We start from the raw sequence: 72089 nt of genomic DNA on the forward strand, positions 1-72089 counted from the left end.
TGAGTGGTTGGCCAGAGGGAGATTACAAGGGTCTCTGCTGGTGCTAAGGCAAAACTTAGTTGTTTTATCCCTGATGGGAACAAGGAATCAGCCTTGAGTGGTGTCAGTCCAAGTGGAAGAGGGGTGCAGGCTCACCAGGGCTATCAACCCAACTAAACAAAAATTGTGTTTTCTGGTTGAAAAACAAGTATGCCTGGGGTTATTTTCAGACCAGAGCATGGGCCAGGTGAGTGCAGAATGTGCCTCTCCTAAAAATGTACCACCTGTGACCCTATGAAGTTTGGGACAGTACAGCCTGGAAGTAGTGCCCCACTTTAAGAAAGAGTTAAAAGTCAAGTAAAAGGTGGGCAAGATGAGCAGACAGAGAAAGGTGAGGACCATAGAAAGTGTCTTTAGTGACAAGGAAGATCAAGGTGCACCCTCAGAAGAGGATAGCAATGTCAGGGCTCCTACATCCAAAGCTTCCAAGAAAAATATGAATTGGTCTCAGGCCATAGAAGAAGTGCTCAAAAGGGACTTTGGAGATAGAGAGATAGAGGAAAAAATGGAAAGAGAAATTAGGGTGATGGATGAAAGACATGAGAAAAAAGTCAACAGCTTGAAAAGCCAAATGGAAAAGCTCTCTGAAGAAAATAATTGCCTAAGAATTAGGATTGAACAAATGGAAGCTAGTAACTTTATGAGAAACAAAGACACAATAAAGTAAATCCAAATGAATAAACAAATAGAGGGCAATATGAAATATCTTCTTGGAAAAACTGCTAACCTGGAAAATAGATCCAGGAGAGATAATTCAAAACAACATATAAGCAGAGTAGTAGAGATGTGCTAAACAGAGGAAAGAAAGACATTAACTACTGAAGGATCAGGAAAAGATTTCTGATAGAGAGGAAAGGCTTTAAAAGAAATCAGCATTCTAAGAGGTGGAAATGCGAAGGGAATGCATTCCAAGCATGGAGGACAACCTGTTAAAAGGCAGAAGCAGAAGATGGAGTTTGGGGAACACTGAGAAGGTCAAAGTTGCTCCTAGTCAGAACCACTTTACAGCAGTTGGCTAGGAGCTCAGTACTCTATTCTTTCATCAGCCTGGGCTGATAAACTGCTTTAGGATTCTGAGTTCAAATCAGAGGAGTGTCTGGCCTGCTCACCTAAGACTGATCCTGTTCCCCTTGGTTGTTATTGGGTTATTTTTTTTTGCAAAAGAGAGAATGGATAGATAGGAAAATACCCCCACTGAATAACTATCTCCTTTGACTTTTAAGGATGTCACTTGGATTCTTTACCCTTAGTATTGATGCCTGGTCCCTCACAAATTGAATAGAATTCTGCCCAACAATTAAATGTATTTGGATAATTTTTTGGAAACCTCTAACAAATTCAAGACTTCACAATGTATCTATTACTTTGGGACTATCAATGAAGGTCCTTCCAGGAGGCAGTCTTACTTAGCAAACATGAGTGTTGTACCAGATGTGGGTCTGGGGTAACTCTCCTTGAGAAGCTAAAGGACAGACACACCTAAGAAGTAAGGGAGATAAGTTGTGGCTACTGTCTGACTGGCACCAGGGAACAGAGATCACTCCAGGAGTCAGGACCACCACCCCTCATTCAAGCCTTTCCCATCCCACCCCTCATTCAAGCTTTCCCTACCCCCAAAAGGAACTTTCTGTTGTCAAGTGGTCACCCCATCGATCTTCTATAAAAGTGTTGGCCTTTCTTCCATTGGAGGAGAAAGATGTCTCTAAACCATCTCCTCCCTGTGAAACAAAGTCTTTGACTTCCCTCATGGTCACTTTCTCCAAAGCCCAAATAGAAGACCATTTTATTCCAATTGGACTGTGTGTGAGAGTTGTAATTCTTTAAAGAGGAATACTTAAGGACCCCCACCACCTATTTCTCCATGACATATCCCTGCCCAAAAGTTAGAATATCAAATCTTCTCCTGAATGTTTCCTGCCCAGAAATTCCTGAAGCTTATGAAAGTGGCTTAAATGGTGCCCTTTAATAGCAACATTGGCTTCTCCCCAGCCTTTCCTTGGCCAGAGATGGTCTGAAGGGCACCCAGATGGCTTTCCTGTCCAAAAATATCTCTTTTATACATGTTCAATCAATCAATAAACATTTATTAAGTGCCTATAAAATGCCAGACACTGTGTTAAACTGGGGGCATAAAAAGAGATGAAAGGCAATCCCTGTCCTCAAGGAGTTTGCAGTCTAATAGTGAAGGAGACACTACACAATATCTGAAAATATACCATTACAGATTCATATCTTTGTTGTTTCTGCTTTCAAAATACACACAGTCACAGGAGAATGATACATTAAACTTGGCCACGTTTTTGTTGTTCAGTCATCCAGTCATGGCTGACTCTTTGTGACCCCATGGACCAACCTGGCCATGAGGTTTTCTCAACAGAGACACTAGAGTGGTTTGCCATTTCCTTCTCCAGTTGCCATTGGTTACTTTAGTGAACACTAAATGATTGTTCATTATTTAATGATTCTATTATTTTCTTTGTTTCAGTCTTTTTCTCTGACTAGATCATAAACTTCTTGAGACCAGAGATTTTATCTTGTAGCTTTTTTCTTATGACCCCATGGTGCCTAACACAGTGCTGCACAAAGCAGGTGATCAATATACATTTACTTATTAATAGGTTACCACAAGGTTTGGATCCCCTGTGTGAGGTTTCCATGGTGCCTAATAATTTTATCTTGAAACCCAGTGTTTTCAGCAAAACCTTACCTAATATTATAGAATGATACCTTGTTACTCAAATATATTCATGTTCTCATTTTATTATTTTAAATAAATAATAAGGCTCATTCCCCATATATTCCACAGCTCTCCACCCCCACTGCATTATCATGATACCCTGGAAACAAGTACCTTTGAAATGGACAGGAGTGTGTACCTTTCAGGAGCATTTTACAACTGCCTCGGCCCCAGCTCCAGGCTATGGCCTTTATCCTGTGCCCTGATGCAATGAATAAATAGGTAGGAAGAAGTGCTGCTGCTATTCACCAGCTTTACACTTGCCCTGGGGATTAACTTGCTCAAATATTATCAGGTCCCCCTTTGGCCCTTTCCCAAGGATCTTTAAAAACTCTCCAATAAACAATTTAGGTCTGTCCCTAAAGAGGCCCAGAGCCCTGTAGCAATGCATGCCCCTGGACTTCCCCTTTATTTGGCTGGCTGAAATGTTCATCTGTCTCTTGCAGTTTTGAGCTCCTTCCTTAGGCTCAAAATAAATTTGTTGAGTGTAATGTCTGAGGACTAGGTGTGTACAAGGAAGTGGCATAGTGGACTTGGGGTCAGGAAAAGGCTTTTAAATTCTACTTCAGATGCTTAGTAACTGTTGAACTCTGGGCCAGTTGGCTTAACCCCTCAACTTCCATTTCCTGATCCAAATGAGGGATAAGGATAGAACCTACTTCCTACTGTTGTTGTAAAGATCAAATAAAATGTAAAGCACTTTGCAAATGTTAAAGCACAACATAAGTGCTAGGGTTTGGGGGCTTGGGTTTCTTTTGTTGTTGTTGGGGTGGGGAGGTATTTCATTCTGGTTTGGTTTTTCTGAGACTGGATCTCTCTATCTAACCTTTACTGGAAATACAACAATCAGGGATGGACCTAATCTCTCTGCTGATTAGCATGGAAGCTTTGGCCTATTCTGTTTGACCTGGTCCATTTTTACCGTTCTATAGGTAGCCTGGTGTAAGGAATTAATTGTGATTTGGGGTTTCTATGACCCCATCTTTGGCTAAAATTAGAAACCTCAGCACACACCATGCTCCCTGACCTCATACCAGACACCAGTATGCCTACATGGGGATGGCCAAATTATAATGAAAGAGTCCCCACCATGACTAGAAGCCCAGTAAGGACAAGTCAGGAGATCTTCGGTGTCTGGAAGCTGGGGGGCTGGCATTTGTAGAGCCACTTGTTAGTTCTGTCAATCGGGGCTGCCAGTCAATTAGCTTGGGGCTGTGTGTGTGGTCAGCCCTGTTTCCTGTGGGAGAGGGGGCTTCTGGGAGAGAGAAGGGAGGAGAGAGCACTCTGGTGTGAGCAGGAGGAGTGAGACGTTGAGCAGTTGGACCTCTTTGAAACTGCTGATTTTCTGGGTGGTGCTGAGTGGCAGATTGTATTCTTTTCCTTCCCCTACTCCCTTTTTCTTTGTCCCTAGTTCTATTAACCTTACTTGTGTTTTAAATTTGTTCCCATTAATAAACCCTGTTTTGTTTTTAAGAGGCTGTTAATCTCCTTTCTTTGCCCAATTAACACTCCCCATATTAAATTTGGCCCTTCCAGTGGCTAACTGACTCTCCCCAACCCTGCACCCCCAACCCCATCACCATATTTGTGATGGAGTTAATGAAGACAGCCAATTAGCTTTTAGCCCTACTGTCTTTCAGATCTCCTGCACTCAGGGGTTTACATGTCTTGGCTCTCATTATTATTATTCTAAAAGAGGGGAAAGAGAGGGGGTCATAACGGAGGAGAGGTACCAAAGTGCATCTCAATTTCTTGCTGTTGGACATTATGTCATGAAAACATACGAGGCAAAAAATTGCATACAATATAATCTTCAAAACCTCTATCTGATTGCTTACCATCTCAGGGAGGGAGGAGAAGAGAGAGGGAGAGAGAATGTAATTCAGAGCTCAAAACTTTAAAGAAGAAACATACCTTAAAAAATTCTTTTAACATTTAATTGGGAGGGAAATTATTATGCATATATAATATATTTGCATAATTTTATAAAAATATTTATATAATATATAAACAATATACAATAAAAACTATATACATATAAACACATGAAGAGAAAGCTCCTATCCTTCCCTCAACTTTAAACCCCACCCCAGAAAAATCATAAGAATCAAAATAAAGCTGGAATGACCTGTGGAAGTGGGAAAAAAATTGATAGCATTTCAGAGCTAACTTCATTATGAAATTAAACATCTTGAACCCAAATATCATTATGCTCTTTAAATTGCAGTCTGATTTTTGAAGCAACCAGTGCAATAAAGGAAACACTTACAGGGAGGTACAAGTCCACAATAGGCAATGTATCACTGACCTCTTTCGTGATTTTTTGGGAGAAGATATTCCTTAAAACTACCCATGAGCACACCCACCCACAACAAGAACATTTGACTCCACCATCATCTATGTGATCTTGGTCAATTTCCTCTCCCTCTGTGGGCATCACTTACCTTATCTGTAAAATTTAGAAGTATGACTATATGGTCTGTGATGTTCTCATCACAGGTCTCTCACCTCTCAAACAAAAAATCCTTCAATCCTGTGGTTCATAAACAAAGAGAAGAATAAGAGATTTTGTGGAGTCTGGTGATATCCACTTATAGTCATGTCAATCTTTGCAAGAGGATTTCTAAGAAAACTTTTCTTCCATAAGTTTGTCCCACCTAGGATAATGTGAACATTTTGGCGGAAGGTATAGCCACACTCATTTATGCATTACTCATGACCTGGGCCTAATAGTCCTCTCTCCCATGGGGAGCCCTGGTTCTAGTTTCAACCATGTCCTAATATAATCCTTTAGGGAACCTGACCAAACAACAAGACAAGATCAGATTTTCCCCTTTGTATTTTCTGGCTTATTGTGCCCCTACTCAGAGTAAAATTCTGGGGAAAATCTCTAAAACAAAGCTTAGGCATGACTCATATCTAAAATCTCCCCAAATGGAACTGACAGGGTCTCTTGTAGAAAAGTTACTCAATATCTAAAAGAGTCAACATCATGTCAGTCCACTGACATTTGTTAATCTCCTATTTTGCATCAGAACCTATACTAAGCCTATGAGAAAGCTATCTATTTACTCTATCATGTATGGGCCAAATTAAGGATGGGGAGAGTTAATTGGGTGGTTCGGCATAATATTGGGGTTCAGAAAATAATGGGAGACCTCTAGGTCCAGAGTTTCCTCTCTTCCAAACTGCCTTTTTAAAAGTTATTTCTCCAGGGCAGCTAGGTGGCACAGTGGATAAAGCACCGGCCCTGGATTCAGGAGTACCTGAGTTCAAATCCGGCCTCAGATACTTAACACTTACTAGCTGTGTGACCCTGGGCAAGTCACTAAACCCCAATTGCCTTACCCAAAAAAAAAAAAGTTATTTCTCTCAGACTGATAAGAAAGGAGATTAACAGACTCTTTCCCACAAACAAATCAGGTTTTACTAATGGGAACAAAATTTACAACACAAGTGAAGTTAATAAAGCCAGGGACAATGAGAAAGGGGATAGAGAAAGGGGAAAATAGGTCCCACTTCCCAGATGGTTAGAATCTAAATCTCTAGGGTAAAAAGGCCCCCAAGTGCCTTGAATAAGCTCTGCTTCCTCAGCCACTTGGAACAGCTTGGCTTGAACAAAAACTGACTCACACCCTAAACTTGATTCCAGCTCAGCTGGCCTTTATAAAGAGCCAGCCTCGCTTCAACAACACAAACTCACTACCACCTGGAATCTGTAGTTCCAAGGAAAATCAGCTGTGCAGTGTCTCCTGGTTCAGTCCGAAGTTCAACCACCACCAGTTCCTCTCTCTCTACCTTCCTTCCCATCCCTCTCCAACTTCTCTCTCCCCCTTCCTCCTTCTCCCACAGGAAGGGAGGTTCTTAGCCATGCTGAGTCTCCAATTGGTTCAACATACTCCCTGGGCTGTCCACATTATAATTTGGTCAGGCCCATGTGGGCATGGGGGAACTCCTATATGGGGCTTAGTACTTTGTTGGATACTTTGACTCAATAAATGTTCTTGGTGTTATTCAGTCCCACCTAATATAGATGAAAAATCTTTCTTTCCTTTTTTGGGGGGAGGGGGAGGGCAATGAGGGTTAAGTGACTTGCCCAGGGTCACACAACTAGTAAGTGTCAAGTGTCTGAGGCCAGACTTGAACTCAGGTCCTCCTGAATCCAGGGCCAATGCTTTATCTACTGTGCCACCTAGCTGCCCCCCTACATGACAAATCTAATCAGAGTTCCATTTTTCTATTACCTCTTTAAGTACACACCCATCTTTTCTTAGACTTTTCAAGATTACATCTTTTTGGTCTGACCATAATGAAGCAAAGATGGGGTCATGGAAACCCCAAATCACAATTAATTCCTTACATTACCCCCTGTGCTTCATTAAGAAACATGGGGTTGTTTCCTCGATGAAGCAGTAAAACATAACAGAATATCATAACCTATGGTAACAAACAATATGCTAATAACAATATAGGAAAGGGAGAAAGGGAAAATTTTATCCAGAGGGGCAGTTCCTCATGGACTCGAGCTTTGACAATGCCTAGAGTGGGAAAGCCTCTGAAGAACATACATATTACAAATGGTGTATATAGTAACAGAAGGAAAAAACAAAAATGTTCATTTGGAGTTCTTGATATCTCGTCTTCGTTGAGTGTTAAGATGCAATCAGGGAGTCTGGATTCTGGTCTGGATTCTGGTTGCCTCTGGATACTTTTACTTCTTTAGCTGTTTAACTGCTGGATTTCCACTAAAATTTAGTATAGCATTGTCAGTGATCAAATTAAACAGTGAGAGTTCTTCAAAATATGATCCATATAGAACAAATTTAAACTTGATACACACAGCATATTATAATCAAATAAAAAATACTTAAAACATACCACACACACAAGTGCATATTAATGATGGGGGGCAGGATTGATTGATCAAACTGATCATGAGACATCCCAAAGAATTACAAGACTCAGTGACTCAATTTCCCAAGTTTTATTGCAATACTGTGAGTGGCCAGAGGGAGACTACCATGGAGATAGGTGTCTCAAATAGGGGGAAGAAGAAGACATATTTATAGTGAGAAAAAGTAGTTATCTTAATCTCCTCCTTGTGGGAAGTTCATGGGAAGTCTTATTCTAATTTGGACTTCTTTGGGTCCTAAGAAAACCCATGAAGTAAGAACCTTTTTCCTTAGAGATGTGTTTTTGGAGGTTATATGTCATAAGGTGAACTTAAGGACAAATTTGGCCTTTTCTGCGCATGTTCCCAAGGACATGCTTAAACTTGTCAATCTCAGAGGGTCTCTATGTTGATGGTATCTCTTTACTTAAGATCTGGTTTCTATGTACCCAGTAATCTAGGAATATTAATGGTTAATGGTCCCTGGTTACTGTCTGTGTTGATGGTATTAGTTGATAGGAACTTGAAACCTCTTGGTTACAGTAGGAACACAAACCTTAGTTTCTCTGTTAACCGTTTTAGGTACCATTGATACCTACAATTTTTTATTTTTTTTTTTTGTAACAAACATTTATTTTATTTTTTCCAGTTACATGTAAGGGTAGTTTTCAACATTTATTTTCATAAGATTTAGAGTTCCAAATTGTTCTCCCTCCCTCCCTTTCCTGCCCCCTCCACAAGACATCAACCAACCAATCTGATATAGGATATATATATATATATATATATATATATATATATACACAATCCACAAGTGCTCTTTTATCAGTTCTTTCTATGGGGGTGGATAGTATGCTTCATCATTAGTCCCTTGGGATTGTCTTGGATCATTGTATTGCTGAGAGTAGTTAAGTCATTCACAATTGCTCTTAGAACAATAATGCTGTCACTATGTTACAATGTCCTCCCAGTTCTGCTCACTTCACTATATATCAGTTCATATGAGTCTTTACAGGTTTTTCTGATATCATCCTGTTTGTCATTTCCTATAGCACAATACCATTCCACTACAATCATATACCATAGCTTCTTCAGTCATTCCTCAATTGATAGACATTCCCTTGATTCCCAATTCTTACCCACCACAAATAGTTGCTATAAATATTTTTGTACAATTTTCCCCCTTTTCTCTTTTTCATGATTACTGTTGTTAACTGTTTCCCTCCATCCTATTCCCTTCCCCATGATATTTACTCTATTATCTATCTTCTTTCATCCTATCCCTCTTGAACAGGGATTTGCTCCTCTCTGTCCCCTCCCCCAATCTGACCTCCCTTCTTTTGCCCCTCTATCTTTATCCCCTTCTCCTCCTATTTCCTTCTGGGTTAGAGAGATTACTCTACCCAATTGATTATGTATGTTAATTCCCTCCTTGAGCCAATTCTGATGAGATTAAGGTCTTTGAGCCAATTCTGATGAGTGTTAGGCTCATTTACTGTCCAGATTAAATAGATTACTCCACCCAATTGAGTGTGTATGTTAATTCCCTCCTTGAAGCAACTCTGATGAGATTAAGGTCTTTGAGTCTATTCTGAGTGTACAATTCATTTACTGCCCTGCTCTTCCCCCATCTCTTCCCCCACTCCATAAATACTTTCTTGTTTCTTTCATGTAGGATTTCACCCTATGCTAAATCTGTCCTTCCCCCTCCCCCAGTGCATTCTCTTCACCCTTCAATTTAACCCCAAAGATGTCATCATGGGTCAGCTAGGTGACACAGTGGACAAAGCATCCACACTGGACCCAGGGGGATCCCAGCCAAAACCAGGCCTCAGACACAAAACAGTCACCTACTACATGACCCCAGGTATGTCCCCCAACTCCAATTTTTTATGGTTCTCTAGGGTTTTGTATTTGAAAGTCAAATTTGCCATTCAGTATAGGTCTTTTCATCACGAATACCTGAAAGTTCTCTTTTTCATTGAAGTCCCATCTTTTCCTCCGAAAGATTATGATCAGTTTTTCTGGGTAGGTGATTCTTGGTTGTAATCCCAATTTCTTTGCTCTCTGGAATATCATATTCCATGCCCTCCATTCCATTAATGTGGAAGCTGCTAGATCTTGTGCTATCCTGACTGGGGCTACACAGTACTTGAATTCTTTCTTTTTGGCAGCTTGCTATATGTTCTCCTTGACCTGAGAGCTCTGGAATTTGTCTATAATATTCCTAGGAGTTTTCCTTTTGGGATCTCTTTCAGGAGGTGATTGGTGGATTCTTTCAATTTCTATTTTACCTTTTGCTTCTAGAATATCCAGGAAATTTCCCTTGACAATTTCTTGGAAGATGATGTCTAAGATCTTTACTTGATCATGGTATTCAGGTAGACCAATAAAATTCAAATGATCTAGGGGCAGCTAGATGGCACAGTGGATAAAGCACCGGCCCTAGATTCTGGAGTACCTGAGTTCAAATCCGACCTCAGACACTTGACACTTACTAGCTGTGTGACCCTGGGCAAGTTACTTAACCCCAATTGCCTCACAAAAAAAAAAAATTCAAATAATCTATCCTGGACCTATTTTCCAGGTCAACAGTTTTTCCAAGAAGATATTTCACATTGCCCTCTATTTTTTTATTCATTTGGATTTGTTTTATTGTGTCTTGGTTTCTCATAAAGTCACTAGCTTCCATTTGTTCAATCCTAATTCTTAGGTAATTATTTTCATCAGAGAGCTTTTGTACCTTCTTTTCCATTTGGCCAATTTGGCTTTTCAAGCATTTGACTTTTTTCTCATGTCTTTCCTGCATCACCCTCATTTCTCTTTCCATTTTTTCCTCTACCTCTCTAACTTTATCTTCAAAGTCCTTTTTTTTTTTAAAACTTTTTTTTTTAAGTGAGGCAATTGGGGTTAAGTGACTTGCTCAGGGTCACACAGCCAGTAAGTGTTAAGTGTCTGAGGCCGGATTTGAACTCAGGTACTCCTGACTCCAGGGCCGGTGTTCTATCCACTGCGCCACCTAGCTGCCCCCTCAAAGTCCTTTTTGAGCACTTCTATGGCCTAAGACCAATTCATATTTTTCTTGGAAGCTTTAGGTATAGGGGCCCTGACATTGACGTCTTCTTCTGAGAGTGTACCTCGATCTTCCTTGTCACTAAAGAATCTTTCTGTGGTCCTCACCTTTCTCTGTCTCCTCATCTTGCCTTTATTTGACTCGACTTTTAGCTCCTTAAAGTGGGGCACTGTTTCCAGGCTGCACTATCCCAAGCTTCAGAAGGTCCCAGGTGGTATGATTTAAGGAGGATCAGGTTCTTCACTCACCTCGCCTGTTCCCTGGTCTGTAAATGACCCCAGACCATCTTGCTGATCAACCAGCTTTGTGTGTTGTGGTTGTCAGCTCTGACCAGCTTGTGCCCCTCCCCCACCTGGGCCACTGCTACTCAAGCCTATCTCCTGGTTCCCAGCAGGGGTGAAAAACCCAAGTTCTGCCTCAGCACCAGCATAGATCCCTGTAGTCTCCCCCTGCCAAGGGCTCAGTCTTTTCCCCAGACAGTGAGCTTAGTTCCAGACGACACTGGCACTACAGCTGATTCTGAGGCTCTGGTGCATCTCTTTCTCTGCTGAGGCCTTCATCAGACTGGATCTGTGTCAGGGTGACTGTGGGGTTGGGCTCTACTCCTGTCTCAGCACAGCAGCTCTCTCCTGAAGATTATTTCACCACATTCTTCTGTGGGTTTTGCTGCTCCAGGAATTGTCCTATGGCATTATTTGGATGTTTTGGGAGAGATCAGATAGCTACTATTGATAGGTTATTTTTTAACCCTTTTAGCCTCCTCCATCACTAACACATGCTTAAACATAAATTCTAACCCATCACTTCTACTATACTCTCCCAAAAGGTAATGACAACTTGTGGGACTGCTAAATAGATATTTTTCTTTCACTTTAAATATACATTGTCTAAGTAACACACTCAAGATCCATATCTTCTGGCCAGCCATCATCCTGTGAGTATTCATCTTCTCCTCAAAGAAGGGTGTAGTTTAAGGGGCCTCCTCCTATTGAGAAACCAATATCCAACTCAATGACTCTAGACCTTGTAATCTCACAAAATAGCCACAAAAGATGGAAACCTCAACTTTTAGCAACATTCTTGTGTTACCTGTGTTTAGAGAAAGAAATACAAGGCAGAAGGTGCAGGGACTTAAAATCTTTTCTCTAGTTCATCTGGACAAGAATATGCCATCTTCATGTAGCCATCATAAGTGCCAATGTTCACACAGATAATAAGTACTCAAGGCAGAAATCAGGTCTTCCTGATTATATCCACTATACCACCACTCCCTAGAAATCTAAGTCTTTAGTAGCATAGCACTCAATAAACTCATTCTGGACCTAAGGAAGAAGTTCAAAAATGTGGGAGTCAGATGAAAATTTCAGCTGGTCAGGAATAAAAAGAGTAATACATCATTGGCATAAAGATCTCATTCTTCATCTTAAAATGAGACCCAGATTCTCAACACTGAGAATCTATTGAATGGTCTTTTAAAAGCCTTTGAAAAAAAAAAACAAAAGGGAAGCTGAGCATATTTGACCAACTTCTCCCTAAGGCAAGTATAAGCCCTTCTCCCTACCCAGTTTTCCCCCTTCTTTACCTATTCACTTCAGGAGGGCACAGGATAAAGACCATAACCTGGATCAGGGCAGTGACAATGAGGAAGGGGGAATGTTTCCAGCCTCCTTTGGGATGAGGTCTTCATAACACTTCCCCTCCAGTTGAGTTCATTATATGGTGGATCCTTTTTAATAGGAGTAGGAAGAATTGGAAAGTTGGAAGCTGGAGAAGGGGAGTGTGTGCAAAGAACAGCTACTGCTATATTGATCATCTCTACTTCTATCCTGGTTAGTGACCCTAGAGAGGATCAGGGAAGAAAGGTTATTAACCAGCTTATTTGAAGGAATGAGGAGTAATAAAGTCACTATATCAAGTCAATGTGAACCAGGGTCTTCAACAGTTTCTCCTGTGTTTATTTATGTATCCTACTGTGGCTAGTGGAAGTATCCAGAGAGTTGTCTTGAGTATTCCCCTTGGTATTCTTAACTGAAAATGACTACAAATAAAATAATAATAATAATAATAAAATTCACTTATACAGTGCAAAGGGCTTTCCAAATATTATTTAATTTTATCCTCACAAGTCTGAAAATTAGGTGCTATTATTTTTTCCATTTTACAAATGAAGAAACTGAGACTGACAGATTAAGTGACTTTTCCAGGTTACACAATTAATATATGTCTGGGGTAGATTTGAACTCAGGTACTCCCTGACTCCAGGGCCAGCATTTTTACCCACTGCAGCCATTTACTGGCTCAGGGGTTCAGCCAGAAGAGAAAAATTTAACAATCCCTGGCACATAGTAGGTGTTTAAAAATGTTTGTTTTAGAGTTTAATATTTAATTTAACTTGTTTCAAACATTTCATAAGTGCTTAATGGGTTAATTAACTTGAGAACCAAACAGGAATTGTCCAATGGTGAGCTGAATCCTTGGAGAGATAGCTAATTGTTGCCTACTTGAAACTTCTTGCTAAGATCTTTCTCTTTCCCTAAGTAAGGGTGGTCAAGTATTAGAAGTCATAGAATTCTTGACTTTTAGAGAGATGACATCATGATATACTTGGAAAATTCCGAAGACTCAAATAAAAAGTTAGTTGGAACAATTACAATTTTAGCAAAGTAGCAGGATGTAAAGTAAATCCACAGAAATCATCAATATTCCTATATATCACAAACAAAACAAGAAGAAATAATAAGAGATACCCTATTAAAATAACTCCAGACAGTATAAAATAACTGGGAATGCACACATCTGCCACAGAGAATTCACAATGAATGCAGATCCATGAAACTGGTTACCCAGATATCTACACAAGATTATGCCACTCATGTAGCCTAAATCCCAAAGCCTATTGGTGTGGTACTCTCTGTTCACTGGTGGAGATCATTTCACCATGTGTGTATGAGGGGAAGAGCAAGTAGGCAAAAAGTGGAAGAGAGGAGAGTGACAGGCTCTTCAGAATTTCCTCAAGCTCTTCAGCCTCCTCTGGCTTCTATTTATGAGAGAAAAGATGGACCATGCCAACCCCACTTCAGGTTGCTGAAAAGAAAAGACTCTGGGAAGAATTCAACATGAGAGGAGCTAGTAGTCTCCATCAAATCCCCTATCCTCAGCTTACTACACCAGAGAATTCTAGGAGTTTCTCCTTGGCCTAAATCTAGAACTTTCTCTCCCATTTGAGCTAAAGGCCCTTGCTCCCAACTGGAGAGCTCTTTCACTCTGTATGTTCTGGTATATACTTTCTCTGATTGCTATTATCAATTTGGGTCTCTTTACTACCTGCTAGGTGTGTTCATTGTGGAACTGGTATTTGGTGGAAGGGGAGTCAAGCTTTTTATATAAACCTTTCCCCCAATAATGAACAGTGATCAGAAGTTTAGTTTGAAAAAGAAAACCACATACCCTAGACTAATAACATTGAAGGGAGCAGATAAATATAATTCTAGACCAGTACTCCCTCTCTCTGAGGAGAGTAGAGAAGCCTCCAGCCCCAACTTCCTGCTTCCCCTCCTGGCAAGAATTAATGTCTCAGGGGCAGCTAGGTAGTGCAGGGGATAGAGCACCAGCCCTGGAGTCAGGAGGGCCTGAGTTCAAATCCGGCCTCAGACACTTAACACTTACTAGCTGTGTGACCCTAGGCAAGTCACTTAACCCCAATTGCCTCACCAAAAAAAATAAAATAATAATAATTAATGTCTCCCTTGGAGAAGGGGAGTGGGGAGAAGAAGTTAAAGATGTCTATTCTGCCTCCCTTTGAGCCACACAAAGACATCCCCATGCTACATGTAGGGGACAGCCTTCTCCACACAAATAATCATGGACCTAAGTTCAAAGGAAGGAAAGGATTATCAAATGCCAGTGTTCTCCAGATTTGACTGCCACCAGTCTAGTAGATATGGCCTGAGAAATTTCTCAACACAGGATCATAAATCTAGAGCTGGAAGGGACCTCAGAAGGAATCTAGTCCAAGCCCTTAATTTTATAGATGAGAAAACTGAAGCCCAAGGTAGTTAAGTGACTTGTCCAAGTCACACAGGTAATACAGCATAGACCAGCCTTGAACAGGAGTCTCTCTCTGACTCCAAAACCAGTGCTCTTTCCCCCAAGAATTGGGTGGCAATGGGGAGTGATGGAGTCAGGAAGACTTGGGTTCACCTCTGACTTCAGACATTACCTAGCTCTGTAATATTGGGCAGGTCACTTAATCTCTCTCTGCCTCAGTTTCTTTGACTGTATAAGGGGGTTATTAACACCTACCTCATAGGGCTGTTGGGTGGATCAAATGAAATAACATTTTAAGTATTTACCACAGTGCCTAGAACATAGTAGGTACTTAATGAATGCTTATTGACTAACTACAAAATGGCAAAAAATGCACCTACCTCACAGAACTGTTGTGGGAATAAAATGAGGTATTTTGTTGTTGTTCTTTATCCCGCCCCCCCCACCCAACTCCTTTTCCACAGAGCTGATCCCTCCCTGCATTCGAATTCCCCCTAAAATGAGGTATTTTAAGGCACTTAGCACAGTGCCTGGCACATAGTAGGCACAATATAAATTCTGATTCCCTTCCCTTCTTCCCCTGTGTCAAAATGCCTCCCCAAGTATAGGGATTATTGGCAAACTGGTCCTCATAAACTCATGAAATCCAGCTCTGCTCTCAAAAATATGAGTCTTTTGGAAATTTAATAAAGGTCAGTAAAAGGAATAGAAAAAAGTCTAGTTTCCCCAAAAAATTCTCATTTGGGGGCCCTAAAGCAGATGAGCTTGTGTTTATAGACCTTGCATTTGTAAACCTCAGTGCTTGCAGTATGGGTGTCTTTCCTTCCTTGGTAAATACTTCAATACATCTCTGTCTCACTTGATATAGAGTCCTATTGACTTATATAACTCAGGCATAATTAACTTTTTATCAATACTCTCAGTAATTTCATGGCTGTCATAATTACTTCTAATGGAACATCATTTATTTGCATGAATTATGGCTTTTTGCATAAATTCTTAATCAAGTGGGTCTGTATGTGCAAAGTAAACATAGGATATCCATCAGAAAAGATGTATCTGAGTGAGGAGCCTGAGGCTTGTTCATCATTAACAATTAATCATTGGGTTTCATAGGAGCAGTAAATATGGGCTTCCAAAAGCGTGGGGATGTGGCACATATTGCAAGCAAATAATTTGCCATCCCAGCTGTACATGATTCACCTCTTGTGCCTTAGAAGGAGCCATGCCAATCCACCTCCCTCCTCCCATCACTTAAACTAATAAAATATTGTGTCTACTCACCACTTACACCCACCCCTCCCCCCAACCCCATCATCCCATTCTTATAACTCTCCATTTATCAACAGGCCTTCTCTAGAGAAAGAAATTTCTTTCTTATGAGAGCTGGCTTTTAAATCATGCTGGCATCAGCAGAAGGGTCCCTTCCAATAAATACATACTCACCAACTTCTCAGAAGTGTGCTGAAACAATGGAAACCAACAGTTCAATCCTAAAATGATCCCTGGAGAAACTGGCTTATAGCTAGGCCAGATCTTCCCTCTGAGTAAGCTAAACATCAAGAAGATGTTACGCTGGGAGATGCACAAAATCTTTTTTCCCACCAGAATTCAAGATAATAAATTTTTGTTGTTCTACTATACCAAAAAATGTGTTAACTGATATTTATCTTTAAAATTGAATATTTTATCAGATACTTAACATCAATTCAAATAACTAGACTTGGTAACTATTTAAAATTAAATTGCATAACTTTTACATTTATTAACTGCTTCCCTGGTAGGCTGAGTTTGTGCTTTATTCCTACCTAATAATTGGCTTACTCCAGAGAGGATTTGGCTTGAACACTATTTTGTTTCTCCAGGGATCATTTAAGAACTGAACCCTCATAGTCAGGAGGATCCAAGTTCAAACCCTTTGTCAGACACTTACTATGTGACCCTAGGAAAATCACTTAAACTCAGTCTCATTTTTCTAATCTGTAAACATGAGTGAGTGCATTGATTTTGATATCCTCTAAATTCCTTTCTAATTCTAGGTCTAGGGTATCATATTTTTTGGAAGGTACCATTCTTTTTTAAGTAATAAACATTTTTATTTATAGTTTGGGGTTCTAATTTTTATCCTTCCTTCCCTCACTTCCGCTCCTCCCATTTCCTGAGATGGTAAGCAATTTGCTATAGGCTATACATGTATGATTATGTAAAACATTAACATATTAGTAATTTTGTACAAGAAAACTTAAATAAAAGAAAAAATGGAAGTAGAAAATAGCATCCTTCAGTCTGTGCTCCATTAACATCAGTTCTTTCTTTGGAAGTAGATAATATGTTTCATCATTAGTCCTTTGGGATTGTCTTGGATCATTGTATTGTTGAGAACAGTTAAGCCTTTGAAAGTTCTTCATCAAACAATATTGCTGTCTCTGTGCACAATGTTCTTTTGGCTCTGCTCACTTCACTATACATCAGTTCATACAAGTCTTCCAGGCCTTTCTGAAATCACCCTGCTTGTCATTTCTTATACCACAATAATATTCCATCACCATCATACACCACAGTTTGTTTAGCCATTCCCCAACTGATGGACATTCCTTTCATTTCCAATTCTTAGCCACCACTAAAAGAGCTGCTAGAAATATTTTTGTACAAATCTTTTTCTCTTTTTGTATCTTTTGTATCTTTTTCTCTTTTTGGAAATGTCTTTGGGATATAAACCTAGAAGTGGTATTGCTGGCTCAAAGGGTATGCACAGTTCTATAGCCTTTTGGGCATAGTTCCAAATTGCTCTCCAGAATGGTTGGATCTTTTCACAACTCCACCAACAGTGGATTAGTATTCCAGCTTTCCCACATCCCCTGGAAGAAACTCTTCTAGTGGATATAAGTTTAATATAGGAAGATATGGACAAGAATCATACATGATGGACAGACATGAATGGGTCATGGTCTGTGTTCCTAGAAGGAAACCCGCAGCAATGAAATGATATATTCAATTAAGCATTGTGCTATCCTTCAATTTATTCAACAAGCATGTTTTAAGTACCTATTATGACCCAGGTAGGGCAGCTAGGTGGTGCAGTGGATAAAGCATTTGGCTTGGAATCAAGAAGATTCATCTTCTTAAGTTCAAGTCTAGTCCCAGATACATAATAGCTATGTGACTTGGAGCAGGTTTCTTAATCCTATTTGCCTGAGTTCCTCATCTATAAAATTAGGTAGAGAAGAAAATGGCAAACCATTCCAGTATTTTTGCCAAGAAAATGCCAAAAATGGGTTCACAGAGAGTCAGACCTGACTGAAATAACTAAACGACAATAAACCAGGTGCTGTGCTAGACACTGGAAGTACAAAGACAAAAACAAAAGTCTTTGCTCTCAGAGAGCTTACATTCTTTTACAAGAGGTTGGAAAGAACATGAAAACAGATAAATAAATTTAAAATATTACAGAGTAATTCCAGAGAAAGAGGCACTATCAAATGGAGGCATGAGGAACTGGATAGTTTTCCTGTGGGAACATTTGAGTTAAGTTCTGAAACAAACAAGGGATTCTATAAGGAAGATATGATCAGGAAATGAATTCCAGCCCTGGAGGGGGCAGTCTTTGCTGATGCATTTGGCCATGATAGAGCTTGGCAAGTTGTTTTAGAGTTGTTTATCCAATACCATCAATGGATTTCTACTCATCTATCCTTCCACAGTCTCTCATTTGGCTGGTCCTCTTAGTGGTCAAGATGGCTGGCCGGGGTTAAGTGTACCATCTGTGGCTATGAATCAGAGAAAAGCCCACATGGGGATCAGACCCATAACTGTCATCTCCTTAGCATCATGTTCTAATCAACAAAGCTAAGCAACTGCTGAGAGTTAATGCTCCTCCCAGAGTGATCAATTCATAGCCATAAGGCAGCTCACTGACCAATGGATGTGTAATGTGATTATGATGGAAAGAAATTAGCTTTGATCTAAACATTAAAGAGACTTTCACAAAATAATATGGCATCAGTGGCTAAAACTAACCAGCTAGAAGAAATGAGGTTATAGATCTTCTTTTAGCCCTTCCCAAGTAGAGCAGAACCACTTTATAATTGACTTATTCTGCTCAGATACTGAATAAAATTATTCCATTCTTTTGTGACATTTCAAAGGGATATGGCAGACAAGTAAAGCATCCCTACCACCAATCAGATTTGCAAAAATACCAAAAAATTATTATGAATAAAAATTATATTTGAAGTGAGAATTCACCTGAGCTGGGAGTTTCATAGATGGCAGAGTCGCAGTGAACAGTTCTCATCACTCTGGAAGCTTTTTGGAAGATCAATGGACCCAGAACTAGCTTTATTCCAAGTTAAGAAGATTGCCACCTACTGGGAAGGCAACATGGTAGATTTTAATCCAAAGGACCTGAGTTTAAATCCTTGCTACCTTTGTGACATTAAGCAAGCAGTTTTACCTGTGTGTACCTCAATAACCTCACCTTCAAAATGAGGAGAGTGGATTAGACAACCTTTAAGGTCACTTCTAGATCTATGGTTCTACAGTTTGATTTGGAGTACCTCAAAATTACCTTGTATTTATTATGCATATAACTGTATGCATACACATCTCCCCTTATAGATTGTAAGCACCTTGAGAACAGAAACTATTCGATTTTTGCTTTTGTATCTCAGTGACTGGAACATAGTAGGCACTTGGTAAATGCTTGTCAGAGTGATTGAATGATTGACTTGGGAAAATCCCATCATTTACTGCCTGTGTGACTTGGGGCAAAATACTCAACCCTCAGTTTTGTTTTGTTTTTTTTGCAGGGGGTGGAGAGTGGGGGGGGCGGGGAATGTTTCCATCTATATGTAATGGGGGAACTGGCCAATGAGGACCCAGTCCTGGCAGGACTCTGCCTGCTACCAAATGGTGTTGGGGTTTTGTTGAGCTTGCCTCTGGAAGTGCATGGTGACACAGAATGAAGGACTCTGGCTCTCCTCTTCAGGGAATCTTGTGACTTTTTCACTTAGAATGAGCACCTTGAGGGCAGGAACTGTCTCTTTCCTTTCTTGTTATCTCCAGAGCTTAGCACAGTATCTAGCACATACTAGGCACTTAATAAATGTTTATTGACTATTTTCTGTCCACATGCTATGTGTTGAAGAAAAGTGTCTTAATTGGCTGCTGAGGCAAAATTGAATGTATTTCCAAAAGGCACTAACCAGCCAAGTCACCTGTATCTCACTCAGGCAGCTCAAGTGAAGAGGAAGAAATGCTGTAAGCCTCTGAGTGGGGAAGCCCTCCCCAACTTGGTGATCATGTGGCTTTAAATCACATGGTGCCTTTAAATTATGTTGCCCCATCCCTGTCTTATCTATTCTTTGCTGATCTTAAGTGAAGGAGTATTGGAGATGGAATGACCTTGTAAGATTGCAAATCTCCATCATTGGAAGTCCAGTTATGGGAGTCTGAAGTAGGCATTGCTGTGGCTTGTAGCCAAGCTGTGTAAGGTGCTAGTATGTCCCAAAGAGTCACCTGTATGATAGACTCCACTTGAGAAGCAGCATTGCCCATAAAATAAGGGAATTGAACTAGGTGGCTTCCTAAGGGCCCTTCCAGCTCTAAGTATATGATTCCTTCCATTTCACTCACCTCTCCTCCCCTATCCAGTGACACTGGGGCTCCTTCTTATTGCTCACACAACATCTCCTGATTCCAGGAATTTTCAGGGGCCATTTCCTAGGAATCCTTTACTTCCCTCCCAACTTCCCCATCTTTCTTCTTGGCTAAACTCCCACCTTCTGCAAAAAGTCTTTTTTTGAACTATTTAAATGTTTGTAAGTGTCTTCCCTTTGAGATTACTTACAGTTTACCCCAAATACAGTTTGTATACACAGGTTTTTTGGGATATTGTTTCCCTCATTAAACTGTGAACTCTTTGAGGGCACAGATTGTTTTTGTCTTTCTTTGTACCCTGGGTGTTTAGCATAGTGCTGATGTAGGCACTTAATAAATACTTATTGACCCATCCAAGTCATCTGTATGTGTTCATCTCTCTCTCTCTCTCTCTCTCACACACACACACACACACACACACACACACACACACACACGTATGCATGCATGCATGCATGCACATATTTTTTGGTTTTGGTTTTGGTTTTTTTGCAGGGCAATGAGGGTTAAGTGACTTGCCCAGGGTCACACAGCTAGTTAAGTGTCAAGTGTCTGAGGCTGGATTTGAACTCAGGTCCTCCTGAATCCAAGGCCAGTGCTTTGTCCACTGTGCCACCTAGCTGCCCCCATGCACATTTTCTTTAAATACAACCACAGTGGTAGAAAAGCCCAGTATCCATTCCTTCAAGTTCAAGATTTAAAGGACAGCATCAGTCAAAAAGCAAGTCTTAAATATGAGGGGGACATGGCTATTACCAACCATTAACAATGCCACTTGGACTCATTTAGTCAGACTAATTTAATTTAGTTGTTCTCTAGCAGAGATCAGAACCTTGAGGGAATGGGACCTAACACAAAATAACTTCGGAATGGAAGTAGAGAGCGGTGCTAAGTGCTGGAGGGAGCAGGCAGGGTATAAAAGGATACTCAAAATCTAGAATATGGGGCAATCCCTCACCTCCATGGGGCAATGAGTGGAGTTGGGGGAGGGCTGGCCCAGAGGCAGCAGGAGCAAATGGATAGAACAGCTTTAAAAGAACTAACTTTTTCTCCTTCCCAATTTTGTTGAGGGCCAGCTCTACAAAGTCCTCGTGGGGCAATTTAATTTCCATAAATATATGCTTCATTTAATTTCCATGGAAATTTGCCTCAGTAATTAGTTTCTGCAGAGATTCTAAGGTCTTGCCTATGGAACTTGGATCAAAGATTTCCAAATCCTTTGCTTTTCATTTACATATAGGAATGTCTTCTTTTACATGTTTTCTGCTAGCACCTCCCCTCCCCTGAGTACAAACTTATTTAGGGCTGGGGCTGTTCCATTTTTTAAATTAATCCTTGCATACCCCATGCCCAGCACATAGTAGGTCCTTAATAAGGTTTGTTGATCTATTTTGACACTGAGGCAAAGACTGGCTCCTGACCATGCTCCTTTCCCTTCCTTTAATGCTTCTAGCATGGCACTGCCCAGAAATGACAGGAGTATCTTGATAATGTTCATCAACAGAAGTTCCCACTGGGCATTCAATAACCACCCTGCTTTCAGAGTCTTAGATCTAGAGATGGGAGGGACCATAAATGCCTTTGAATTCAACCCCTCTATTTCATAGATGAGGAAACTGAGGACCAAGAAGGTTGACTGGCTTTCCCAAGGTCACATCAAAAGTAAATGTCGGGTGCAGAATTCAAATTCCTGTTTTCTGATACCAGCATGAGGGCTCTTTCACCGTACTTCAATACTCCATTAGAGTCCTTCCTTTGGAAACCTCTGCACCCTTCATGAAAGCTGCTCACATCTTAGGGTAGGGAGACCACATTGGTCTTCATTCAACCACGTATCATTCCACAGTGAATTTTCTACTTCCCAATTTCTCTCTATTACTCCCCTTAGTTATCCCTTCCTAGCTTATACTATCCTTAGATTTTTTTTCAAGGGATAATCCTCTCAGTAATTATCTGATGGGACACCATTTTCAAATGGCCCAATTCCTGCTCATAATGGAAGTGATTAATGATGATGATGGTGGTGGTGGTGGTGAAAACAGCTAGGTTTTATGCAGAACTTTACTGTTTGCCAAGGCTTTACATGTTAGCTCGTCAGATTTTCACAATAACCCATTTACTTTCATTGGACCATTTTATCTTTAAGTGTCCTTCCAGTATAATATTCTATAATAATAATAATAATAATAATAATAGCTAATATTTATATAACACTCACTTTGTGCCAAGCATTGTGCTAAGCACTTTACAATTATTATCTCATTTCATCCTCACAACAACCCTGGAAAGTCAATGTTATAATTATCCCCATTTTATAGATAAGGAAACTGAGACAAAAAAGAGGCTAAATGACTTGTCCAGGGTCACACTGGTAGTAAGTGTCTGAGATTGGATTGGAACTCCAATCTTCCTATCTGTGGGCCTAGTCTTCAATCCACTGTGCCACCTAATTGCTGATTCTTTAAAGTTCCTAGAAAACATTGTGATGTTTTGGCAAGAACACAGGGTATTTAGTTAATCAAGAGACTTGGATTCTATCCCTGGCTCTCACTTTCTCCTATAACAGATTTTAAGGTGCTTTGCACATCATTGCTCAAGAATTACTTGTGGTATGAACTTGTACTGGAGATTGGTCATAAGTAAACATTGCTTAAAATGCAGGGTCAGTTTGGTCAAGGACCCAATTCCAGGCCAATCTCATAAAACTTTGAGATCCTCTGCTGTAAATTTTCTCCTTGCAAAAATGGAGGCAGCATAGTATGCTGGAAAAGGCATTAGCTAGAGACCTGGGTTTGAATCCTGCCTCTTACACTTAAGTGGTTATATGACCATGGCAAGTTACTTAACCTTTGGGGGCCTCAATTTCCTCATGTGATCGAATGATGGGGATTGAACTAGATGGTCTTTCCAATCCCTTCAGGCTCTAGCTTTATGATACTAGACTTTTTAAAAATTGCCTTTCTATCCCAACATCTAGTACAGCAGGTACTTAATATGGGATTGTCCCATCATTTTTTTTTGCTGGGCAATGAGGGTTAAGTGACTTGCCCAGGGCCACGCAGCTAGTAAGTGTCAAGTGCCTGAGTCCAGATTTGAACTCAGGACCTCCTGAATTCAGGGCTGCTGCTTTATCCACTGCACCATCTAGCTGCCCCTTGTCCCATCATTTTGTAATTCCCTTTGATGAAGTTTATAGGTAAAAAAATTTTCCCCAATATGCAATAGTAATTCACAATTATATAGGACTACCAGGTTTGCAAAATGTTTTACATACATTATTTCATTTCATTCCCACTATAACCCCGAGGGAAAAGCATTATTTTTATACTAATTTTACAAATGAGAGAACCAAGACTCAGAGAGACCACATAACTAGTAAGCGGAATTTGAACCTGTTCTTCTTGACTCCAAGACCAGTACCTTTATGAACTATCATCTTTGCATGACACAACTAATCTATCCTCCTGACTAGCTAAGGTAAATGGAATTTGATCAAAGATAAAATTATTCTCAGCTTTCAGAGTTTACCAAAGGGATGGTTTCCTATGATCTTCACTTTTCCCAAGCCTTAGGTTGACCCTGAACAGGACTGATGAGTAGGAACTTGTTTCTACAGGAGAATTTCTTATAGCAATAGGGAGTTGAGTTTACTTTCAGTCTGAAGGAAGAAGAGGATTAAAGGAAAGAAGGGTGACAATGAGAGTACAAAAGCACCCCAGGAGAGAAATTGGATTAATCCATCCTGAACATGTCACATTTTCCCAGCAGTAAACCTTTGCTCATAGTTTTTTTCAAAGCCCAAATCAAATGCTACCTCCTCTAACCGCCTAAATATCAGGATCATAAATCTGCATTCAAAAGAGGCATAAGAGGCCATCAGATGATAGAATCCAATCCCCTCATTTTTTTGGTGAAGCAATTGGGGTTAAGTGACTTTCCCAAGGTCACACAGCTAGTAAGTGTCAAGTGTCTGAGTGCAGATTTGAACTCAGGTCCTCCTGAATCCAGGGCCGGTGCTCTATCCACTGCACCACCTAGCTGTCCCCCCCCCTTCATTTTTCAGATGAGGAAACTGAGACCAAGGGAAATTAAATGTCACACAGGTAGTAAGCATCAGAAGATAGGAAGAATGAAACTCATTTCCTCTGATCCTCTGACTTACAGTTGGTGCCCATCCCTCTTCCCTGGGTAGAAGCCATCTTTCCTTTAGCTGATCTCATAATACTTTGTACTCCTATTCACTTATATTTTGATCTGTATTAGCATTGAGAGGAGAGCTTGTTGGGGGAAAGTGCTGAACTTGGAGTCAGAAGACCTGAGAGTTTGAATCATACCTTGGACAGTTCCTAGCTGTTTGACCATGAGCAATGCACTTAACTGTTCAGTGTATCTATAAAATTTGGGAAATGATACTTGTACCTACCTCACAAGATTGTAGGGTTTTGCAAACCTTAAAGTAATACTATAGAAGTATGACTTTTTATTATATTTATCTAACCTAGTAGAAGAATAGTAATCTGACAATGAAATTCTAACAATTTCTAAGTAAGTTAAAGACTTTATTAAATTGTATCATTTGATAAAGATGACAGATAACAGAGATATATGTCAGATAGGTAGGTGGACAGACAGATATTTTTAAATTTTTAGTTCCATATTCTCTTTCTCCCTCTAGCCCCTCTCCCACCCATTAAGAGATAATACAGGGGCAGCTAGGTGGTGCAGTGGATAGAGCACTGGCCCTGGAGTCAGGAGTACCTGAGTTCAAATCCAGCCTCAGACATTTAACACTTACTAGCTATGTGACCCTGGGCGAGTCACTTAACCCCAATTGCCTCACTTAAAAAAAAGAGAGAGATAATACAATATCCACTATACCCATGAAGTCACACAAAACATATAATGATGAGGGGAGGGGGTCTCAGGAAGGGGGAGATGAGAAAAACAAAGTGAAAGAAAATATGCTTCAATATACAGTCAAGAGTTAAGATGATATATTGTTTGATAGATAAACTACCATGTATACATCTGATTAACCCTTAGCTGAATGGCACAGTCAATAGAGTTCTGGGCCTAAAATCAGGAAGACCTAAGTTCAAATCCAGCCTCAGGCATTTAGCTGTGTGACCCTGGGCAAGTCACTTAACCCTGTTTGCCTCAGTTTTCTTATCTGTAAAATGAACTGGAGAAGGAAATGGCAAACCACTCCAAGTATCTTTGCCAAGAAAACACCAAATGGGGTCACATAGAGTCTGACAGGACTAAAACAACTGAACAAATTAGCTAGTAAACTCCTTGAGGATAGGAACTAACTTTTCATCCCTCCAGAAACAAACATAATGCATTGTACATAATAAGTACTTTAGGAATGTTTGCTGGTTAATAGACTCCTAATTGATGGGCTCATGGATGAGATATGTATCCAAGAAAGCTCCACTCATTAGGTTCCTTTGTGCCCCAATCACAGAAGAAATCTTCCCTCTAGTTGCCTCACAATTCCAGAGCTTGAACCTCCTGAGATGTTTCCTAGCATAATACTTGGCATGTAGTACTTAATACATTTTCTTTTCATTCATTCTTTTAAAAACCATAATGAACTGACCCAAGCTTTGCTCCTGGTCAGGAAATAATGGAAGGCAGGGTAGAAGGGAGGATTGTCCAAAGGGGAAAATTTGCCCTGGGGTGAGAATTTTATAACAGCTAGTTATGTTTCTCAAGGGAAGCTAGCCTGGGCAGAACTAAGTAGTGAGGGGCAGCTAGATGGTGCAGTGGATAAAGCACCGGCCCTGGATTCAGGAGTACCTGAGTTCAAATCCGGCCTCAGACACTTGACACTTACTAGCTGTGTGACCCTGGGCAAGTCACTTAACCCCCATTGCCCCACCCAAAAAAAAAAAAAGAACTAAGTAGTGAAACCTAGAGAGAGCTATCAGAGCTGGTGAGAATAAAGGTCAGAGTGGGCTCCTGCTAGAAGAGCAACTTAATTTTCTCCCAAGGTTCCTCAGGAACAGGCTGAAGCTGGCAATATCCAAGATTTTGTCTGACCTAAGGTCAGTGAGGTGATTGTAAGAGGCAGTAGGGGGCAGTTAGGTGATTGAGCCTGGAGCCAGGAAGACCTGAGTTCAAATACAACCTTAAACACTAGCTGTATACCCTGGGCAAGTAACTTAACCTCTGTTTTGCTTTAATCCACTGGAGAAGGAAATGGCAGACCAATCCAGTATGCTTGCCAGTGTGTGTATACACACATATACATACACACACATATTTTTGTCTAATGGTAGCCATCTCTAGGGTGAGGGAGGAGGGGAGGGAAGGAAAAAATGGCATGATAATTTTATTTTAAAAGGAATAGCAAGTTGTACATAATAGATTTTCAGTCTCATTACAATCATCTTTTTTCTATTATGCTATGGAAAATGTTTATTTTATTTCTTAAGTTCATAATGAAATAAATAAAGATTTTTTTAAGTATGTTCCATTTTTTAATGGGAGAGAAAGATGACCTGCCAGGGCTAGGTTGCTCCAGGGAGGCATAAATCCTTCCTCACACCCACCCAGGAAATTCTCTACCACTTCTGAGTCTACTTTATCCCAGGAGAGGAGTCATGAGAGGTCATTTCAGGTGGAGCAAAGTAGGAGAAAGAGCCAGCCACTTAGCCCCTATGGGGGGTTCTTGCCTTTATGACAATGCCTCTGTCTTCTCTACCCTATTGAATTTTCCCTCAAAGCTTTACTAAAAGAAGTAATCTTTCACTGAAGAACTGGGAGGCAACAGTAAGCTTGTGGCCAAGTTGTGCCTGGGAGACAGGAGAAACTTTCCTCCCTGCTTAGCTCCTGGTCCCGAGTCATAATATCAAGAAGCACTGCTCCCAGAAGGCCCAGGGCCCCCCATTCTTTGACCAAGGAGGCCAAATTTTTAAAACCTGACTAAAAATGCAATCGAATGAAAATCAGGAGAAATGAGTTCTATTCTCTCTTCTCACAATTACTCTGGGCATCATCCTCTGTAAGATAAAGTAGTTGTAGAAGAGTTCTCTAAGGGCCTTTCTTGTTCTAAGTCTGTGAATCTACAAGACTTGGATTCTATTTAACTCTACTTCAACTCAGTCCCAAGTTCAGTAAGAACTGAATGGTCCTAACTCTGTAACTTGGGGCAAGTCACTTCCCATCTCTGGGACTTCAGCATGTCTTCTATAAAATAAAGGAATTGGGTTAGGTGTTCCCTAAACCAGCTAGGTGGTTCAGTGGATAGAATGCCTGGATGAAATCAAGACGACTCATTTTCCTCAATTTAAAACTGCCCTCAGCTGTGACACTGCCCTAGCTATGTGACACTGGGCAAGTCACTTAGCCCTGTTTGCCTCAGTTCCTCATCTGTAAAATGAGCTGAAGAAGAAATGACAAATTACTCCAATATCTCTACTAAGAAAATCATAAATGAGGTCATGAAGAGTTGTTCATGATTGAAAACAACTGAACAGCAACAACAAAGGTCTAGCATTATAGTTTGGGGGCAGGGAGACTGGATAGGAGGGGAGAGTGGTTTCAAAACCTCTCTCGGCCCTCAACATCTATCTGTTTGATGCAAGATTTATCATTCCATCCCCACTCCCTAATTATATCTCTTGGATGTCAATTGGGAAGAAACAACTGACCGTAACACCTAATTATCAAAAAGAATTAGTTTAAATAGGAAGCTACGAAATGACTTACTTCCTCTTATTGGGAGATGAGGGTGGACAGCTTCCCAGCAGTATTCTCATGATTATCCATGGGTTTCTGTCTTCTTCCTCCCCCCAAAGTTAACTGGGTGTGTTTTTCATGCTGTTTTAACCTAGGCATGATTTGTGCTATTTATTCCAGGTGCAAAAATTCCTGGTCGTGGCTCTGACTTACTGAAAATGGGTGAGATTGATCTATCAGTTAACAAGTATTTTTATTTTTTAAATAATAAAGTATTTATTTATTTTTTTCCCATTACATGTAAAGATAGTTCTCAACTTTTGTTTATACAAGCTTTCCAATTTCCAATTTCAGATTTTTCTCCCTCCCTCCCTCCCCTCCTTCCCCCCTTCCCTAGACAGCAGGTAATCTGATATAGATATATAGATATATATATACATATATATATATATGTGTGTGTGTGTGTGTGTATATATATATATATGTATATTTATATATATATAACATTAAACATATTTCTGCATTAGTCATGTTATAAGAGAAAAATCAGAGCAATGATGAAAAACCTCAAAATAGAAATACAACAGCACCAAAAACAAAAGAAATAGTATGGTTCATTTAGCATCTATACTCCACAGTTCTTTTTTTTTCTCCTGGATTTGGAGATCCTCCTCCATCATGAGTTCCCTGGAACCCTTCTGTACCACTGAATTGGTGAGAAGAATATAGTCCATCACAGTAGGTCAACACACAATGTTGATGAATCTGTGTACAATGTTCTTCTGGTTCTGCTCATCTCACTCATCATCAGCCCACGCAAGACCCTCCAGGTTTCTCTGAACTCCTCCTGTTCATTGTTTCTTACAGCACAATAGTATTCCATTACATTCATATACCACAACTTGTCCAGGATTCCCCAATTGATGGGCACCCCCTCAACTTCCAATTCCTTGCCACAACATAAAGAGCAGCTATAAATATCTTTGTACATGAGGGTCCTTCTCCTCTTTCCATGATCTCTTTGGGAAAAAGATCCAAAAGTGGTATTGCTGGGTCAAAGGGTATGGACAGCTTCACAGCCCTCTGGGCATAATTCCAAATTGCTCTGCAGAATGGCTGGAGCAGTTCACAACTCCACCAACAATGGATTAGTGTTCCAATTTTTCCACAGCTTCTCCAACATTTATTATTTTCCGTTTCTGTCATTTTAGCCAATCTAATAGGTGTCAGGTGGTACCTCAGAGTTATTTTAATTTGCATCTCTCTAATCATTAGAGATTTAGAGCATTTTTTTTTCATATGGGAATAGATAGCTTTGGTTTCTTCATCAGAAAACTGACTGTTCATATCCTTTGACCATTTCTTAATTGGGGAATGACTTGGATTCTTATGAATTTGATTTAGTTCCCTATATATTTTAGAGATGAGGCCTTTATCAGAAGTACTGGCCACAAAAATTGTTTCCCAGCTTTCTGCCTCCCTTCTAATTTTGGATGCATTGCTTCTATTTGTACAAAAATTTTTTAATTTAATGTAATCAAAATCATCCATTTTGCATTTTATAATATACTCTTATCTCTTGTTTGGTCATAAACTGTTTTCCTTTCCAAAGATCTGATAGGTAGACTATTCCTTTCTCTCCTAATTTACCTATGGTATCACCTCTCATGTCTAAATCATGTATCCATTTTGACCTTATTTTAGTATAAGGTGTAAGATGTTGGTCTATGCCTAATTTCTGCCATACTATCTTCCAGTTTTCCCAGCAGTTTTTGTCAAATACTGAGTTCCTATCCCAGTAGCTGGAGTCTTTGGGTTTATCAAACACTACATTACTAGTGTCATTTACTACTGTGTTTCCTGTGCCTAGCCTATTCCATTCATCCTCCACTCTATTTCTTAGCCAGTACCAGATAGTTTTGATGACTGCTGCTTTATAGTAAAGCTCCAGGTTTGGTACCGCTAACCCACCTTCCTGTGATTTTTTTTTCATTATTTCCCTGGGACCCATTCATTCTTTAGAATGAAATTATTTAGTTTCCAATTGATTTTCATTCTACTTTTCCATGGCTCTTTCTTACATGTAATTTTTATTGCATCATGATCTGAGAAGGATGTATTTACTATTTCTGCCTTTCTACATTTGAGTATGATGTTTTTGTGCCCTAATACATGGTCAATTTTTGGAAATGTGCCATATACTGCTGAGAAAAAGGTATATTCCTTTCTATCTCCATTCAATTTTCTCCAGACATCTATCATGTCTAACTTTTCTAGTAATCTATTCACCTCTTTCACTTCTTTCTTATTTATTTTTCAGCTAGATTTATCTAATTCTGAGAGGGGGAGATTCAGATGCCCCACTAGTATATTACTGTCTAATTCCTCTTGTAACTCATTTAACTTCTCCTCTAAGAACTTGGATGCTATACCACTTGCCACATGCATATTTAATATTGATATTACTTCATTATCTATAGTACCTTTTAGCAAGATGTAGTTTCCTTCCTTATCTCTTTTAATGAGATCTATCTTTGCCTGTGCTTTGTCTGAGATAAGGATTGCTACCCCTGCTTTTTTTGCTTTAGCTGAAGCATAATATATTCTGCTCCAGCCTTTTACCTTTACTCTGTATGTATCTCTCTGCTTCAAATGTGTTTCTTGTAAACAATATATTGTAGGATTCTGGTTTTTAATCCACTCTGCAATTCACTTCCGTTTTATATCAGAGTTCTTTCCATTCACATTCACGGTTATTATTACTGTCTATTTTCCTCCATTCTATTTACCCGCTTTGTACTTTTTCTCCCTTCTTTCACCCTATTCCTCCTCACTGACGTTTTGCTTCTTACCCCTGCCTCCCCCAATCTGCCCTCCCTTTTTATCACCCCCCTCCCTTATCTTTACCCTTTTCTCCCTTACTTTTGTCCTCCCTTCTATCAGTCCCTCCCCTTTCCCTTCCCCTTTTACTTCTGAAAAAAATGAGCTAAGTTTCTTTATCCTAATGAATGTATATGTTATTTCCTCTTTGAATAAATCTAATGAGAGTAGGGTTGAAACAATGTTCACCCCTCCTCTCTTTCCCTCTATTGTAATAGGGTTTTTTTTTCACCTCTTCATATGATTTAATTCACCCCATTCCACCTCCCCTTTCCTTTCCTCCCCATATACTCCCTTTTTAACCCCTTAGTTTTCTTTGTATCATCACATCAAAGACACTTTATATTTATACCCTCTGTATAAATCCTTCTCTCTGCCCAAATATATTTACAGTTCTTAAGAGTTATGAGTATTATCTTCCTGTGTAGGGATGTAAACAGTTTAACCTAATTGAGTAACTTTTTTCCCTCTGTTTACCTTTTTAAACTTCTCTTGAGTCTTGTATGTTAAGATCGAATTTTCAATTCAGTTCTGGTCTTTTCATCAGGAAACATTGAAAGTCCCCAATGTCATTGACTGCCCATCTTTTCCCCTGAAAGAAAATGCACATTTTTGCTGGGTAATAGATTCTTGGCTGCAATCCAAGCTCCTTTCCTTCCAGAATATCATATTCCAAGCCTTGCGGTCCTTTAATGTTGAAGCTGCCAGGTCTTGAGCAATCCTGACTGTGGCTCCATAATATTTAAATTGCTTCTTTCTGGCTTCTTGGAGTATTTTTGCCTTCACCTGATAATTCTGGAATTTGGCTACAATATTTCCTAGGGTTTTCCTTTTGGGGTCTCTTTCAGGAGGTGATTGGTGGATTCTTTCAATGATGATTTTATCCTCTGATTCTATGATATCAGGGCAGTTCTCCTTAATAATTTTCTGGAATATGGTGTCTAGATTCTTTTTCTGTTCATGGCTTTTAGGCAGTCCAATGATTCTCAAATTGTCTCTCCTGGATCTGTTTTCCAGATCAGTTGTCTTTCCAATGAGGTATTTCACATTTTCTTCTATTTTTTCATTCTTTTGATTCTGCTTGACTGATTCCTGGTGTCTCATGGATTCCTTATCTTCCAACTGTCCAACTCTAATTTTTAAGGCATTGTTTTCTTCCATGAGATTATGCACCTTTTTTTTTTCCATTTGGCCAAATGAATTTTTTAAGGCATTGTTTTTCTTCAGTGAGATTATGCATCTTTTTTTCCAATTGGCCAGATGAATTTTTTAAGGCATTGTTTTCTTCAATGAGATTATGCACCTTTTTTTCCATTTGACCAGATTAATTTTTTAAGGAATTGTTTTCTGCAGTCAATCTTTGTGCTTCCTTTTCCAAGCTGTTGATTCTTTTTTCATAGTTTTCTTGTTTTGCTTTCATTTCTCTCCCCATTTTTTCTTCTACCTCTCTCAATTGATTTTTGAAATCCTTTTTGAGCTCTTCCAGGAAGGCTTTTTGTTCTTGAGTCCAATTCACCTTCCCTCTTGAGGCTTCACATGTAGGTAATTTGAGGGTATTGTCCTCATCTGAGTTTGTGTTTGCCTCTTCCCTGTTGATACAGAAGCTCTCAATGGAGAGGGCTCTTTTTTGCTTCTTACTCATTATTGCAGCTTATTTATTTATTTTTTAAGTTGAGGTCTGCTCTGGGGGCACCAGGGTCCCTGTTTTTGGCTTCTTGTGCAGGGGTATAGGTGCTGTGTGATCAGCTTTTTACACTGAGGCCTTTATAGTACGTGCAGTTCTCCCCCCCCCCCCGCCACACTTCCTGTCTGAGCATGCTAGATCAATGGGCCTAGTCACTCCTATCCTGCTCGTGGCCTTCTAGCTGGCAACTTGCCCTCGTGGCTGGTGCAGGTAGGTTTTTCCACTGTCCTGCTGGGCCACCAGATTTTTGAGCCAGGATCCAGGGGCCTCAGTTGTTCAGCTGTGGCCCACAGCTTCCTGCTGACTTGCCCCGACCCCCTCAGTGCTGGGCTGCTGCCCTGTGCTGTACCTCCCTTTTGCTGAGTCAGACTGACCGTTTCCTGAAGTCTTCTAAATTATCTCTGGTTGGAAGACTGTGTCTCTCTGTCTCTTTTCAGGTTCTGTAGTTTCAGAATCCATCCAGAGGTTTGATTTAGTGTTCTTTTTGAGGGAACAGAAGGAGAGCTCAGGCAGCTTGCTGATTCCTCTCCTCCATCTTAGCTCAGCCACTCCAGGTTTTTCCTAACAAGTATTTTAAGCCTTTTGTGTCAGAGAAAGTGATAGCTGCTGTGTTGCAAAGACAAAAAGCAATCAGTCCCTACCCCCAATGTGCTTACATTCTTTTGAATGAGATGCAAGATGGATTAACCAGGGCATGAAAATAGCCATTCAAATCCTTCATGTCGGGAACAGTATATAATATGTCACTAACATATCTCCTTTCTCCCTGCAGCACCTAGAAAACCCTTTCACCTAGGGGTTCCAGGTCCAAGATTCTCCTTTTTCCTCTAGCCTGGAATGTGCATACATACCTGTTCATTCCAAAAAGGATATAGTTCTCCCCTCAGCAGCTGTGATGAATGTGTCTGCCATTGCCAGTATTGATTATTTCAATGGAGTATGTGCTAGGCTCCAAATCAACTCTTTTTGTGGGCTGCAACTGATTCATGGGGGTTAGAAGTGGCACTGGCCTATTAGTCTCAGTTGAATGAACTGACAGCCAGAATTTGTTGATATAATATTAATATTTATTGAATTTATGATTCTCTCTTTGCCACAACACCTTTTCTTTTCTGTCTCACCCCCATTGTTTTAATGGCCCAGACCACTCTGTATTATTACATTATAATTTTATTGATAAATTAAATCATTTATTGCTCCTCTAGGTCTGGAAACTTGCATTTCCTCACCTTGTATAGCAGCCAGATCATCCCTTAGGATGCCTTCTTGTCAAATTTCCTTTTTTGAGTGGGTAAGGAGTTAGAGAAGAGGAAGAGGAGGAGGAGGGGCAGGGGAAAGAAAAAAGACTTTCCGTGAGTTGGAGCAGGAGACTCCCTAGCAAATGTAGACAGTCTCAAAATTCTGTTTAAATCAGTGGACTAAAAAAAATATTAAATTATGACTTAAACCTTTGAGCTAGCAATACAACTATTAGGTCTATACCCAAAGAGGTCCAAAAAAGTGGAAAGGGATACATGTGTACAAAAATATTTGTAACACCTTTTTTGCGTGGTGGCAAAGAATTGGAAACTGAAGGTGCTGCTCATTAATTGGGGAATGGCTAACCAAGTTGATATATGAATGTGATGGAATACTATTTGTGTTGTAAGACATGATGATGGGGTGGAGCAGCTAGGTGTCACAGTGGATAAAACACGGGCCCTGGATTCAAGGAGAATCTGAGTTCAAACATTTGACACTTACTAGCTGTGTGACCCTGGGCAAGTCACTTAACCCTCATTGCCCCGCCCTCCAAAAAAAAATTATGAAGAGGATGGTTTCACAGAAACCTTGGAAGACTTATATGAACTGATACAAAGTGAAATGAGTAGAACCATAAGAATAATTTATGTATTATAACAATATTATGAAGACAAACAGCTTTGAAAAACTTAGGAGTAATGGCTAACACAATACTCAACAAGTCATTCCAAGGATCTCATGATAAAACATGTCACAACATACTAGATAGAGAGTAGATGGATGCAGAGTGAAGATTGAAGCAAAAATTTTTTGACAAGGTTAATGTGGGGGATATCTTTTGTAATGGTTTCCTATTTCTTGCTTTCTCAATAGGTGAGGGGATGGGGAGGTGAGAGAAAGTTGGAAATGAAAATAAGTTTTTAAAAATTAAATCTGGGAGAAAATGGAAATCAATGAGCCTTGGAAGCCTGCATCTTATCTTTAAACTCCTGAAAACACTTGTAAAAAGCTTAGGGGAAAACAGGTTTTTAGCTAATTCTGATTTTAACTTATATAGGATTGTAATTTTGATCTCAGTTTCCTCACCTGTAAAGTGAGGATAATAATAGTTGTATGTGCACTTTCTTTTATTTTTAGAGAATTTTCTAATGGCTTTGCAATTCCCCCAGTAGAAACAGCTAGGTGGCACAATAAATAGAGCACTGGGGGAATAAGGAAGATTCATATTCATGAGTTCAAATCCTGCCTCAGATACTTCCTACCTGTGTAACCCTGGGCAAGTCACTTAACCCTGCTTGCCTCCATTTCCTCATCTATAAAAACATGCCGAAGAAAGAAATGACAAACCACTACAGTATCTTTGCCAAGAAAACCCCAAAGGGTGTCCACAGAGAGTTGGAAATGGACTAAAGAACAACTGAACAACAAATATCATCTATGACTATATAATTCTTTTGTGTCCTTCAGTTTTCCTAATAAAACAGCCCATACATAATTAGTCTAGTTCTCAGAAAACAAATCCAGCCTGTCACTGATACCATATAGCCCCTTTCCAGAATATTAGGACCTATCAGAGCTCATCAGAGCTTTGAGAAAATAGGGCACCCCTCATGATGATGAGCCAGTAGAGTGTGATTTTTAGAATGAGATCATGGATTCACTATGAAAGAATAAGATGTTTTACCGATGAAATATACCATTGTTATCAATCTATCATTATCATTATTGAGGTGCTTCCTGCTTCTAGCATAGTGCTCTGGTCATCATAAGCAGTTAATAAATATTAATTGAAGTAAAGGTTTGTGGAAAACGCACTGGGGAGTCGAGAAATCTAGGGTCTAGTCACATCTCTGTCACTATCTAGCCAAGTAACTATGTGACCTTTCTTTCATAATTCCCTCAATTTCTCTAAGCCTTGGGTCACTCACCTAAAAAAAAGAGCAGTTTGGATTAGATCATCTCTGAGATTGCTTTCCATCTCTCATATTCTATGATTCTATACCTAGGAGCCAAAGATTGTTTCTCTGATAACAGGATGACAGGACAGGTGTTAGAATTCGATTTGGACAGTGAATTCTGTTTTCCCCAATGGATCTACATCTACATGCCAATGTCTCCTGCAACCTAAAACGATGGATAGTCTCATGTTGCTCCAACATAGTCAGTATCTTCACTCTGTCAGGCCAGACAGGACAGTAGTTTTGTACAAAAGAAGAGGACTCTAACTTCTTGCCTGTGATGAATCCCTAAAGGGCAACAAACACTCTGGAGCAATAAACTGTCAACTGGGAATGATCAGTTTTTCCTTGATGAACTCTTCATTAACTGCAAATGCAGTCAGTAATTAGTCATGATAACAAACCAAAAATTTGTAGGCACTCACCACCCCTCTGAATGGGTAGAAACACACAGTAGGCATAGATCCAGAAAATGAAGGAAAAGAAAGACCTGAGAATGCTTCTCTTTGCCTAAACATCTCTTCTGTCATTAGGATATGATTTTCACTAATTCTTCCTCCTGTATCCTGGCTCTTTACTAGTGTTGAGAGAAATTCCATCCAATGGAGTCTTGGCATGTCTTGGCTATCAGCTGTGACTATAGATATTGCTTTTTCTGCCATGGTTTAGCTTGGCTACATATGGCCTTTTGGAGATAGACTGAAGTCACTGTGGTGCCTGTAAGCACTAGCACAGATGGACCAAATTCCTCCAGAGTTTGACTGAGCAAAGGGAGGTGGGAAGGCAGTGGGTGAAGGGGAGGGGTAAAAGAGAGGGGAACTAGGGAAAGAAACTGCTTTGGCAGCAGCTGTTCCATTTGGAGAACTAATGAGACTCAAGGAAAGCCTGCCAAGAGATGCCAAGTGCTTATTGTTTGTGGGAGTGAATTCAGCCTTGGCCAAATTGACAATGATTACAAAAACACCCATTTTTCTCCATTCAAATTTGTGGCTCCGTCCATGTTTCAAGAAAGTTGAAGGATTAAAGCTCTGACCTCTACAAAGATGAGTCCTTAATGCCACATGAAGGGAGAGTAAAATGAAGCAAGTCCTTACCTGAAAAAAGAGGGTTTTTTTTCCCAAAAGTTGGTTTTGCAAATCACTCTTGTCACCCAGAACACTATTTCTTATAGAGCCAGAGTTATAAATTGGTGGTTAAAATTTCTAGCTAACCACAAAGGGTTTGTTTTAACCTGCAATTATACAGCTGAAATACTGTATATTTTGAAATTTTCATGATAATAAAGATACTATTAAATGGTGTTTAATTAATTAATATTAAATAATTTAATAGTATTAAAGATACAATGTATCAGATACGTGTATGATTGGGGTAAATGATATGGGGCCATCCAGGTAGCAAGAATAAGGGATGTACTGATATATCATCCACAATCTCCCTACATATTGAAAGATATTGGTGTAGGGAATAAAGCAGCTAATTCAGAGTGTATATGGAATAGAACACTAGACTTGAAGTCAGGAAAACCAAAGTTCAAATCCCACCTTAGACATTCAGTAGCTATGTGACCCCTAAGCAAAGCATCTAAGCTCATGGGTCTTAGTTTCCTTATCTATAGAATGAAGAGGTTGGACTTTTATCATATCTAAGGTCCCTTCCAGGTCTAATTTTTGGGGTTCCTATTGTTCTGTGTCAAGTAGACTCTTTGGAAAGCATAAGAATCAAACAGAATTGATAGAATTTTCTACTCTTATACGTGAGGATCCTAAAAGAAGGAAGTCAAGAAATATTTTATGACAACAATCATGGTAATAATGATGATGGCTCATAGATGTTGAACTCTTAGAATCCTCTATTTTTTAGAGCTAGAAAGGGCCCTAAAGGACAATCATTCAAATCCCTTATTTTCCAGCTAGGGAAAATTGAAGGATACAGGGGTTTAAGTGATTTGCCCAAGGACACATGGGTAGTGTAGCAATTGGAATGACACCCACCTGCTGGAGAGCTACTGTAGGAAAGCTCAGCCATGAGGAAAAGGTGCCTAGGGCAAGCCATGTGCTTTTCTTTGGTGTCAGGAAGTGATGTTTGCTTGTGGGGAGGAAGAAGGGGTGAGGCTGGCTCTCTTGCTCTCTTTCGTCAGGACTCTGGTGGAGAATGGAGCTAGAAATGCACACTCTCCCTTTACGAGATAAATGAATCTAGGCCTTTCTCTTTCTCTTCACCAAATTCTTATTCTCCTTAATAAATGCTTAAAAGTCTAACTCTTGCTAAAGCTTATAATTTAATGGCGACCACTCGGTAGATAGTTCAGACAGACTAGCTAGAATTTTAACCCCTTACATTAGTAAGCATCTGAGGTGGGATTTGGACTCAGGCCTTCTTGAGTCAAATCTAACAATGAAGGAGGAGTAGGAAATGGAGAAGAGGAAGAGAAAAGAGAGAAAAACTGAATAAAGTAGGACAGAAGAGGGAGAAGTAGGAGAAGGGGAAGAAAAGGGAGGAGAAGAGAGGAGAGAAAGAAGGAAGAAAATGAGGGAAGAGAAAAAGGAAGAATGGGAAAATAATAAGGAAAGTAGGGAGAAGGAAGAAAAAAGGAAGATAAGGAGGAGGAGGAAAAAGAAAAAACTGGAAGAGAATGCTGAGATTTCTGAAGACTTTCAAAGACTTTAAAAGTTGATGGCTCTGGTTTTGCACGTTGTCTAACTCATTTCAAAACTTAAGTCTTTCTTCTTCTTTGATATGGATATATGCCCATATCATTAACACTACTCTTACACTTATGACTCATGATTCAGGTAATTTTAAAACTCATATTTGAAGCAGAGAGGGGAAGAAGGATGAAGATTAAAGATTGTGTGAATAAAAAGCCATCTAAGCTGGAATCGACTGCACTTTAAGCAACAAAATACTAGGGGGGAACCAAAGAAGACCACAAATGAGGGCACATGAAGGGAAAGAAAGGGAATGATGAGGAGGGGAAGACATTTGATTTCATACCAACCGCCAAGATTGGCAATTGATCCAGGCAGTTTGTTACTGTGCACAGTTATAAAGAAGATATAGGGGGAGGCTAGGTGGCACAGTGGATAAAGCACCAGCCCTGGATTCAGGAGTACCTGAGTTCAAATCCGGCCTCAGACGCTTGACCCTTGCTAGCTGTGTGACCCTGGGCAGGTCACTTAACCCCCATTGCCCTGCAAAAAAAACAAAAAACAAAAAAGATATAAATTGAGCAGCCTCAGTGTCAAGGACTGTCTACCTCCATACCTCTACTCCAGAAAGATATGGCAACTTTTCTCTGATGGCAAGCTGAGACCTACTACCCTCATTCTGAGACTGGTTCTGGCCCTAGACAAGAACGATAAGCCAGGCCCTGCCTCAGAAGGCAGTTGATTTAGTACCAACTTCATTTCTTATTGCTGGTACCCCATTCCCTAGGGATTTTTAACTTAGTTTTCTGACTCCCCCTTCCATAGACTTGGGTGTGTCCCCTACTTTTAATTGCTCAGACAAAGGCCCAAATTTCTAACCTCTCCTTTCTGTCTATTGACATATCCTCTGACTATTGACATATGCTTAAGAGGGGAAGAGCAGAATGCACAGATAAACCTTTAATTCCAGGCATGATGGGAGTGTTCAGTACTCATAGGAGAAAATAACTGGATAAAAAATGCAGGAACAATACTTACGTCTGGATGTGTATATATCAACATACAGAGTGTGGAGGTAGCAGACAGCAAATTTGAGATTTGTTAACAAAAGAAGGCAAATATGAACTCCTCCCTATCACTAAGACTTGGTAGCATAGGATTCACAAATGCAATAGAGTAGTAGAAAGAAGGAATGCTTTGTTCACAAAAAAAAAAAAGGCATCAGCTGAAAAGAAAGAATGATACAGTAGTATATCAAAAGGGAAATATGTCAAGAATACACCTGTGGTGGAGCACCTAGGTGGCGCAGTGGATAGAGCACCGGCCCCTGGAGTCAGGAGGACCTGAGTTCAATCCGGCCTCAGACACTTAACACTTACTAGTTGTGTGACCCTGGGCAAGTCACTAACCCCAATTGCCTCACTAAAAAAAAATAAATAAAAAATAATATACCTGTGAACTAATCCAACCATTCTGGAGAGCAATTTGGAACTATACCCCAAAGAGTACAAAACTGTGCATACCCAGCAATGCCACTACTAGGTCTATATCCCAAAAAGATCATAAAAAAGGGAAAAGGACCCATATGTACAAAATACTTGTAGCTGTTCTTGGAAATTGAGAGGTTGCCCATAAACTGGGGAATGGCTAAACAAATTGTGGTATATGAATGTAATGGAATACTATTGTGATGTAAGAAATAATGAGCAGGCAGATTTCAGAAAAACCTAGAAAGACATAGGAATTGATGCTGAGTGAAATGAGCAGAACCAAGAGAACATTGCACACAGTAGCAACAACATTGTGTGATGATCAGCTGTGATAGACTTTAGCTCTTTCAGCAACCACAGTGATTCCTAGACAGTGCCAAAAGGTTCATGATGGAAAATGTTCTCCACATACAGAAAAAGAACTATGGGAGTCTGAGTAATTGATGAAAAATATGGAAGGAAAGTGGCCTAGCAGTATCAGATTTCAAACTGTATTACAAAGCTGTAATCATCAAAACAATCTGGTACTGGCTAAGAAAGAAAGTGATGAATTGGTGGAACAGATTAGGTACACAATATACAGTAGTAAATAACCATAGTGATCTAATTTAGGAGGTAGGGAAAGAATTTGGAATTCAAAAAACTTTAATGAATATTTTTAAAATTTACATGTAATTGAGAGAAAAAATTTTAAAAGAAAAAGTTTTAATGACATACTTATAGTCCTCATGAAATTCATCATCCTGTTTACATAAAAATAACATATATACTGTGAGAAAATAATGGGATTGGTAGACACCCAGGGGGCCCCACCTGAAGATTGATTTGGAATTGGTTGAATTGGGTGAGACTGACTGAGAACCTACTTAAGGTTGATTAAATCAAGACCACACCTGGCTGACCCTGAGTGTGGTGTTGTTCTCAGAGGCTGTGGACTAAGACATCAACATGAGGTCATTCTCAAGTCCAGTGAACCAATGGATTTGGATGATGCTAACCAATCAGCTTATAGCAGTGTGGAAAGACTCCCTCTCCTTCGGACCTATAAAAAGCTTCCATACACAGTCTGCTCTAGCAGTTGGTGGCTAAAGCAGGCTCGTGGTAGAGGACTTGAAGAAGAACCAGACCAGGCTTAATGCCCAAAGACAAGTGCCAAAACTTCTAATTTAAAGCAACAAACATTAGATTTTAAATGTCACAGTACAGATAATTAACATAAAATTATAAATGAATAAAAGAAGCACATAAAAAGAACTATGGGATCTTTCCTCAACAACAAAATCTGTAATTGTCAGAATTTAAAAGTTGACCAGTTATTGGATTTTCTTTTGTAAAGATGTCTTATTATGAGAAACAAGGATGGCAGGACCATTGCTTTTGTTTAAAAATGTCTATTCCATAAATTCCAACCTGCAATAAATGGTCTTCTTAAAACTAAAAGAAAAGAGCTTTGGAGTCAGAGGGAAAAGAATCATTACTGAAGCCATAGAAAACAAGTGGAATTGCTACTATGGTTCTGATACTAAACAACTACAGGAAATGGAAGGGAAATGAACTTTGGAAGAAATTCATTGTTATTCTTATGTTCTTGGTACATAGGAGAGCTCTGAGTATAGCCAGACATATAGTCAGACCTTAGGCTTTTTAAAAAAGTAAATTTTGAAAAGTTTAGAAAAATAATGATCCCCTGGCCTGAGAATCTGAAAGTAAAAATGGCTCAAGAATAATGGGAGGTGGAAAAAATAATAAAAATAAAAAGAATAATGAGAGGTGGGGGCCCTGGATTCAGAGGACCTGAGTTCAAATCTGGACTCAGACACTTGACACTTACTACCTGTGGTGACCCTGGGCAAGTCACTTAACCCTCATTGCCCTGGAAAAAAAAATAATAATGGGAGGCTCTCCAAAAATCTAATTCCAGCAATGCAGTTGTGAAGGATCCCTGTGAGAAAAAACAATTAGGGAGAGAGCACATAAAGAGGCTGATGTAACTACACTGAGAGCTCTCTGATAACTTCAGGTTTTTAAAATGTATGACAAAAAATAGAAACATTCATATAATTAAGGAAGGACAAAATAGACTGGCACATTCCTGTGATAAGATAATGAAGTAGTCTAAAGCACAGAATGAACTGAGCCTTGCCAAAGTGCCACAAAACAATAAAAGAGTTTTTTAAAGCTATACTTGAAACAAATATGCCATTTGGGGGTAATTTGACTGGTATGGCACAAAACTATGCTTGAAACAAAAAAATGGAAAACTAACAGACAGAACCAATGTTTAGGATAGAAAATTAAATTATTCATCTTCCACCTTTCCATCTTCTCTGTTAAGGAAAATGAAGTTTTCAGATTAAAAATGTACAGAAGATAAAGGGTACAAAGAAGGAATTGAAAGACAATGTAAGGAAGAGAAAACTTCAAAGTAATAGAGCATTCTTTACCCAAGAGTAAATCGAGGCTGTGGAGAAAAAGTTTGAAAGAACCCATTACCCAGATGTGTTTGACAGAGAGAGACTAACTACCAAAGTAGACCCACCTGAAGCAAGAAAAAAGTATGGTTTTCTAATCAAAGGCAAAATGGAGAAAGGAAGAGAAACTGAGGGCAGTGCTAGCAACACACTCAGCCCTAGCTTCAGGACAAGTGTCCAGCAGCCAATCCCACAACTCACCACTCCTGTTTCTTCCTTCATGTAAGGCTCTTTGTTGGGTAAGTCAGACATAGCCTTAACATATAGTTCTTTGTCAACCATGTCCAGCTTCACAATGGTGAACAACATGCCTATGCAACCCCCCAGTCCCCAGCCAGACCTCCTCTTACTCTTGCATGTTGCCCACTAATCCAACACTGAATGGGCAGTTATGATATTTACAAACCCCTACACATGCAGATACACATGAACATTCAACCAGTGGGCACTAGTGGTACCACTTCAACAGGCCTCATTTTCCCTGGAGTGTCCAGTCCCAGTTCCAGTTCCTGGAAGCGAAACTGATATGTCTCAATATTGTTCATGATTACAGTTTAGGAAAATAAGTGTGTTAACTTCAGTCAATGACTATATATGAACAGCAGTTGGATGTTTTAGGAATATTTTATAAAGAAAGATCTGTCAGAAGTGCTTCTGTATTATAATTGTGTCCTGTACCATGCCATACCACTTGGAGAAAAAGACTTTACCCATGGACCTTTGCATGGAGAAAGATTTGGAACAGATCTTCACTTTGGTATCCAAACTTTTATTCATTTTGGTGTATTATTTGTAAATGGAGCATGTGTATGTTATAATGAAAAACAAAGAACAACATGTTTCTAATCTGGGTTGGTCATGAAGCTGTTTAAGAAAAAAAGGGAAGCCATAATAAGTAATTTCTGCCACACATCTAAGAGGCTTTTATCAAGATATAGAAAATCTTTCTACCAATCTGTTCATAGATGATGGACTGACATTCGGAGTTTCTATCATTCCATTCCATAAATGAAACCTAGAACAATAAGCACTGAACAACAACAACAACACTGTTGGGTTCCCAAAGGTTAACAGATGAAGATTACATGCAGCAACAACAAGGATATGAGAGAACGTCAAGGAAAATTTGATATATAAAAAGGTAGATTGCATCTTTGATATAATCCAATTTGTTTTATGTCAAAATGTATTTGTCTTCCCTAGAAATCTCCCAAACTGATTTCTGTAGTAAAGTATAATTTCATTTATTTTGACAAGAATATGCTATAGATGTTTTATGTACATTTTCATGCATCCTAAGGTTCTTTTTTGTCCAGCAAAGGTAATTGTTCTTAGCTAGACTTGTCCTGTGAACAGCAGTTCACCTCCAATCATTTTATGCATATAGAATTCATTCTAATCAGTTAAAAGTGCTTGAAAGAGTTGGAAACTTAAAAAATAATCATCTGAACTGAATGAGACCAGTGTGGAAATCGAGAAAGGTAGGCTGGTTGGTACACTAATGCATACCAATTGGTTTACTCCTTTATTTACAAGGAACTAGGAATATTTGGCCTTTGAGGCAACAAGGCCAATCCCCTTTTCTTAGCCCTAGCTCCCCTCCCATAATGGTCTGGCTTAGGGGGAGCTCCTCAGCAGGCAGCTGTCAGCAGGGAGTACAGACTAAGACTGATTGAAGAGTTCCAGCCACAAAATAATAAGGTTCTGTTCCCTGAACTGAGTACACTGAATGACAGGTCTCTGTTTTGGGAGAAAACAGCAGCAAAGCTCCAAGGGTGACAAACAGAAGGGCTGTGAAATATTAAATTAAGCAGTGGCAGGTGGTAGCTATTTAAAAATAAATGTGTTTCCCTCTTTTTTTTCCATCAAGGAAATTTCTTTAGATTGTTCCCTTTCCCTATAAACCGCTTCACCCTTTCGCTATTGCCAGATGAGGCTTAAGAGCTCCTAGATCCTGTTGAAACCATTGATTTCTGACCTTGGAAATAGTGCCTATTAACTGCCTATTATGTGTTAAGCACTGTCCTAGGCACTGAGGACACAGACAAAAATGAGATAGCCTCTGACCTCAAGGGCCTACATTCTCTTAGGAAAGTCACCATATTTAACTTTTAAAATGAAATTAAATACATATGTGTGTGTTTATATCATGTCATTTCTTGAAGGAAGGTTTACAAGACTCTATCTATCTTATATACATACATATATACATATATATACTATCTCATTTGAGCCTCATAATAACTATGAGGTAAGTTCTATTATAATCCCCATTTTACAGATGAAAAAATTGAGTCTGAAAGAAGTTAGGTAATTTGCCCAAGCTTACCCAGTGTGTGGGGGGAAAAATAATATATGAAATGTCTAGAAAGGTATTCTCGAGCTAGATAATGAAAGACTTTAAAGGCCAAATGGAGAAATTCATATTTTATCCTAGAAACAAGACGAAACCACTGAAGTTTCTTGAGTAGGAGTGATATAGTCAGACCTGTGCTTTAAGAATATTTATTTGAATTGAAAATCGAGGGAATGCCCATCAATAGGGGAATGGCTAAACAAATTGTGGTATATGAATGTAACAGAATACTATTGTGCTGTAAGAAACTATGAGCAAGAGGAGTTCAGAGAAACCTGGAAGGGACTTATATGAACTGAATGCTGACTGAGAGAAGCAGAACCAGGAGAACATTGTACACAGTAACAGCAACATTGTGTGATGAACAATGGAGATAGACTTGGCTCTTCTCAGTCAGTGCAATAATCGAAAACTGTTTCAATAGAACTTGTGATAAGGGCAGCTAGGTGGCACAGTGGATAGAGCACTGGCCTGGAGTCAGGAGACCTGAGTTCAAATCTGGCCTCAGACACTTAATAATTACTAGCTGTGTGGACCCTAGGTAAATCACTTAACCCCAATTGCCTCACCAAAAAAAAGAACTTGAGATAGAAAATATTCTCAACATCAGAAAAAAGAACTGTGGATTATTAATGCGGATTGAATCATACCGTTTCTGCTTTTGGACGATTTTTTTTGTTTGAGGTTTTTCCTTTGTGCTCTTATTCTTCTTTCACAGGTGACTAATGTAGAAATATGTTTAATGTGACTGTACATATACAACCTATATCAGACTGCTTTCCATCTTGGGGAGGAGGGAAAAAGGGAGCAGGGGAGAAATGAAAAATTTGGAACTAAAAATCCAGTGTAAACAAATGTTGAAAACTATCCTTATAGGTAATATGTAACTGGAAAACAATTAAATTAATTAAAAAACAAAACAAAACAAATCATCAGAAAGCTACTGATACATTGTTTTGTTTTGTTTTGTTTTTTGGCGGGGCAGTGAGGGTTGAGTGACTTGCCCAGGGTCACACAGCTAGCAAGTGTCAAGCGTCTGAGGCTGGATCCGAACTCAGGTCCTCCTGAATCCAGGGCCAGTGCTTCATCCACTGCGCCACCTAGCTGCCCCTACTGATATATTTTTAAGAAAATTAGGAGCTGGGGGGCAGCTAGGTGGCGCAGTGGATAAAGCACCGGCTCTGGATTCAGGAGGACCTGAGTTCAAATCCGACCTCAGACACTTGACACTTACTAGCTGTGTGATCCTGGAGGCAAGTCACCTTAACCCCCATAGCCCCACAAAAAACTCCAAAAAAAAAAAAAAAGAAAATTAGGAGCTTTTCTTGAGACCTGCAGATCCACAAGGCTAGTTTTGGAGCCCTGGTTAAAGAAAGACTAGCAGAATCAGATATTTTACCTTTTTAAGGCCCATTCATTGACTTATGAGAAAAGAGATAGTGTCCAATATTTGCATTTAAAAAATGAAATTTGGAAAAAAAAAAGAATATTGCTTTGGCACTGTGAAGAGGATGGATTAGAGATGGGAGACACTTGAGGCTGGAATACCAATTAGGAATCTACTGCAAGGTGGGGGGGGGGCGGCAGCTAAGTAGCACAATGGATAAAGTATGGGCCCTGGATTCAGGAGGACCTGAACACTTATTATTCAGGAGGACACTTATTAGCTGTGTGACCCTGGGCAACTCACTTAACCCTCATTGCCCTGGGGAAAAAAATAAGTAAATGCTAGGAATCTACTGCAACTGTCCGGGTGACAGGTAATGAGAGTTTGAATGAGGGTGGAGAGGATGGACTTGAGATATATTTTCAAGGTAGAATTGACAAGATTTAGCAATTTTTGTATTATGAGATAAGGGAGAGAGAAGAACCAAGGATGATACCAAAGTTGTGAGCCTGGGAGACTAGAAGACTGGTGATTCCTCAACAGAAATGGGAAGAGCAGGGAAGCTATAGTTTGTTGAGAAAGATAAAACATTCTGTTCTGGGCATATTAAGTTTGAGATGCATTTGCAACATTGAGTTGGAGATTCCAAAATGCAGTTTGGTAATGTGAACTGACGTTCAGGAGAGGAAACTGGAAGCCGATTATAAAGATTCTGGGAGTTATCCACATGGAGGTGATAATTGAACCCATGGAAGCTGATATCATCAAAGGAGTGTGTAGAAATAGTATAGAGAGAAGCATAAGGCCCCCAGATATGCTTATGGAGGAAAATAAAGATAATGGTTTAGCAAAGGACACTGAGAAGGAGCAATTGATGAGGTAGGGCCAACACTGAGGAGGGAGCAACATTATGAAAACTCAGGAAGAGAGAGTGATGAAAGAAGATGCACAATTAGCCTCCTCTCTCCTCATCTATGTCATCTTGTTGATTTGTCCTCCACTATGAGAGCCAAGTAGAGGAATAAGCAATTTTGTAGACTGAAGTCCAAGAAGAGAAAAGTGAGTCAGAAGTCCAAGTAACCTGTTTATGCTGACTACAGAGGTCAGAGGAGGAGAAATATGGATTGCCAGATTCCCTGGTTATACCTAACAGGAGCTATTAAAGATGTTACTCAATCCAGGATTATTCCAGTTTTCCTGCCTGATCCAGAACTTTGATCTCTATCATCTGATTGGGGGCTCTTGTCACTGTTTGATTCTCCCTAATACAGGAAGTTCTATCTTTTAATGAATGAAAGCTCTACCTACAGAAATCAATTCACTATAGTTTATAGGCCATGACATGGGCCTATTGACATTCTGGATAATTTTTTTCCCTTGTGTTTGAATGAGCACTTGTATGATGAATCATCTCACCTTTGTTGATTGGGGGAAAGGAAGGGAAAGGGGTGGAGGTCAACAGTGTCAAATGATGCAGACAGGTCAAAAAGGACTAAGAAAAGAAGTCAGATTGGGCAATTAATAAATCATTGGTGACCTTAGAGAGATAAGTTTCAGTTGAGTGATGAAGAGATGAGAAGAGATGCAATCAAGGACACAAGCAAAAGACTTAGTGCTTGAAAAGAAAAGGGCCATCTATTCTTCCAAAACTAGAACAAAGGAGGGTAGAGAAAAAAATGGTGCTGTGGTGATTTGGGATACAGAGTTAGAGAGAAGGAGTTTTAATTTTTTCAATGAAGTATTTGGTGAGCTCCTTTGCTGGGGATGGTGAGGGAAAGGAAGGGTCATATGGGTGATCAGGAGAGAAGAGAAGGCTTAGAACAGATACTTTGAGGAATGGAATAGTCAAACAAGGAAGAATAAAAGGATTTTCCTACAGCAAAGAAGGCCTCTTTAAGATTACATAACATACATTTGGAGTGCACTCAGTCCACAGGGTTGTCCTTACATAGCATGGTATAGGATCAAAGAGAGTGAATAGTGGGAATAATCCAGGGCTGGGTCTTAGAAAGGGATGGATGGTGATAAGGGAAGAGATTCAAGGGTCAAGGGCAGTGTTAAGATGTTGAAGGTTAAGAAAATAATGCCAGAGCAGGGACAGTGGCCTGAGGAAAAAGAAAGGGATGGAGTGGCTGGAGGTTGTGGAGATTTTGATGGGTAGGAAACAAGAAGAAAATGGGGTTATGGTCATATGAAGAAAAATCATAATTATGGACAGTGGAGGTGAAACACTTATGAAAGATAGTCAGATCAATGGTAGAATGATGCTTGTTTGTAGCTGGGATGAAGTAAATATGCATTTTGTGGAGGCTGAGAAGGTTGCAAGAAGGAAGCAAGGATATTTGAGCATGTATGCAGAAGACACCATATAAGGGAGCAAAAGGGCTGGAGAAGAGAAGACGACTTCAAAACAGACACTGTAACCCTTGAGAAAGAAGTTAGAATGACGTGGATAAATAACAGCTATTAGGAGCTCAGGTATTTCAATGGGCCAACAAAGTTTACTATGAACCTACAGGCCAAGTCCCAAGATAGGCACTGAGCACTTTTAGCTCCTAAAAAGGAAGGAAGGAGATTCATAAACCTTCTTATCACATATAATAAGCAGGTTAAAAACTTAGAGAAATTCTTTTAGTGTCACTAAATAGCCCTTCACTTAGCAAGAATAAAGACGGACAATTGTCACATGCCATTAAATTTGTCAAATGTAAGCAAAAGTGTTTTACCTCAGAATGGAGCCTATAAAACAGTCAGGATCCAAGGTTGGAATCAGCAGGCTCCTCATGAGGGATATCTGCATGAACTCACCCACCAATCTGTAAATAGAGAAGCATGGTTGTCATGCATATTAGTTTACAGAAATGGGAGGGCTTATGATGGCAATTCAGGACTAGGTTAGCACCCCCAAATATTACAGACAGACAGACAGCTTAGTATTAAAAAGCCAGGAGTTATTAATCAATGATGGTTATGCAAGGAAAATGTTAAAATAGTTCAACACATTACTGTAGGCTAAAAAATTTTAGCACCTACCAAATGCCTTACAAGACAAAACCTGCTGGTTAGAATTGTATATCACAAACTCATTATGCTTCACATATTAATGGATGAAAAATCCATATACAAATACAGACCTCAAAATATCCTTGATAGTTCAACAAATAAAATCTATTGGGATCAGACCATTATCAGAATTGTTGTTCACAACTGCCCCCAAAATAGCATTGATTTGTAAACATTTAAGAATAGTTTAACGGATGCTGAATACCAAATATTCATAATTTCCAAGTATTGCCAATGGAAAAACTTTAACACTAAGGAGCCCTAATAGAAGAAAACAAAAACCACATGGGAACAGAAATACATATCATCCCCATCATCCTATCTGCTACTGGAGTCTCCCCAAAGATTCTGTCAGTGAGACTGCAAAAAACGAGCTTATACTCCAGTACTTTTATTCAATTATAAAAAGCAGTTATTTTATCCACCTGTGTAACACTCTGAAAAATATTAAATATAAAAGAATAAGTGCAAGATAATGGCTTGCTCCAGATCTGTTTCTATCTGAACTCCATAAAAATTAAAAGAAGAATGATATGAATAACAACAAGGAGGAGGTGGAAGAATATGAGTTAGTTCCAAAAATCACTAGCAAGAAGTAGTTCAAAATACACAGTCAGAAAAGAAGGTTGGCCAGTAACATAGTGAAAGTGAGGAGACACCAAACAATCCACAGTGTGCTAGTATCTATAGCGTGTTAAAAGACATAGAGCTTTTTCCAGTTTGTCTCCAGCATGTTTGGTGGATATGTTAGGGAGGATGTAGGGAAGGACACGGGCAATTCACATAGATTAAAGCATGGATGGGTTGTGATTTGAACTACTGGAGGAATTATCAACCAAGATGAATTCATGAAGAATGGGTGGACAAATCATTTTTACATCTTTACAAAACTTCTTTATTCAAGAAAAATCGGCAAGATTTATATGGATGCAACATAAAGAAAATATTAGTCTCTCCTTCTCTCCCTAGAATGAATAAGTATAATGCTTCAGATAACATATACACATAGTCACCTCATGCCAATCTCTGCCCAATGCTTCAGGAACTTCCAATGACTTTAAATTGTCCAAGCTATTAACTCAGAAATTGAACTGATAACTTTATTGATTTCCAATGAAACAAAACCTATTGCCATCTCTAGGCACCATTTCTTTTCTCTATAGTTCCTCTAACCTTTGCTAATGTTAGGTTATATTGAGCCTATCCAGAGAGTCTAGTGGTTGGGCAGCCACCCAGAGGTTCATCCAGTATAAGACTTTGGCATTGGTGATACACATCTTCCATTGTATCTTCCTTAGGATTTCTTCATATTCAAGAAACAAAAGACTTTGGATAATTCCAAATATGCTGACTTATAATTGCACCTCACATTAAGAAAAAATTATATATTTTAAAATTTACTCTGGTCCTTGTTGCTTTCTGATCTCCCATATTCCCTCTGGATTCATAGTCCACAATTTAACCTTGAATTTTACACTATCTTGATATTATCTATTCTTGCTTCATGTGTATTGGTCTTGTCTTGCCAAGGAAATTATGCATTCCTAGAAGGCAGAGACCAAGTATTACAACTCTGCATCTTCCACAAATCTTATAAAGATACCTCCCAAATTTCCAAGCCATAGTAGGTGCTCAATAAAGACCTGATGATATACCTTGAAAAGAGACTAACTTTTACAATTCTATGTTTATCACATCCTACAGAAAGCCTTCCCAAACCCCTCTTAATTTCAGTACCTTCTCTGTTAATTATTTCCTAATTATCCTACATGTAGCTTTCTTTGTTTACATGTTGTCTCCCCACTAAATTGGATGTTCCTTGAGGGCAAGGATTCTTTTTGGCCTCCTTTTATATCCCCAGTACCCAGCACAGTGCCTGGCAAGTCATAGACACTTAATACGTTTTTGCAGAATTGAATTAACAAAACAAAGAATATTATTGTTGCCTCAGTAACACTTGGAGCATTACTCAGTTTGTGAACTATCTAGGCTGTTCTCCCCTGTGACCCTACGTTTCACTAACGTTGACTATTCATCATCATGCCACCATGTTCAGGAGAGACAGAAAGTGAACTCAAAAGTGTCTCTTGTGACCCTTTTTCTCAAATCTTGTTTTAAAACAAGCTTGACGAATAAGAGGTCAAAATAACCAATCAATTGACAGTGTGGTACAGTGAGGGAAAGCACTGGCTCTTGGGTCAGAGAACTTGAGTTCCACTCCTACCTCTGACTATTGGGGCATGTGTGACCTTGGGTAAGTAATTTAATCACCTTAAACTTCAGTTTCCTCATCAAGGTTCAGCTAGATGGCATCTGAAAGACCCTTTCAACTTTAGATGTCTGGTTATAAATAATCATTTCAGATTATTCAAGGATTTTGTTTATCATGAAATTTCCCTTATCCCTTATGACACTCTTTCTTTTTTTAAAGCTTTTTTTTTTTTTGCGGGGCAATTGGGGTTAAGTGACTTGCCCAGGGTCACACAGCTAGTAAGTGTTAAGTGTCTGAGGCTGGATTTGAACTCAGGTACTCCTGACTCCAGGGCCGGTGCTCTATCCACTGCGCCACCTAGCTGCCCCATGACACTCTTTCTTTACCAGAATGTAAACTGACTTTGGTCCACTGGAAAGATGCCCCAAAGTTATTAGATGTCTTTGGTTTGTTTTGTAGAATGTTTCAATTGAGTGGGTAGGTAAGCCACCTTCTTCCCTTGTATGTGCAGCTAGATAAGGAAGCTGTCTTGAGTAACAAATGCAGTTGGCATTGCCAAATCTAGTAAGGAAAAGCTGGCGTACAGCAGATGCTCCATCAATCAGCTCAGGTCAAGCACCACTGAAAGGTTCATTTTCAAAGCGAAGTGCTTTTCCTGCTAAAAATCATTATTTAGTCCAACAGAGTTGGAAAAAGAGATCATCAGGCATCTTCAAAACCCACTCAGGTTTCTCTGCAATGTTCTCGGCATGATTTGTTTTTAGAGAGGAAAGGTATAATGAATGCCCTACTCCCCCAAATGTTCAGCTGGCATGTCACAATGGCAATAAGTGCCATGCCACTGAAGGAGTGCTTCCTACAGCCCAACATCATCTTAATTATGGGGCTTTTAGCACATTTGGCAAGGTCAGAAAAAAATTCTTTGGGCTTATGACATAATGAGAGGAAAGAGGGATAAGATAGAAAGGGAAGGTTTCTCTTCTACCCAATCACAGATGCATGAGAATTGATTTTAAGTGCGTGAGTTGTGGGTTGTGAGCTGGAGGGAACCAGAGCTTCTCTGAATTGACTCAGTTATTGGAAACTGGGAAAGCACAGACACAGTTGTCAATTTCATACTTTCTTCTACAGAGATTCAGCTACATCCAGATTGTTTCTGCTGAGGCACTGCCATAAGTTACCATCAAATCTATGGAGTCAGTGATAGTGACTTTCTGCATGAAAATAGGGTTTGTTCCCCATTGTGTACAAATTTGGTCAAGCCAATTAACCTTTTCTCTTTTTTTGGCAGGGCAATGAGGGTTAAGTGACTTGCCCAGGGTCACACAGCTAGTAAGTGTCTGAGGCCGAGTTTGAATTCAGGTCCTCCTAAATCCAGGGCCAGTGCTTTGTCCACCATGCCACCTAGCTGCCCCCAATTAACTTTTCTAGACTTCATTCTTACCTCTCTATTGTCCAGGGTCTCCCCTCATTAAAATGGGTATTTGGACAATTACTTGTCCCTCTACTTGATAAGACTGCTGAGATGAATCAGATCATCATTGTGCTTTGGGTTTATTTTTCTGAGCAAATTCAATAGATTTTTATCCCCAAGTAATCTTGATTCCTTGAAATTATTAGAAAAGAATTTTTTTCCAAAGAAAGAAAGATCCTCATAGTTTGAATGCCTAAAATTCTTTGGACTCACTTCAGTGGATATACTGTTTAATATATACAGAGTATTTTGATTATGCTTAATCTATTTAAATTAGTTTAGACTGCACAGACAAAGTGCTAGAGGAGGTTGGATTCTTCCCATTAAAGCTGATGTCTCACATACAGTAACCAAACCATCCTTTGAATGGATTGACCCCAGTTCAAATTTCTAATGCTGGAGGTTTTCTTGTGAATAATTTATTGCACTTTCCTTTCAAGCCTCTATTTGTGAATTCATTAAATTTAAGATAGGGCAGATGTTTTACATATAACTCATGTCATATCCATCGTAAGCTCTATTAATCAATGGTTAGAAAAATCCCAACCTTTGGCAATCGAAGGCAACAGAGCTAAACCAAAAGTCATCAGGGAACTAAGGAAATGAGGTTTGTCACTTTAAGAAGTCCTGCTAGCAAACTCTGCAAATTTGTTTTGTAGATAGGGAAGAAAAAGCTCTCTATGAATGGAACAGTTTATCTCATCTTTCCTTGATTTACTGCCTTCCCTCATCCAAATAATCATCCAATCTCCAGGCTTCTCTCCTTCCAAACTGAGTTATTCTGAAAGGTTTGACACATCATCATGTTTAATATTCTCTAGAAACCCAAATAAAAGTTTGCTGATTCCAAGCATTACAATTTGTTCAAAATCCAAACAAAGTTATGTGTGATAACAATCACCTGGGTAATCCTCGAGACAAATGCCCCTCTACATTTAGCTAAATAAATGTCAATTGAATTTCATACTCAATGCTAATGGTGTTACCACTTGACAGAGGTGATGGGATCTTACAGTACTCTGCAGTAGTCAGACTCCATCTGGAAGGTTGTCAGTTATAGCAACCATATTTTAGGAGGGACATTGACAAGCTAGAACATCCAGTAAAAAGCGAGCAGAACATGAGGAAGTCTCAAAACTACATTAATAAGAGTAACAGCTGAAATAACTAGACATGTTTCACTGAAGAAAATAAGACTTAAGGGAGTACATGATCTCCATCTTTGAAATGCTGAGAGATGTCATGTAAAAAGAGAAATTAAATTTATTCTTTGTAGTTCCAGAGGACAAAACTAGGACCAATTGGCCAAGTTTGTAGGAAAGTAGATTTCAGATCATAAAAAGACATTTTCTAGAAATCCCCATTCAACAATGGATAGTCCCAGAAGGTAGTGAGTTCTCCATCATTATGTTTAAGCAGGATAAATTACTATTTCTAAGCAGTCTCTTAAAGTAGATTCATACAATGGAATAGGAGATTGAACTGGATAAGAGTTTATGACTCTTTGGAAATGTGTCTCTTTCGATTCCAAAGGAATTATGATGAGAAAGAACCGATGAAGTCTCTCTCTTTTTTTTTTTTTTTAGTGAGGCAATTGGGGTTAAGTGACTTGCCCAGGGTCACACAGCTTGTAAGTGTTAAGTGTCTGAGGCCGGATTTGAACTCAGGCACTCCTGACTCCAGGGCCAGTGCTCTATCCACTGCGCCACCTAGCTGCCCCCGATGAAGTCTTAATACAGATTGAAGCATACTTTTCTTTATTTGGGGGGTTTCTGAGGGGTGTCTGTGTTTTCTTTCACAACATGACTAACATGGAAATGTGTTTTGTGTGACTGCACCTGTATAACCTATGTCAAATTGCTTGCTTTATCAATGAGAGGGGGAGGGGGAAAAGGAAGAGAGAAAATTTGAAACTCAAAAAAAAATTTTTAAATGCTAAAAATTGTTTTACATGTAATTGGGGGAAATAAAATATTAAGTCATTAAAAATAAATTAGCTTTATCAACTGGGGGGGAGATAAAATACTATTCTTTGTGGACTTTAAGTACCATGATTCCTAAGACCAGATTTCAACATGCATCTAAATGAACACCCTATAGAGCTTGTCCAACAGGATGTATTTCTGGTACAGATGAAATAGATGGGCAATGACCTGGGCCCAGAGTTGAAAAGGAAGAGAAGAACAAGCTGCATTGCTTTAAGAAAATTACAAGGCATTTAACCAATCTTCCCACAAGAGCCAAGGTCCATCTTTCCAATATGAAGGTTTTATTGGTGTTGCTATATAGCAGTGAGATCTGGAAGGCCACTACCTACAGGAAACCCAAGACCAGAATCAAACAGAGAGGAATAGAAAAATACATGGAGCATATGAGAACAAGAGTAAAGCCTGTCATCAGAGGATTCTATGACAGAAAGAAAAATGAACTGGTCAAGTGGCAAGAGCAAGAGATGACAGGTGGACAGCTAGAGTGCTCCACTGTTAGTCTTGTAATGTTGGGAGCAAATAAGGAAAACATGCACCACAGTGGTTAGATCTTTGCAGTAAAATTTTGGAAGGAAATCAACAAGAGTCACATAGGTTGGTGAGGCATTGATGGATTGCATTCTGCATGACTGGAGAGAATTCTGGAATTTGTGAGATCACAAATCAATTTGAGTATTAGAAAGTAAGATTCCTAATCAACCCTATCACCTTTTCTCACATGAAACAAAGTAAACAGTTTTCTCATCAACTAACCTGCCATTTTGATATCTACTCAAAGTGAAAAGACTCTAGATATATTTTACTTAATATAACCTACGATTCTCTAAGGAATGCTAGCAAGATCAGAGAAATTCACATTAGACAGGGGAAAAATAAATCATTAATATATCCTTGATCAGGTAGGTATGTACCTCATTTTTAGAGGACAGATAAGTTTGTACATGATTATGTGAGGAGAAAACACATACCATTAAGAAGAGGGTCAGGAAAGACTTCTGATAGGAATAACACATGCACTGAGCCTTGAAGGAATTTAGCTTTATAAAGGGAAGAGGTAACAAGGAAGTGTGTATTAGGCATGAAGTGAAGTCTATGAAAATGGCATGAAGGCAGGAGATGAAGTGTTAAGATTAGGGAACAGCAAACAAGTAGGCTGTTTGGTTTAAATATAGAGTTCACAGAGGCAGAAAAGCCTAGAAAATAGACTGAAATAAGATGGCAAAGGGCTTTGAGGGACAATCAGAAACAAACATTTGTGTATATGATGAAAAGTTATCCCTAAATCCATAATAAGTAAAAGAATGTGAACAAGCAGTTCTCAAGAAAATTGCAAACTACTAAAAACCATTTGAAAAAAATACTAATGATAGAAATTTAAATCACTGGCACACACAAAAATAACAAATGACAGCAATACTCAGTGTTGGAGGAGCTGTTCAAAGATGGACGCAATGGTTTTATGAATGGTTTGTGAAGCTGTAAATCAGCCCAACCATTTTAGAAAGCAATCTGTAATTATGCAAATAAAATTACTGTATAGCAATACCCTTTTTACCCAAAGATTCCATTACAAGGCATATATGCCCAAGGAGGTCATTGACAAAAATAAGTATCTATATGCAACAAAATACACAAATAAACACTTTTTGTGGTAGCAAAAAAACTGGAAAAGTAGATGCCTATCTATTAAAAAAATGGGTAAACAAATTGTGCTTTATGAAACACAATGTAATATTACTGTGCTATTTAAAAACAATGAATATGATTAGTATGAAGAAGAATAAAAAGTCTTATGTGAACTGATAGAGAATGCAATAAGTGAAGCCAATAAAACAATATTACACGGTGACTACAACAATGGAAATAACTGTATTAACAAAACAAAAATGAATATTTCCAAAAATATAAGAATAACAATGGCCCCCCAAAAGAGGTTTAATAAGATACTTCTCCTGCCCCCCCACCTCAACAGAAGTGGTAGATTCATAGGTATGAAACTTTGTATATATTTTCAGATTTTTTTTCAGTGTATGATTGATTTTGCTGATTTTTTCTCTTCTTCCCCTTTTCCTTCTTTTCTTTTAAAAAATATTCTTCATAATATAGAATGGTTCTCTAATGTGGGAAGAAAGAATAGTACAAAGGAAAAATTAAGTGATATAAAAACAAAAAAATCAAGAAAAAATATTTTAAGAATAAAGTAAAATTTGGAAAATCTATTAAAATGACAAGCAGAGAAGTCTCTTGTTCTGTTTTAATACATTACACTTGGATTATTTTACTCATATGTAACTAGTAAATTCCCTTTGTTTGAACATAATAAAGCAGCACCATGAAACCAAGTTTATTGACTTTCAACCTCATGAAGTCCAGGTAGTTTTGCACTATTCTAAGCATTCAGGAAGCCTGGTAAGGTGTTGGCCATGGTGCTGACGCAGACAACCTCAGTCACTTTGAAACCTAGCCAGAATAAGAAAATAAACTACACCAAAAACACAGTTACTACTGCTGAAGGATGCTTGAGGAGGGCAGTAGCTTACTGTTCAGAATAATGGTGGCAGCATGTTCTGACCAATAAAACTGGATGAGCCCTACACATTATTTAGTATCATTTACAATTGTGCCTCCTTGGTGATGTATGGGTTTCTTAGAATGTACAATAGGAGATTTCATTGACAGTATGTTTCCCCAGAACTTCTCATGCCAAAGAACTCTGTCCTTACAGATTTTTTGTAGTCATCTTTCCTAAATTGTGATATGAGTCCTATGCTTTGTCCAGAAACTACTGAAACTGAATACTGGATAGATTGCCTTATGTTCCATGTACTTGGGAGAACAAGGTGCTTCATGGGATCCTACTGATCCATAGGTACTATATAATAGAGGAGAGAATTGGGTCCTGGACTTAGGCTAAGTGAGCATACCTGAATCAGTGGCCAAGAATTTTGGTAATAGTGGGTGGATCAACTCTATTTCCTTACATGAATATAGCAAAAGATCTATTATTTCATTGGTATGACTATTCCCTCCATCTGCACACCTTATCATGTAGCTATCACAAATTTCATGGTGAAGAAAGAAATAGCCTATTGGCCAACTTTCTGAGCCTCACTGAATTTAACTAGTTTAGTTATTGAGTGACAGACACATAGACTATCATCTATTCCACTGGTTCTCAAATTGTGATCCAGGGACCCCTGGAGGCCCTCAAGACCCTTTTGTGGGATCCCCAAGGTCAAAACCATTTCCTAGTAATACTAATATGTTTTATTTTTAATATAGTAAATCTAGATAGCTATAACCCATGTAATTAAAAGATCCAGGAAGGGAGGGAAGGTCAGTAATTTTTAGGAATGTAAAGGAGTCTTGACACCAAAAAGTTAGCAACCACTGGGCTACCCCAACCTCCAAACTTTCCTAACTTGGTGAGAGCTATTAGAATTTTTACTGTGCCAGCATTGAGAGGAAACTTAGCATAGTGAGCAGAGTGCTGGACCCAGAATGTACAATAGGAGACAGAAAGACCTGGGTTTAAATCCTTTCTCTGACACTTTCTATATATGTGATGATAAATGAGTTGCTTAGCCTCTCTAAGCTCCAGTTTTTCCATCTGTAAAATGGAGATAATGATATCTATTTCCTCACAGAACTGTTCTGAGGATGGAATATAAATCTTGGTTATTATTCTTATAACTAGGAAGATCCCTGGGTAACAACTATGCCATAACAAGGCATTAGAATAGGACTTCCCACTATCAGAAAATAACTCAAAGATAAGACCATATTCACAGTGGGTCAATGCTACTATGACCTCGAATGATGATAATAATGCTATCTCTTATTTGTATAATGTCTTATACTTTCAAACTATTTTCATATACCTTATTTAATGTAAGAAGCAAAGAGGGAAGGAATTATTATTCATGTCTTATAGATGAGGGGAAAGACTCAGGGAAATTAAGTGACTTGACTAAAATTACATTGCAAGTTAATGGCAGAGGAGAGATTAGAAGCAAGGCCTCTGATACAGTGCTCTTTCTACTCTGCTCTGGTACCTCAAAGCCTCATTATCATGAGCCAGAACACTTTTTAACTGGGGGAAAGGAGAGAAAAGAAGGGGGTAGAGCAGCTGAACTAATTGGCCTCAATCTTTCCCTTCTTTTTGTGCAACTAAGGAGTCATTTAAAGAAAATAAAGCTCTTTTAAAAACTTTGTGCAATAACACAGGTTTTAGAGAGTCCAAATGGCTCTGGAATCTTAGAGGAGTTGGAACACTGGTTGGCTCGTCTTAACGGCAGGTGGAAAAATGTCCAAGCTCTCCTAAAAGTAAGCTGCACCTCAGCCAAGTGTAACAATTATGAATCCACTCCACGCTGAAGAATTGGCAAGCTCTGTGTTAAATGAAAGTGTAATGAGCAATGTAGAACTGAGGACAAGGGAAGCCAAAGTACCTTTTGTGTCAATAAATTCAGTTTTGAATGTGTACTTGCTGCTGCGTTGCAAGTGAGAGAATATAGCAAGTCACGCTGGCTATGCCAAGGGAATCCCCAGAGGCCATTTTGGAGGCACGTGTTGCCAGGTAACACAAACATGCCCCGGGAAAAGAATCACTCTGCATGTGCTAATATCCCCTCAGATCCTCTGTTGAGCATCCAAATGTGATACATGCAAGGTAGTTTCAAGCAATCTGTGCCTGTTATCAGGTCCAGGAGGGTTGTATGGTGATGGGAGGAAAGGACTGAGGAGGATTGTAAAATAATTCATAACTTCCCAAAGAATGGCTCATTTGGGACCTGAACTCCAGAAGGAACAGGAGATGGCAGAAACAGCCCAGTGTAGGACAAATGAAAGGCATATGGCAAAAGCAAATAAACATGGGGTTTGGCCCACAGACAAGTGTCTTTAATGGAGTGGTCCAGATGCAGATTATGTACATGGCTAAGAGTCTGGCTAAGCTTGTTGTTACTGTGGTGAAGTGGATAGAGCACTAGACCTGGAGTCAGGAATCAGAAGGTTCAAATCACACCTCAGATAATTACTAGCTATATGGCCCTAGGCAAGACATTTAACCTTTGTGACTCAATTTCTTCAAATGTAAAATGAGTAACTTCCTCATGAATCTTAATCCATGAGCTTTATGATCATATAAATCCATTAAGTCTAAATTAAGGTTTCTGAGATTTTGAAATGTCCTATAGGGCATTCTGGAGAGAAGGGTGGCGGAGCTACATCTTCTCTTCAGATATTGTGTGTCTTTGAATCAAACCAAGTAGCAAACATTTATTCAGTGCCTACTGTATGCCTAGTACTAGGTGCTAAATGTTGGGAGGGGAGGGGACACAAAGAGATGGAAGACACATTCCATCCTGCATAGAGATTACAGTCTAGAATTTATTGTGCACATAAAAATCCATATATGTTCAACAAAACAAACTGTATAAAAATATAAATGACAATATAAAGCAGTAAGTGTAAAACCCAATAAAGGTAATAGAGGGTAAATACTAAATGAATTAATTCAGAGACAAGGGAGAGGTGGGGGTCACATTTAACTTCAGCAACTGGGATTCTGTGAAGTGAGCGAATGTCTTTATCAATCTAACTTAGACACAGAATTCTGCAAGATGCTTCAGGGAGTGAATTCAACCCCAGCAGAAAAATAATGGGATATGGAAGTTGCAGAGATAACAAGCTAAAAGTAATGTGGGGACAACCTTTATTTCACTCCCCAGCTAGATGAGAGTCTGGTCTATTTCTAAGACCTCAAGGAATGAAAGTTTTACATCTGTCCTTGGTTGCCCATCCTTGTGTATAGCTGGCCTCATTATCAGGACATAATTCTTCTAAAACCTAAAGCTCTCATTTCCTAAAACCCATTTGTTATCATCCTGTCTTTGGTGGAGATGAAGAATAGCTAATCACCATCTGGCAAGTGTTTTACTGTGTGATAGAGTTGGAAAAGACAAGGTACCTGGGTTCTAATCTACTTCCTAGCTGTTTGACTTTAAACAAGTCACTTCACCTCCCTTATCCTTAGTTTCCTTATCTGTAAAATACGGCTAATACCACCTGCTCCTCCAACTTCAAGGTTATTATAAGGATCCAACAAAATCACTAGATCATAGAACTAGATCTGGAGGGGATCTTAGAAGTCATCTAGTCCAAACCTGTCATTTGTTAAATGGGGAAACTTGAGGTCCGGAAGAGCTGAGTGACTTATCCAGGGTTGCACAAGTAGCTAATGTAAGAGCAAGAATTAAAACGTAGGTCTTCTGATTCCAAACGCAGCATGTTTGCTGATGTACCTCACTACCCCCAAGATAATGCCTATGAAAGAAAACTCTTAAGTCAATACATCATTTTTTAAAAAGATCAAAAACGGGGCAGCTAGGTGGCCCCTTCGATAGAGCACCAGCCCTGGATCCAAGAGGACTTGACTTCAAATCCGACCTCAGACACCTAACACTTACTAGCTGTGTGACCCTGGGCAAGTCACTTAACCCCAATTGCCTCACCAAAAAAACAAACAAACAAAAAGATAAAAAAGAAGTGCCTTGCAGATCTTTGGTTAGGGGAGAACTCATAACCAAGCAAAGGATAGAGAATATAACACACAAAAATAAAAACAAAAAAGAGATAATTTCAATTATATGTCTAGGGGCAGCTAGGTGGTGCAGTGGATAGAGCACTGGCCCCGGAGTCAGGAGTACCTGAGTTCAAATCCGGCCTCAGACACTTAACACTTACTAGCTGTGTGACCCTGGGCAAGTCACTTAACCCCAACTGCCTCACTAAAAAAACAAAAACAAAAAACAAAATCCATTATATATCTAAGGAGATAATTAGCAGAGTTGTCAAGTAGAATTTATAGGTTAATGAGATTTTATTGGGCGTGAGAGGTAAATTAAGTCAATGGGTTTTATTTCTCCCCATTGAGAGTATAGACATGATCATTGAAATATTGTTAAAAAAAAAAAAAAAAGGCAAAATTCAGTCCCAGACTCAGACTGCTCACAAACTGATTTAGTTGCCTAGGACCTTTAGGAAGATAGACTCTTTTTGGAGGCTCCACCCTCTTCGTGCCACCCTATAAAAGTGAATCATCAGACTACTCTTAGCCTTTTTTCTTCTTCTTCACCTTTTCCCTAAAGCCTTTCTTCCAGATTCCAGTGAGATGGTTAGACTTCTTCCTTTCTCCCAATAAATAATCAATGGTGCCTTGGGGGCAAAAATATATCAAGCTGCATGTATGGAAGCCCACATAGCAGAAGAGGAGAGTTTCTGGACCCCACTGGTTAACCAGCCCATGTCCAAATAGTTGGACAGATTGTGTTATATGGATGTAATGGAATACCTTTGAGGCATAAGAGACATGAACATCAGGAATTTAGAGAAACACTGAAAGACTTGTGTGGACTAATGCATAGTGAATAAAGCAAGAAAAGGAAACAACAATTTATATAATGAAATTAAATATACTAATAAAGACACTAAAAGACAAACTCAAATTAACTGCAAAAAACCCCACACCTTCCTCTTCACAGCATTCTTAGGTACCTTTCATTTCCAGATCCATGATACCATGACTAGGCTGGAGGAGATGGAGTAGACTAGAAGAATAGAATCAATATAATCAAAATACCTGAGCTTAAGTTCAGTATCTGTCATTTAACAACTATGTGACCATAGGCAAATCCCTTAACCCCTCTGGACCTCAGTTTCCTCATCCATATGATTAGGTTTTTGGACTAGATAACTCCTAATGTCCTTTCCAGCTCTGATATGCTATGATTCTGCAATCCTAAGTTGCTACCTCTCTTGACCTCATTTTCCTCATCCATCAATGAGGATAGTGAATAACACCTACTATAGAGTTTTATGAGATTAAAATTAGATAATAATGTGAAAGTACTTTGAAAGTATAATAATATACAAGTACAAAGTGCCATCATCCCCCAATACTGTCTTTTCCATTCTTTCTCTACATATAAGGGGTATATATATATATACTTATATGCCGGAGTCTAAAATTGTAGATCAGTCAACTAACAAGTACTTATTAAGTAAGTACATACTACGTGGCAGGTTCTGTGCTAGGCTCTGGAGATACAAGTACAAAGAATGAAATTATCACTACTTATAATGAGTTTACATTTTAATGGGGGAGAACAATAATACATATAAATATATACAGCATAAATGTAAAGTTAAGAAATGCATGTTTATATAAGAAGTAAAACACAAGGGATTGTGGGAAGGAGAATATTAGGAATTGGGGGAATCAGGAATTTTTTCCTGCAGAAGATGGTATCTGAGCTGCACCTTAAAGGAAGAAAGGGATTCTATAAGAAGGAACAGTAAAGAGGAAACTCAAGAAATGATCATTCTCATGGGAGAACAATGGCATTATTTTTCCCACACAAATTCAATTCCATTCAACAAGCATTGACAAAACTTAGCATCCACTATGTGTAGCACAAAACAAAAACAAAATGCCCATGAATGGTATGTGCGGACAGACAAACAGCACCAAGATCAAAAGCAAACAGGCTGATTTCCTAATTCTTTTGTCCATCTGGGTATAGGACTCAGGAAAATTTTACCCCAAACCATATATAAACCCAGACAACTTCTAGTTGCAGGAAGAAGATCAGAGACTGTTCATTGGCTAAACAAAATATTGGATTTGATTTCCCTCTGGCTGGGCTTTAGAAATGGCTCTTCCTCTCCTGCTGTTATTGCTGTTCTTTCTTGGTTAGATTCTTGTCAGGCGCTTCATTTTCCATTAGTGCTTGCCGACAGTGGCACATGCTCAGAATCATTCCCCTACCAGTCTTCTTGGAACACTGCCCACTGACAAGGCCCATGATAAGCTATTTTCTCTTTCATTTCCTATGTGCTTTGTGTGGAAAGAACACTGGAGTCAAAGGATCTGAGTTCAAATCCTGGTTCTGACATTTACTAACTGTGTAATCTTGGGCACCTCACTTACTGCCTTGAGGCCTCAGTGTCTTCATCTGTAAAATGAAGGAGTTGAGCTAGACCTCTGGGTCCCCTTTCCATTTGGAACCTTATGATCCTATGCACCATTCAATGTACTGAACCCTGCTCTGAATTAGGGGAAAGGATTTTTCTACCCAGTTTCTTGAGACAATTCCAGCTCTCCATTTAGAAGTTCTCTAAGGAGATGGAAGTCATAACCCAAAGCCTTATCTTTCAACAACAGTTTCATAGTCAAATAAACTTTCCACAAACCATCCTAGGGAATGTGCTAAGAGTATTTCCCAATATTCACTCCATATAAATGAAAATGACCCTGGTTTCTCAAAGTTGAAATCAAGTCACATTAACTAACTATGCCAAGATCTGTGTGAAGAACTAGGGATACGAAGAAAGGCAAAAGGGGTCCCTGCTCTCAAGGAGCTTAGATTCTAACTGGGGTGACAACATGCAAAAGCAATTAGAGAGACTTGAATTACAATATGCTGTCTTTGTGTGAGGATGAGGTTACAGACCTACAGTCTTCAGGACATACAAAATGAGTTGTTTTCCCAGTAGTGGGGATGGGTTGGCACTGACCTCTGCTCTCTCCCCTTCATGACTAATGGTAGCACATTAGCAGGACAGATGGCTCTGGCTTTGAATGCAGTCTCCAGCTACAGAACAGAGCAAAGCTACCTCATCAGAATGAGGGTCAAACCCATGACCTTTGCTTCATTAGCACAGTGCTTTATTGAACAGAGCTAACTGATATTGGAGTAGGGACAGGGAGACCTAAAGATTCATTTTCTTTTATTTTTAGGGTCAACATTGCCCAGAGTCACCATTTTCATCACAGGTCCCTTACTGGGGACTTCAGCAGTTATCCCAGTATAATCCAAAGACTCCTAGGGTTCCACTGGATTTTTTCAGGGGGTGAACAAGGTCAAAACACTTTTCATAATAATAATACAAGAAATCTTCATTTCTAATATGGTAAATTCTGTTGGATGTAACCCACATAAACAAAAGCTCTAGCAGGAAGGAGTCCTCAATAATTTTTTTGAAGTACAAAAGAATCATTAAAACAAAAAGTTTCAGTAACATTGACCTAGACTGTCATCCAATGTGTTCTGGGCTAGAATGGCAGAGAAAAACCATGCACACACACACACACACACACACACACACACACACACACACACACACAACATATTTTGCCCATGATACCTTCATAACACCCTAAAAATCACTTTGCCCATAGCCCTTCAAACTGTAAACCCACCTACCCAATCAGTCCACACTGTGACCTCATTTTCTCTTTTTCCTCTGTAGTTATTGCCCCTCCCCACTAGAATTCCAACTGGCTCAGAGGCCAGACCAGGCTAGGCTGCATGAAAAGGCAATCTCACTGAATCTCCTCAGAAAGCTAATTCAGCCATTTACTCTCAATCTGTAATGTGTGCTGACGTCTATCAGATTTCAAAGAAGATGAATGCATGGGTCAAATTGGATTAAAAATATAATTGAATAAGACAGGACAAGACAGTTTGATGGAAGACTTTGATCTGATAAAGGGAGAGAAAAATGTTTACTCTTAATACAAGAGGGTGATGGGGAGTTGTCTGGAACCTGACTAACCTCCTCCCATCCTACAAAAACTCATTGCCACCACCAAAGACAACAGAAAACATTTACAGCAATTATGGGTCTGACAGGCCTCAATATCCTGTTGGTAAGACTCTGTTCCAAGTCATCGAAGAGATCACAGTCAGAGAACTGGAAAAGACATCCCAGAGGTTCTCAAGTCACAGGATTGCAGAATTTAGAGCAGGAAGGAACTTTAGAGATCATCTCGTCAGTCCCCCTCATTTAATAAATCCCTCTGACTCCAAATAATACCTTTCAAGTTTATAAAATGCTAAAGAGAAAAAAATTCTTTATTCTGAAAAGTTATATCTAAAATATGTCCTTCCTACAAGGGCTAGAAGGATCTTAAGGGTGAGATGACTAAGACAATGGGTGGATAATGCTAGAGAGGATTCCTCTACTGAGGAAGAAGTTAAACTAGGTGGTCTAGAGTGTTCCTTCTAATTCTAATATCCCACAGTTCTAAAATCAGCACCATCATTATGGAGTGAACAACCATATATGAATGACCTTGAGTTGTTTTACCAGAAGAGAGTCAAGAACTATGTTCCTGGTCCCCCAAGAGTTCAGCTAAGGAAAGAAACATGGAGAAAAAAATGATAGCACTTAGCATGAAATGAACAAACAAGTTGAAATTCACATATTGGAGCCAATGCACAAAGGGAATTTGGAGTGTGGGACTCTCTAGAGGCTGACATCTCCAGCTTTTGTTTCTAAAACATGGCGCTGATTGCTACTCTACCTCTTAACTTCATAGCCTGGCCAATGCCTTCACTCAGAACAAGTCCCCGGACTCTTGGATACCACCTTGATCTGTCTGCTACATTGTTTCCCAGAAGTCCACAGCTGTACCTCAGGGATTAGTGCTGTGCTTAGAATTTTGTAAATTAGATGTGGGAAAGGGTTGAAATCATCTAAGGCTACTGTCTAATTTTACAGATAAGGAAAATGAGGCCTACAGAGACTTAATTAAAGTCACAGAGAGAATGAGTGGCAGAGCTGGGGTTGGAACTCAAGACCTTCCTGTTAGAAGATTACTGGACACACAGTCAGGGGAGACTTAATTTTGACATCCACCTCTGTCACTTATTAGTTGTATGACCATGGGCATGCCATTTAACCTCAAAGATAGAAAGGCACAATGAACCTTGGGCAGGTCACTTAATATCCGTGGCCCTTAGTTTTCCTGTATATAAAATGAGTTGGGGGGGGGGGCAGCTAGGTGGTACAGTGGATAAAGCACCGGCCCTTGATTCAGGAGGACCTGAGTTCAGATTCGGCCTCAGACACTTGATACTTACTAGTTATGTGACCCTGGGCCAGTCACTTAACCCTCATAAATATAAAATTAATTATGCTGGATGGCTTCTGAGGTTCCTTCCAGTTTTAGATCTGTGATCCCATGACTTGAATACAAATCCTAGATCTGCTCCTACTTGTGTGATTTTACAAAAGTCACTTAATCCCTCGATGTCTCAATTTTCTCATTTGTAAAATGAGAGTTAGACTAGGGGAACTCAAAAGTTGTCATTTAGTCCCCTCCAATTTAAGAGCCATGACCAACCTCTCTGCACCTCAGTTTTCTTTATCAGTAAGATGGAGTTATCTGTAGTATTTACTTCACAAGGTTGTGGAGGAGTCAGTGAAAGAGGATTTTACGAAACTCTTTGTAAACCTTAAAAGGCATTTGGCAACTATTATGATGATGGTGACCATTGACTATTATTAACTATTACTTCATTTGTGCCCTTAATATATTCTTGCCATTTACCATGCTTCCAGTTCCCTGGTATCCAGGGATCTTTTTGTTGTTCACCCTCTATCTAGGTTTTACTATAGGAGACAACAGGGTGTAATGGAAGAAGCACTGGAATAATAATAATGATAATGGTGATGATAATAACCATACAACTATTGATAGAGCACTTTAAAGTTTGTAGAGTTCTTTCTTTCCATATAAATATTTTATTATTTTCCAGTTACATTTAGAGATAGTTTTCAACATTTGTTTTTATAAGATTTCTAGTTTCAAATTTTTCTCCCCCCCCACCCCTCCCCAAGACAGCAAGTATTCTGATATAGGTTATATATGTACAATCACATTAAACCTATTTATGCATTAGTCATTTTATGAGAGAAGACTCAGAGCAAAAAGGAAAAACCTCAAAAAACAAAAACAATAAAAACAAAAACAATAGAAATAGTATGGTTTCAATCTGCATCCCAGATTCAACAGTTCTTTTTTTTTCTGGATTTGGAGAGCATTTTCCATCATGAGTCCTTTGAAACTATCTTGGACCATTGACCATTGTATTGCTGAGAAGAATCAAGTCTATTACAGTAGATCAACACACCATGTTGTTGATACTGTGTACAATGTTCTCCTGCTTTTGCTCATCTCACTCATCATCAATTCATGCAAGTCTTTCCAGGTTTCTCTGAAATCCTCCTGCTCATTGTTTCTTACAGCACAATAGTATTCCATTACATTCGTATACCACATAAAGTTTACAAAGTTCTTTACAAATAGATTTTATCCTCATAACAACCCTATGAGGTAGGTACTCTTGGTATTCCCATTTTACAGATGAGGAAACTGAAGCTAACAAAGGTGAAGTGATTTGTTCAGGGTCAAAGAGCTGATAAGTATGTGAGGTCAAATTTGAACTCAGGTCTTCTTGACTCCAAATCTGGCATTATCCCTTAGACCAACAAAGTCTTCATTTCTAAAACTGCCTCTATTACTGTATGATTTGGGATATGTTATTGGGACCCCTCTGGGTCTCAGTTGACTCAGCTATGGATTAAAGAAGTTGGGTTGGATGCTATTTATTATCCCTCCTAGCTCTAACTCCTGCAAATACTTCATGTTGCAGTTGGGTGTGAAAGAATTAGAGGAGCAACTGAAAATCCCTTGGGCTGGAGAATTCCCACAAATAGGGAAGGGAATAAGCATTTATATAGTACTTACTATGTACCAGGTGCTGTGCCAAGAAGAATAACCTTTGGACCAAAAAAGGAAAAAGAAAAATTTGTAATTCAAGTAGATACTCAAGAAAAGTCAGGAAATAGTAAAAGAGAACTGACTACCCTTGATTAATTCAAGTCATGAAGGCTAGATAAACTGCATTAGAAAGGAGGCAGTTGAGTGGGATAGTTTTTAGAGAGCTGGAATTGCTAATACTTAAGTTCAACTCTTCCTCAAATACTTAATAACTATGTGGCTCTAGGTAAATATTTAACCACTGTCTGCCTCAGTTTCCCCATCTGTAAACTGAACATAGTAATACCACCTACCTCCCAGGACTATTGTGATAATAAAATGAAATAATAGTTGCAAAATGTTTTGCAAACTTTAAAGTGCTATATAAGTGCTAGCTATTAATATTATTAAAGTGGTGGTATGATTACTAAGCCACTTTTAATGGGTTTTGAAAAGTTGCACAGGAAAGAAGTATCTTAGAATAGAAGAAAAATAACCATTTTTTTAATTTAAGAAAATTAAATTTTAAAATCTATGGGGCTAGCAAAATTTAGAATATATTGTTAAAGGGGTGGTTAGGGGACATCTAGAAATTGAAGTGGTAATTACAAAGAACCAACTTAGCTTCATCAAGAATAGATCATAAAAAAAAAAGAATAGATCATGACAGGGGCAGCTAGGTGGATAAGGTACCCACCCTGGATGCAGGAGGACCTGAGTTCAAATCCAGCCTCAGACACTTTACATTTACTAGCTGTGTGACCTTGAGCAAGTCACTTAACCCTTATTGCCCCACTCAAAGAAAAATACAAAAAAAAAAAAAAAGAATACATCATGACAGATTAACATTTCCTTTTCTGTTGATATTACTGGGCTGGTAGATTAGGGAAATCTATCTATCCATCCCTATCTCTATAGATATAGACACAGACATAGATATAGACATAGACATAGGCATAGGCATAGGCATAGGCATAGATAGGCATAGGCCAAGACAGTCATAGACAGAGACATGGAGCCCAGGTCTCTCTTTTGAACTCCACTTCTACATTATCAACTATCTAATGGATATTTTAAAATGGCATCTCAATATGTTCAAAACACATTATATTTTCCCAAAAATCTAGTTCTCTTCTTAACATCCCTATTTCTATCAACTACCAGTATCCTTCTAGTCCCCCAGGTCTGAAACCTCAGAATTTTATTTGTCTCCTCATTCTTCTTCACTTTATATATCCAATCAGCTGATAGATCTTGTCAATTCCACACCATCTTTTTCATCTATATATTTCTCTTGACTCATTACAACACCTAAGTCTAGGCCCACATTAATTCTTCCATGGAGTATTACAATAGATACCAAATTGGTTTCCCTATCTCATATCTCTTCACCTCTCCAATCTGTCTTCCACAGACAAGCTAAAGTATGAACATGTCAGTAATCTCCATTGATCCTATCGTTTCTACAACTAAAAGCAGACTCCTCTGTTTAGCATTTAAGGTTTTCCACAATCTAGTTCCATGAAACTTTTCCCCATACTCTCTCCTAACCTTGAAGATCTACAATATCACATTAGCCCCTATAATCAGGGGTTCTGAACCTGTGATCTGTAAACTTTTTATATATTTAATAACCATTTCAATATACTTGTTTCCTTTGTAATTCTGAATATTGCTTTTATTCCTTTAAAAACATTATTCTGACAAAGGGTCCATAGATTTCACCTGACAAAGGCATCCATGCCACACATAAAAAAGGTTAAGGATCCCTGGTGTACCTGCATAATACCTTTGAACCAAACTGGCTTTGTTATTCTTCATATACAATATTCCATCTTCTACTGCTTTTGTCTTCTGATCCCTGAAAGACGCTCTCTTCTCATTCAACCTCTTATTGTAGCTGTGACTCTTGACAAGTGACTTAACCTCTCAAGACCTCAAGTAACTCCAAGACTTTACATTGCAGAACAGCTATTCATCTTCATCAGTGGAAAGAGTGCCCTTAATGGGAATTCCATGTACCTAACAAATCATAAATCCCAGACCCTCTCAAAAAACACGCACACACACACACACATTAGTGATGTATTGGTGAGTTTTGCTGAGCTGACTTTGTATTTCTTTCATTTTTATTCTTTATTATAAGAGTATTTTGATTAGGGTAGGGAGTGGGGACATATTCAGATATGGAAGTGATGGAAAAAACAAAATATATCAAAATTTGTTTAAAAATTGAAAAAGTGACAAAATAACTTTAGTGGGAACATTACTAAAGTAATGAATAAAGAAGAGTTTTTCTTAAAGTAGGATAAGAACTGAGCTGAGATGGGACTCCTAGACTAACAGAAAGCAGTGACACCACCCACAATAGCATGGAGTCAACAATTGAGTAGCAGCCAATTCTATGAGAGCCAAGAGAGTGGCAATGGGAGCTTAGCAGTTACACCAGAGTGCCATCTGGTGTTGAGAATTGCACATGAGAGATGGGACCAAGCACTCGATTGACCATGCATACCCTCATCATGACTACTGAATAGTATTGGTGACATATATGGTCAAGTAGACCTTTTTTCTCTACCTTTTGGGACTTTTGCCCATACTGCCTCCCAACCTTGAAGATCCACAATATCACACCAAAGGCAAGAGTAATAGTGCTCTCAACCCCTTGGTGGATATAGTAGCAGCAATTCCTACTTCAAGTAAAATAGGCTAGTTTTTCCCCTTAAAAAAAGACAATGAAACTATCCTTGAGATTTAATTGGTCCAAGGAACTAAGACTAGAACAGCTGGCTAGCTTCCTAGTCACCTCTGGCATAAAAGCCCATCCAGTTCATGAGCTTGGTGGACTACCTGTTGCTATGAAAACCAACACGCTTTTCTGACCAGTCATGCCACAGTGACAAATGCAGAAAGGAAAGGATCTGCATCCTCCTCAATCATTGTTGTACCCTTGCTGAATATATTTCCATGCTATTAAATAAACTTCTTTTTGTTAAATGTTAGGGAGTCCACAAGGGTCTCATTTTGTTCCAATCCCAAGCTTGAAACACTTCACCATCCTGAGTTAGGCCTGGCCCAGAACAGTGGGAGGTGCCAATTTCTACAAGAAGGACAATGGGAGCTTTTTACTATAATTTGTTTTTAATTGGTGAAGTAATATGAGATTTTTGGACCTGGCCAATGTGGGGATCTGTTTTGCTTAATTACACTTCTTTGTAGCAAGGGCTTTGTTTTCCAATGAGGGAGGGTGGGGTTGGGAGGGAGGAAAATAAATGCATGGTAATTGGAAAAAGAAAAAGAAAATTTTCCTTAAAAAAAAAAAAGAAGTGATGTGGGACAAGGTGAGAGAATGTCACCAGGAGGCCCTCAGAGGATAATATGATTTTAAAAGTTTCAGAACCACTGAGGCACAGCAGCAGTCAAATCCTATATTGACAAGTTCCCTAAGGAACCTAGATTGAACAAATTCTGTAGCCCAGCCAGTGGAGCT

The 72089-nt window shown here is 39.1% G+C and overlaps 1 pseudogene; it reads left to right on the plus strand.

The window, feature by feature from the left end:
• Positions 1-217: 217 nt before the first annotated feature.
• On the plus strand, positions 218-43054 carry LOC122751505 (annotated as a pseudogene).
• Positions 43055-72089: the final 29035 nt, after the last annotated feature.

This window comes from Dromiciops gliroides, chromosome 1 (assembly GCF_019393635.1).
Source record: "Dromiciops gliroides isolate mDroGli1 chromosome 1, mDroGli1.pri, whole genome shotgun sequence".
NCBI lineage: Eukaryota > Metazoa > Chordata > Mammalia > Microbiotheria > Microbiotheriidae > Dromiciops > Dromiciops gliroides.